The sequence below is a fragment of the Gopherus evgoodei genome, chromosome 6 (genome assembly GCF_007399415.2).
Source record: "Gopherus evgoodei ecotype Sinaloan lineage chromosome 6, rGopEvg1_v1.p, whole genome shotgun sequence".
Classification (NCBI taxonomy): Eukaryota; Metazoa; Chordata; order Testudines; family Testudinidae; genus Gopherus; species Gopherus evgoodei.
In genome coordinates this window covers 521,985-593,003 of record NC_044327.1, presented here as the reverse complement: position 1 = coordinate 593,003, position 71,019 = coordinate 521,985, and the positions used below count along the sequence as shown (strand labels likewise).

Below are 71,019 nucleotides of genomic sequence, written 5' to 3'. Positions count from 1 at the left end.
GCTATGAGGTAGTTCACAGCTCCCAGGCGCTCTTGGACCGTGAATGGCCCTTCCCATGATGCTTCCATCTTATGGGCCTGTTGCGCCTTCAAGACCATAACCTGGTCTCCTACCTTGAAGGAACGTTCTCTGGCATGTCTGTTATACCAGGCCTTTTGCTCTTCCTGAGCATCCTTTAGGTTCTCTCTAGCAAGGGCTAAAGAGTGTCGGAGGGTGCTTTGTAGGTTGCTTACAAAGTCCAGAATGTTAGTTCCTGGAGAAGGCGTAAACCCCTCCCATTGCTGCTTCACCAACTGTAATGGCCCCTTAACCTCGTGACCATACACAAGTTCAAATGGTGAAAACCCTAAACTGGGATGTGGTACAGCCCTGTAGGCAAACAGCAACTGCTGCAACACTAGGTCCCAATTATTGGAGAATTCGTTGATGAATTTTCGTATCATGGCCCCCAAAGTTCCATTGAACCTTTCCACCAGGCCATTGGTTTGATGGTGGTACGGGGTGGCAACCAAGTGATTCACCCCATGAGTTTCCCACAGTTTTTCCATGGTCCCTGCCAGGAAATTAGACCCTGAATCTGTAAGGATGTCAGAGGGCCAACCTACCCTGGCAAAGATGTCTGTTAGGGCCAGGCACACAGTGTTAGCCCTGGTGTTGCCTAGAGCTACTGCTTCTGGCCATCGGGTAGCAAAGTCCACTAAAGTCAGTACGTACTGTTTTCCTCTGGGCGTCTTTTTTGGAAAAGGGCCCAGAATATCCACAGCTACTCGCTGAAAGGGGACCTCAATTATGGGGAGTGGCTGGAGAGGGGCCTTGACCTGATCTTGAGGCTTACCCACTCTTTGGCATACCTCACAAGACCGGACATACTTGGCAACATCCTTGCCCATCCCCTCCCAGTGGAAGGACTTCCCCAACCGGTCCTTGGTTCTGTTCACCCCAGCATGGCCACTGGGATGATCATGGGCTAAGCTTAAGAGCTTCTCCCGGTACTTAGTTGGAACCACCAACTGTTTTTGCGGCTGCCATTCTTCCCGGTGTCCACCAGAAAGAATTTCCTTGTATAAAAGTCCTTGGTCTATAACAAACCGGGATCGATTAGAAGAGCTGAGAGGCGGTGGGGTGCTCCGTGCCGCCGCCCACGCTTCCTGAAGGCTGTCATCTGCTTCCTGCTCAGCCTGGAACTGTTCCCTTGAGGCTGGGGTCACCAGTTCTTCCTCAGACTGTGGACTTGGGCTTGGTCCCTCTGGAAGCGATGTAGGTGATGGGGTTGTTTCCGTTGCTGGTGAACCGCTCTCCGCTGGTGCACCTGAGGGTATTTCAGGCTCTGGCTGAGCCTTTTGGGTATGGCTGTCTTTTGCTTCTGCCAGTTCTGGCTTGCTGGCGCCCTCTGGCGTTGAGTTTGAAGATGTGGTTGCACTTGCTGGTGCTGGTTGCTGTTCCAGTTCCGGGCCTGGGACTGGAGATGCTGTGGCTGTTTCAGTGGTAGGCATGGAATCCGGGTCCACTGCCTCTGTCTGGGTCTCTGGTAACACAGACGGGGCTTCTGTGGACGGCTCAGGAACAGGAATGGGTCTGGAAGCTTGCCTGGTTTGGCTACGTGTAACCATTCCCACTCTCTTGGCCCGCCTCACCTGGTTGGCCAAGTCTTCCCCTAGTAGCATGGGGATAGGATAATTGTCATAGACTGCAAAAGTCCACATTCCTGACCAGCCTTTGTACTGGACAGGCAGTTGAGCTGTAGGCAAGTCTACAGCTTGTGACATGAAGGGGTAAATTGTAACTTTGGCCTTTGGGTTGATGAATTTGGGGTCAACGAAGGATTGGTGGATAGCTGACACTTGTGCCCCCGTGTCTCTCCACGCAGTAACCTTCTTTCCGCCCACTCTCAAATTTTCCCTTCGCTCCAAGGGTATTTGAGAGGCATCGGGGCCTGGGGATCTTTGGTGTGATGGTGGTGTAATGAATTGCACTTGCATGGTGTTCTTGGGACAGTTGGCCTTGATATGTCCCGGTTCATTACACTTAAAGCATCTTCCATCTGATGGGTCACTGGGCCGAGGTGAGTTACTGGAGACTGGTGAGATTGAAGAGTAGGGTATCTGTGGCTTTACTTGGGTGGTATGTAGGGTCTTTGGCTGTCCTCGGTTGTAGGGTTTATGGTCTGTGTGCCCCCTGGGGTAATCATTCCCCTTGACAGTAGCTTTTTTGCTTTCTGCCAGTTCCATCCATTTGGCTCCAATCTCCCCCGCCTCAGCGATATTTTTGGGATTTCTATCTTGTATGTACCGTGTGATGTCTTCAGGAACACCATCCAAGAACTGCTCCATTTGTATGAGGAGGTTCAGTTCTTCCAAGGTTTGAATGTTGTTTCCTGTTAGCCAGGCCTCATAGTTTTTTGCAATGTAGTAGGCGTGTTTGGGAAATGACACCTCTGGTTTCCACTTTTGGGTTCTGAAACGCCGACGGGCATGATCTGGGGTTATCCCCATCCTGTATCTGGCCTTGGTTTGAAAAAGTTTATAGTCATTCATTTGCGGCTTGGGCATTTCAGCTGCCACCTCTGCTAAAGGTCCACTGAGGTGTGGCCTTAATTCTACCATGTACTGGTCTTCGGGGATGCTGTACCCAAGACAGGCTCTTTCAAAATTTTCCAAGAAGGCCTCGGTGTCATCACCTGCCTTGTAGGTGGGAAATTTCCTGTGCTGTGGAGCAATAATTGGCGCCGGGTTGTTAGGGTTGGCCGGCACATGCAGCCCAGCTTTTGCCAACTCCAGTTCATGTTTTCTCTGTTTTTCCTTCTCTTCATTCTCTTTTTGTTGTTTTTCCATTTCTTTTTGTTGTTTTTCCATTTCTTTTTGGTGTTTTTCCATTTCTTTTTGGTGTTTTTCCATGTCTCGGCGGTGGGCCGCCTCATCTTCTGCTTGTTTCCTTCGGTAGGCCACCTCTTCTTCTTCTAGTTTTCTTTTGTGTGCTGCCTCTTGGGCTGCCTGTTCTCTTTGGAAGGCTGCCAGTTTGATGCTTTCTTCCTTTTCTTTTATCTCCATCTCTTTTTGTTTTATTTCCAGTTGTCGCCTGTGTTCAGCTTCTTTGAATTGGTCTTCGGCCTCCATTTTTGTCCTGGTAGACATGGTTCCTGTTTTCTTGTGTTGGGGTGCCCTCCGGTGTTTCTCTTTTGAACTGCAGGCTCTGTTGCCTCCTGAAGTCTGCCTAGCAACAGTGCTTTTTTCCCTTTCTCTCTCTAGCTAATGTTCAATTAAGGGAAACCAGAAAAACCACTTTATTTGCATGCATATAAGTGCTGGTACTTGCCTCCTAATGGGAGGGCTATTGCATGACAAAAGACCCTTAACAGTTTCTTGCTTAACATGCAAGGCACACACTGCCAGAGAGAGCAGAAAAAAAAATTCTCTCTGGTTCCCTTTTAAAACCAAACTGTTTCTCTCTGCTAAAAAGCCCTTAGCAGAGAAAAGAAAAATATAATATTCCTACTGGCTTCTGGATTCTGTCTATATCCCGCCACTGCCACTCATGTTATAACCTTATTCCCAGATTTGGACCTTAGCGTCCAAAATATGGGGGTTAGCATGAAAACCTCCAAGCTTAGTCACCAGCTTGGACCTGGTACCTGCTGCCACCACCCAAAAAATTAGAGTGTTTTGGGGCACTCTGGTCCCACTGAAAAACCTTCCCTGGGGACCCCAAGACCCAAATCCCTTGAGTCTCACAACAAAGGGAAATAATCCTTTTTCCCTTCCCCCCTCCAGGTGCTCCTGGAGAGATACACAGACACAAGCTCTGTGAAACTACACAGAGACTCCCCCCTCTCTGTTCCCAATTCTGGAAACAAAAAGTACTTTCCTATTCCCCCCAGAGGGAATGCAAAATCAGGCTAGCAATCCAACACACAGCTCTCCCCTTGATTTCTTCCTCCCACCAATTCCCTGGTGAGTACAGACTTAATTTCCCTGAAGTAAAGAAAAACTCCAACAGGTCTTAAAAGAAAGCTTTATATAAAAAAGAAAGAAAAAATATAAATGTTCTCTCTGTATTAAGATGATACAACACAGGGTCAATTGCTTAAAAGAATATTGAATAAACAGCCTTATTCAAAAAGAATACAAATCAAAGCACTCCAGCACTTATATTCATGCAAATACCAAAGAAAAGAAACCATAGAACTTACTATCTGATCTCTTTGTCCTTACACTTAGAAACAGAAGACTAGAAAATAGAACTACTTCTCCAAAGCTCAGAGGAAGCAGGCAGGCAGACAAAAGACTCAGAGACACAATTCCCTCCACCCAAAGTTGAAAAAATCCGGTTTCCTGATTGGTTCTCTGGTCAGGTGTTTCAGGTGAAAGAGACATTAACCCTTAGCTATCTGTTTATGACAAGGGTGCCCAAGGGGGCTGTCTGTGACTCCATGTTAAGGCTGTTCTAGTGCCTGAGGAGTTCACACTTGATACTTGGTGGGTGAGATCAAAGTGTGGAACACACAACCGTGAGGAACCCCACTGCCTGCCAGCCCCAGGCGCCGGGGGCTCCTGCTTTCTGGGGCTCTGGCTGCACTAGAAAGGTAAGTTTCTAGCTTGCCTGGTTCAGAAAACCAGAAGGGAAAGAAAGAGAACCCACATTACATTGTTTAAAAAAAGAATCCTCACGATTTGTAAGCCACAGTCGTGATTTTGGGGATTTTCCAATAGTGAGGGTGGCAACAATGAGAAGTTAAGGGTTATTATTTAGCATTTAGATTACAGTAGGTCTGGGGGGAAAAAATCAGGATTGGGGCCCCTGTGTGCCGGGTGCAGCATGACACCTAGTGCCTTGTTTCGATCTTACGAACCAAGATACATAGAACGTAGGCCGGGTGGGGAGAAGTCGTGTAACTCAGGAAGTTGTTGATATACACGTAACCTCAAATATTACCAACCACCCCCAAAAAAACCAAAACCAAAACAACAACCATCTCCCCAACAGACCCAGAGTCTGGAAAGCATTTGTCCCTCATACTGTTGAAAAGACTCACAGCAGAAAGGAGTACAGCTTCTTAAATAATTCTCTAGCAAGACAAAAAAGAACCTCTCACATCTATAGACTCATAAAACACTTCCAAGAAATTTTAACTGTATTGTGTTTATCATAAAGAAACAAGAACGCTAAAGACACCAGATTTTTCTGCTACTTCAAAAAAATCTGCTTGAAAGAAAGATTGTCACAGTTCAACTCTTCTCTGTTTTTCAAACCAGAAGGTTCTCCCCTAAAGGAGATACACCGTTCCTGGAGGCACTGTAATACCAGCTCGATGCATGGGGAAGATAAAGCAAGCTTCTGTTCTAACCCACCCATTTCAAAAATCAAGCTAATACACAGTCCTCACATCAAGGACATATCAGATTTAAAAAATTTATTAAAGCAAATGTTTGAAATGAAGTATACATAGGTTGAGAGGGAAGGTCCTGTATATCTGGGGTCAGGCTTGGGTTATGGGGGGGTTACAGATATTGTTTGCAAGGATGAAAAGATACATACATATCGCATAACTGGCATAGACCCAGATTGGAGTGCAAGAGTTTTTAAAGTGTCAGTGAATAAGTGGGCTTGGGTTCGCCACCCATGGAATGAATAAGGAGTCCAAGTCAGTATCAGTGTGGTGGATAGGTACATGGGTGGGGTGCATCCCTTGGTCCCTTAGGGAAGGAAGTGGGTTATTTCCCTGGTTGGCTGTCTCAATTACTCAGTGTGGTATTGGCGGTGTCCGGTGATGTGCTCGGTATAAATGTCTCTGGACCACCTGATGGTGTTGGACACCATGAGCTGTCTCATGAGCCGGGCATAGCGTCGACCGACCCCACATGCTCTCAGAACCAGCTTGTTGCGGGGGTCCCATGAGCCCAGGGCTCCCACAATCAGGGCGTGTACCTGGACTTCGTAGCCCTGGGCTCTCAGGTGTCTCAGCCAGCGAGGCATACTTCGACTCCTTCCATGCTCGGGCCTCGTGGAAGGCAGGGGACCGGTTTTCGAAAGGCACCATGACGTCTACCAGGAGGACCTTCTTCTTTTCTGCATCTGTCACAACGATGTCGGGTCGCAGTCGGCTGTCTGTCCCGGGGATGGCGGAGTCGACAGTGATCTTCCCCAGGGACAGTGGGATGGCTTTCACTAGTCAGTTCTGGATGGCGTTGTGGTGGTGCCGCCAGGCTCCAGAGTGCTGCTTGCATCCACACAGGACGTGCGGCAGGGTCTTGTTCACGTAGCCGCACTTCCTGTAGTGCTTGTCCCAGCTGCCATGGCGGATGGCTCCGTTGAGGGGAACGCTGTTGATTCGGGCCCTGTGGATGAACCGCCAGTCGGTTAACCTGGTGAAGCTGCCCCTGGGGAGGAAGTGGTTACTGGCATCCCACTTGCTGGACACCTCGAACACCTTGCCCTGGTCCGGCTTCCGTTTGAGGTTCTCAGTGTAGTGGTAGTGGATGGCGTCTTTCAGGGACCTTTCTAGCATGGCTCTGGCGGTCAGGGTGACAATGGTGTGGTCCGTGGTCTTTACGCGTGGCACCAGTATTCCCAGCTCCCGGCGTTCCTCACACCACTTCCAGTAGCAGCTGATCCTCTTGCCCAGGTGTCTTGAGGTGTTACGGGCACGGGATCAGAGAGAGGATAGATCTCCTCCTTCTCTCCTGAACTCAGCCTCCAGGGAGCCGCTGAGGTAAGTGGCAACGTCCCGCTCGGAGGGGGCCCTGGTGATGCATTTCCTGACCACACCCCATACAGACTCCTGTGCGATGCTCCTCACTGTTGGGTCCGGGCATGTTAGGAGGTGGAAGGCGTGGGTCATCACTACCATGTCACACAAATCCCCCACCAAAGGTACGTTGGCACCGCCCTGTCTGTGGGAAATGTAGATGATGTCCGTGTACGCCCTCTGGGGAAGGTGGAGCCATTTCTTCACCAGCTGTCTGATGGTGCTGTCGGCCTTTTTCAGGGGCACCTTGGCCATGGCTGATCCCCTCAGGACAAAGGAGATATGGGGGGTCAGGAATGTGTTGAGGGCGTTGATCTTTTGCCAGGGGGCGAGCAAGGAGGAGTCGATTTGGGCCACGTCTCGCAGGATCTCTGCGATGGTGTCTTTGGGGGTCTGCCAGACAGGGACTCCTGTGGGTGTGCCGAAGTGTTGGTATCTCTCTTCCTCTTCAAGGGAGGTCATGGACTCGCCCTGGATAAGGAACCGGGAAGGCCGGACCAGCACCCTGGTGCCACCATCGACGTGGAGGGAGGCGCACTTTTTGGGGTTGAAATGCAGGCCCATCCACTCAGCAGCTTGGCTGGTGATGTCAAGCATTTGCTGGAGGCTTTCCAAGCTGCCGGCGACCAGGGCCAGATCATTCGCGTAGGCCAGAATGTTGATTTTCTTCCCATGCAGGTCGAAGCCGGTCGGGCTGTTGGAGATGGCTCGGTGAGCAGTTCCATGGCCAGGTTGAAAATGATGAGACTGAGGGGGCATCCTTGTTTCATGCCACAGCAGATGAGGATGGCTTCCGTCTCTCTGTCCGTGGCACGGATGGTGGTGGTGCAGTCCTTGTAGAGGTTCCGGAGGATCTGGATGAAAGTAGCCAGCATCCCGAATTCTCCCAGGGTGGCGAAGATGTGGTGGTGGGGTATGGACACGAAGGCATTGGTCAGGTCGAGCCACACTACAACACACTGCCCCTTGGACCTCCTGACCTCCTGGATGGCCATCTGAAGGAGGAAGTTATGCTCATAGCATCCCTTGGAGGACATGAAGTCCTTCCGGACTGAACTGATGGCACCCCCGCAAACTGACCACTCTGTGATCCTTGCCACGAGGCAGATAGTGTACAGCTTGTAGATGGTGGAGCAGAGGTAGATGGGCCTCCACTTGCCAGGGTCGTCTCAGTCCCCTTTTTTGTGAATGAGGACTGTCATGGACTTTTTCCAGGAGCGAGGAACGCGATGGAACTGCTTGCATTTGGTGAAGATGGCAGCAAGCACCAAGCAGCCAGGGTCTTGCTTCCTCAGCAGGTGGTAGCAGATGCCATCTTTTCCAGGGGCACCGCTTTTGGTCCTCGTCAGTCTCTCCTGCACCTCCTGGGAGGAGAAATCTTGCTCTAGATCTTCAGTGAGGTCGATCCGGGGTAGCAGGGGAAGGCACTCCGGACATCGCAAGTTGGTCTGGGCCTCGTTGTCGAACACGTCCTTGAAGTAGGAGTGGAGTCTCTCAGGCTGGATGGCACAGTATGAGGAGGTCCTGTCGAGGATCTCCCTCATGGCTTTCGGCCGGTTCATCCTGTATAATTTCTGTATATGGGATGCAGCCGCCAGATCATAGTGGCGGCCGACATGCCCTCTCCTGCCTTCTCTGGCGGTGTTGTTACGACCTGGTGCAGGGAATCTGCGCGTGGCCTGTGAGGTCTCCTGGGTTTCCCTCCTTCTGGTAGCAATTTCCGCAGAGAGTTCTGCAGTCAGTCTGTCCATCAGGCTGTTGAAGGTCTCGAAGTCCTCAGCCTTTGCCAGTTCTCCCATCCAGGCAGATTGCCATGGTGTGGCGACCCTCGCTCGTGGCCATCGTTCCTCCTGCTGCGGTGTCTCCACGGATTCAGGTGCTGGCCTTCTTGTTCCTCGACCTAGGGAGCAGTGTTCAGGTGGGTCCTGAGGCGAGGGTCCTGATGTGGGGGGGGCGCACTCGGTGTCTCTGAGCCAGCTCTGGATCTTCCGGGAGGAAGTGGGGTTCTGGAAGCACCAGTGCTGGGCTTTGTGGGGGCATGGCTCTGTTTGGAAGCACTGAGGATGGTTCGAGATCTTCTGCAGGTGGTATCCGGCTGTATACAGGTGGTATCTGAGTGAGGGGTCCTCGGTGGGGCATGGAATTTTTGGCAATTGGAGGCTCGTTGGGTAACCTTGGAGGGGGTGTGGGGTCTCCCGGGGGCAGAGTCTGGCCATGGGAACTGGGGGCTGCGGGAGGCTCCTACGTCGACTGGGTCTCGCTGTGTGGCCTGGGGTGCAGTGTTAGCTGCTTCTATGGCAGGGCAACATGAGGTTGCCTGTGGGGAAGCCCTGCACCATCTCGTGGTCGAGTCATGCCGGATGTTTTGTATGAGGTTGCTGAGGCGATGGTGAGGTTGTTGACCTGGGAGGTGGCAGCGATCCCCTTCACAGCAGGGTCCAGCGTGGGGATTCTGGAGATGGGGCTGGTCCTTTTGGTGGAATCATTGGTCCTCGAGGTGGGGGTTGTGCTTTCCTTGATTAGTGGTTGGTCCCCCCTTACCTGCCGTGATGGTGGGGATGCTGGTTGGGGTACTGAAGCCGGACTATTGGTGGGGGTCGGGGTTGGAGCTCCACAGGACATCAGCAGGATTCACCTTCGTGATCGTGAGGGGTCCCTTGCATTTGGTGTGATGGGACTTGCATCTCTTTTGAGCCTCGAAGGAAGCATTGCAGCGGCTACAGCAGAAAACAATCTGTTTGTTGTAGGTCTTGCGAACGTGCTTGCTGAGGGCCCCGACGGTCTGGACTCTGTGGACGGGGAGGCAGAAGGGGCAGAGGAGGAGGCCTGTAGGGAGTGGGTACTGGAGGTAGATGTGGTCGTCGTCCCCTGCCTCACCCTCTGTAGGGTGGACTCCTGTTGTGCCCGCGGACTCACCAGGTGATTCCTCTGGGTCCGGTGAAGAAGCTTGAGGAGGTGAAGTCACTCCTGGGGCTGTGCTGGACTCACTGGCCACGATGTCTCTTTGCCCGGAAGGACAGCATGTGGCATTGAGATTCAGGGCTCTGGAGTCCATTCCCCTTTGAGCTGCCCTCCTCCGGACAGGCAGGTGGTAAGAAGTTTCAGAGTCTCGGGTTGAGGAGGTTGTTCCTTCTGGAGCATGCCTTTCTGGAACAGCAGAGCAGCGCTCGGCATCCCGGTCCCAGATCATCTGGGGGGCTCCTCCGGTGGCATCCTTCCTGGCAGGGCAGCGCTCAGCATCACGGTCCTCAGTCCTCTGGGGGGCTCCTCCGGCGGCATCCTTCCCAGTGGAGTGGTGCTCAGCATCCTGGTCCTGGGTCGTTTGGGGGGCTCCTCCGGTGGCATCCTTCCCTGCGGGATAGGGATCAGCCTCTTGGTCCTCGGTCATGTAGGAGGCTCCTCCGGCGGCATCCTTCCCAGCAGGATGATGATCAGCCTCTTGGTCCTCGGTCATCTGGGGGCTCCTCTGGCAGCGCCCTTCCCAGAGGGGCAGCGATCAGCATCCCGGTCCTCGGTTGTCGGGGGGGCTCCTCTGGCAGAGTCCCTACCGGCAGGGTGGTGATCAGCATCCCAGTCCTCGGTTGTTGGGGGGACTCCTATGGTGGCGTCTCTCCTGGCGGGGCGGCGATCAGCATCCCGGTCCTTGGTCATCTGGTGGACTCCTCCAGTGGCATCCTTCCTGGCAAGGCGGCCATCAGCATCCTGGTCCTCAGTCACTGGGGGGGCTCTGCTGGTGGCATCCTTCTCGGCGGGGTGCCCATCAGCAACCTGGTCCTGGATCCTCAGGGGGGCTCCTCCAGTGTCATCCGTCTCAGGAGCAGCAGGGCGGTGTTCAGCATCCTGGACCTGGGAAATAAGCGGGGATCTTCTGGGGTCCTCCTCCTGAGGAGCTGTTCAGACGTTCTTGCTCCTGGATGTGAGGTCCCGAAGAGCTGGCCTTCTGCTGCTCAATCTTCCTGTAGAGATGCCTGCTGGGGTTTTCTTCTGCCAGCTCCTGATATTTTCATCCTTGCTAGGTGGTCTGGGTCTCTGGGCCAGGCTTCCATTGGGTTTTCTGGGATGTGAAACACACAGGAACAGCAGCTGTCGATGAGGGTGTAGCTGAAAGAGAAGAAGAAAGAGAAAGTTCTTTCAAGGTTTCAGCAGTGCAGTACATATGCAAATCAGTTTCAGCAGAAGCATAGATCTGTAGGGCAGCATCAATTTTTTCAAAAACAGCTGCAGGAGATTCCATCTTCAGGACAATGGCTTGCAGATGTCTATTTGAAGAAATTAAACTGATAAGAACAGCTACAGTTTTTAGATAATGTTTTCACATTTTAGCTCATAGAGCCGATGCGCTGCGGTGCGTGCACACCCCCTGCCCCCACCGCTTTCTACCTCACCGTGGCAAGCTCTGAGCCATGCAACAAACACCGTAACTAGGTAACTCCAAGTGAGGCTCACTTCCCTAAAATGACTCCAGTGGAAGAATTCAAAGCAAGAACCCTTGACACACAATTCTGTTAAAAAAATAAAAAAGACAGTTCCCTGTACACTCCTCGTTTGCACAAAACCCACCCACTGTTCTGCTGCCCCAAGCCGCTCGCACACCGGCCCCGGACACTTTTTTTTTTAAATTATTTTCTTTGAGTCAAGCTAGGAATGTGACTCAAAGTGCCACAACCTTCCTCCTCTTCTACTCCTATGAACTATCCCTCATCTGGGCAAAACATTTACAGAGACTGTTTCCTAGGTTAAGACATTGGCATTTTCCCAACGGGAAAGGGATGGAAATTCTCTTTTCTGCAGGGAGATGAGGGAAAGAATGATCCAAACCATGCAATTAATTCTGGAAGATATACTAACGAGAGCGGTTTAAGACCCTACACAGAATAGACTAAGAAAGCAGCTATTTAACTGACCTACAAACAACAACAAATAAAATCTGCAGGAACAGCCTTTAAACTCAGAGGCCTAATAACACTGCTCTACAGCCAAAATGCTTCTGAAATAAATGTAGTCCAACTTTACTAATTCCGGGTCACTGAGAACGAAAATGATGCTTAAAATTGTTGATTGGCTCTAGTTTTCAAGATATGCTATTGGGTCAGTATATATGACCCTTGACTTGAGAATGGCGGAGGATAAGTGCTTTATAAAGGGAAGGGATCTCAATTTAAACCAGAAATGACTAAAATACATCTTTGACTGGATCTATGAATAAATCTATGACTGGGTTTGGACAGTACTTGTTTTTTAGCCAAAACAATGAATGATGCAATCTGAAGCTGGTATTGCATCATACATGATATGAATTGCATCATGTTATTCCTAGAAGTCATGGATGATGCAATTATAACGAAGCTTACATCACTCTGCTGAATAAATTGCCCTATATCAGCTCTAGAAATCATACAGTGTCGTGCTCTCTTATTTGTCAGTGTTTGATTTTGCAAAGGGACACATTTCTGTTTAGCCAAAGTGAGCAGAGATGCCTCGTACTTGTGTGAACAGTGCAGATAACTTCTGCTATGTTTGTGGTGAAGTGACTTTTGCATCAGAAAAGCGCAGTATAACCACTATGGTTAAGAAAGCCTATCACCTTTATTTTGGCTGCAAAATTGGAGATCAGGACAAAAGGTGGGCCCCACACATATGCTGCAACACTTGTGCAACAAATCTTTGCTAGTGGTTGAACAGGAAAAGGAAATCTATGCCTTTTGCAGTGCCAATGATTTGGAGAGAGCCAATAGATCATACCAGCAATTGTTACTTCTGCATGGTGCCTCCAGTTGGGAAAGGTGTGTCAAAGAAGAAAAAGTGGACTGTGCATTATCCAAACATTCCATCAGCTATATGCCCAGTACCCCACGGAGAAAGACTGCCGGTTCCTGATGCACCAGAATCATTCTCACTTGATTCAGATGAGGAAGAGGAAGAGGATGAAACTTCTGGTCCTGAACCATCAATGTCACAGGACCCACATTTTCTCCCATCCTCCTCCTCTGAAACATACCTCATAACACAAGGTGAACTGAATGACCTTGTCAGGGATTTGGAACTACCCAAGAGTAAGGCAGAGCTGTTGGGCTCCAGACTACAGCAGTGGAATCTCCTGGGAGGCTATCAGGGCAAATGGAGCCCATCAATGCTTGCAGACTATTGCTGGACAGTGACAAGAGATGCTCCATTTAATGAATGCAAGAGACAAGCCAAGAAGCACCGAGTAGACACTGAATAGGACTAAACTATGTACATAATAGTTTTTTGCCTTTTGTTTCATAATAAATTTTATTTATATAACCCTTTTGCTGATTTTTAAAGTGTTACATAAACAGGACAGGAGAAATATTATGAAGTAAAGCAACCATAAACACATGAAAAGACCTAGGTTTACAATTTATGATTAAAACTCTACTATCTACACAATATATATAGACATAAAATGTAAAAACTTAAATATCTTAGAAACAGTAGCCAATCAGTTGTTTTAATTGTCATATTTGAATTCAGCACATCATAATACATAAGAAATATCACATTTTATCTCTGAAGCAGACGACTTCTCAAAAATTGTAGACCAGTGTAACTAATAACTGATGAAAGAGTAACTAATAACTGATGAAAGAGTTACAAATGACTTGAAACCATACTCTTAGTACAAACCAAATGGTAACACAGACAACACCACTTTGCTCTTCAACCACGATATTCTCTCCATAGGGAGGTCCAGCATTCCTGGAGGTTCAGTGCCACAATAACAGGGTGCTGTGTGCAGTGGCTGGAGGAAGCTGCTATTCCATCTCCCTATTCCAAAAAATCAGTTTAATAGCTAGTCCTGAGATAGAGGAAATATCAGTTATTAAAGTGATAAGAACAGATTTAAAACTTTGATTCCAGCGAATGTTAAAATGATCTAAAATACAGGTCAATAAAAACATTTCTAGTCCTCTGCATAGAATGCTTAAATTATCCCCAAATAGCAAGTTTTCATTTAAAAAGTCATAAAAGGCACGTCATCCAGAATCTGACACTTGGTGAAATCTAAGTCTAGAACACACAACCGATTTGGGGGTTGTGCCCTGCTTCTCAACAGTCTGCCCTGAGGTTCCCACTCACAGTTACTAGCTACTCCAGACCGCTCAAGCCCCTCACCCTCATGGATCAGTAATTGGTTAGCAGATAGGAAAGAAAGGGTAGGAATCAATAGTCCATTTTTACAACTGAAAGGGGTAAATAGCAGGCTTCCAAAGTATGAGACAAGACTACAGACATTAGGGCTGGTCAGCTTAGACAAGAGATGATTAAGGAGGGCTAGGATACATCTCAACCAGGCGTCTGACAAAGGGAACCTGGGCTCGACCCACCTCCTCCGGCCACCAAGCCTGCCTGCCTGGTTTGCAGCAGGGGAGCAGCACAACACAAAATTGTTGAGCAGATGCACACACCTTGCAAAGGAGCAGGAGCCAGGATCTCACACAAGTGTCAACGTAGGGGGGAAGGATAGCTCAGTGGCTTGAGCATTGGCTTGCTAAACCCAGAATTATGAGCTCAACCCCGGAGGAGGCCAGGTGGGGATTTAGTGGGGGATCAGTCCTGTATTGAGCAGGGGGTTGGATCTCCTGAGGTCCCTCACAGCCTCAGATTTTACTAAGACAATGATTTTTTTAAAAAGTGTACGCTACAGAGTTTAGGTATAGGAGTTTCTTGTGGTCAGGGAATAACGTTACAGATTATTAAGGGGGTGCAAAATTTGGTTTAAGATCAGGTGGCGTAAGGAATCCATCACCTGCAATAGCCCTGATTGGGAGTAAAAGGTTAACGGGTCAATGTACAGACACTGATCTAGGAGAGTATGTTGTTCATATGACAGCTATGTTCAGGTGTGGAGTATAACGAGTGGATACGATGATGAGGCTGGATTGACCCTCATTTGGTGAGATTTAACGTTCAGTGAGTTTATGGCTCTGGTTTATACAGTCCAATGGAAAAAGTCTTTCAGTCATTGAGATTCTATCTGCCAGCCGGGGTGCAACCTGGCATTGTACCTGCTGCTTGGTCTGCCTCTGCTACAAAGTAGCTCACCTCAGATCCTCGGGGTTCGGTGAGCTGCAGCTAACCTGACCTGACCTGATACATGGGAACAGCTTTAAACAGCTCTGTCTCTGCCTATGCAAACAAACAATCAACCAACCAACCATCTCCCCAACAGCCTGGAAAGCCTTCATCCCTTATACTAATGGTTGAAAAGACTCACCACAGAAAAAAAGGATCCCAGCTCCTTAAACAATCCTCTAGCAAGACAAAGAACCTCACATATCTATCCACAGCCTCACAAAACATTAGACTCTGAGAAAACATAATATTTTGTTGTAGAGAAGACAAGGGTTTCCAACCTGTTTTCAACAATTTGAACAAATTTGCTCTAAAGGGGCATCATTACAGTAAAATTCTTTCTGCTTTTCTAACCAGAAGATTCTCCCCAGAAGGAGAGGCACCGGTCCTGGAGGCACTGCAATACCAGGTCAATGCATGGGGTGCACAGAGCAAGCTCCTATTCCAGCCCCCTGTTTCTCACCCTCATTTGGTGCAATGTAAAGTTCAGAATTTTTCAATCTTTTCGACAATCTAGTTTAAGCAGGGTCAGTTTGAACTCTACCCTGACATCTGTTGGTCATCTGCTGTAAAGGTCTTTTGGAGCTGATGTTATTTGCATGGTCACACCCATTCCGCATTGCATGATGGGACTGCTTGGCCAAACAGTTGTTTTTGATGCTGTGCGGGTCCCTAGTCTTTGTAGGGGCAAGAGTAATAAATTGTTGTTATCCTATTTATTTAAATCAAGGATAGAGTAACTGTACCTAGCATTTGAGGACTGAGAATGTTACCCTCATACTTAAAATGTTCGCCTTTAAGGGTTATGGGTTCCAAAACCCAAAAGGTTGTGGATGGAAGGAATAGACATTTGTTTTTCTTAGGTTAAATGGTTTGTCTTTCCTGTATCTGGTATGTAAAGACAAAATTTTTTGAATGTGAGAGTGTTGGTAATATGCTTTAACCTTAGATCTCCTTTTTTGCATTGACAGGTAAAAGGCCTAGCATAACTGTGCTGAGAGATAAGGAGAAAAACATGGGAAGTGATGCTTGGAATGTTCCCATTTGCCCCCCAAGATACTCAGCCCCCTAGAGTCTAGAAGTTAATCTGCAGAATTGAGTGTAGAACAATGGCTAAATGCCACACCCCCAGCCCCGACGGTTTTGCAGATAACTATATTTTAGCAGTTCTCAGTGGATATATATGAGGACAGAGCCAGTTACGAAAAATATGTTTAAGACTTGAACCCTACCTGGACGGGATCCTCTGCAGCCAATTCCCTTCCCTGTCCTATGGGAGGATGGGGTGAGCTGGAGCGAAACATGGACGTCATTCTGCAGCCTGGCAGGATGAGAAGGGCAGTTGTGGAGGTTTCAGAACAGGCTTTAGTTCCTTTCACATCACAATTCCTCCAGGCCCTTTCCCTGCAGACAGACATCCTAGAGTCTGTCTTGCTGGGAAAATGCTTGATCTCTTTATTACCGTGTAGACATGACCCCTCCTGCCAGGGCTAAATCCACGAACATTTTTCAGCCTCTCCTCTGCAGTAATAAGGTCTCTGAACAAAATGCTAGAAAGGAGCAGAACCAAAGGGGCTGGGTAGGATCCATAGGGGACACTGGTTCATCCTTCCCCCCCAGTGCCCCAGCCATGCCCTGTTGCTGGCAAAGCACAGCCACCCCATCTCCACCCTAGAGGGAGCTGTGTCTCAGGGTTCCCCCTAACAGCACCCAGTAACCCCGATCCCTTTTTGGGAATGACTCAGGGCAACAATTTCCCACCAAAACAAGGACGAATTGCTGTAGATGAAATGGGGCATGGGGGAGAAGCCCCCCAAACATGAGAATTTAAATTGACATTTAAGAATTATGGAGAAAATTGGGAAAAATAGGAGAATAGAGAGTCAATCATTTTAGGAAAAACGAGGGAATCTCCTTGAGTTTGATAGTCCTGTGTGGTGAGGGGAGAGAAAAGGGGGAGAACTAGAGAGACTTGTTACCAGTACTTGGGAGGGAAGTGCCACAAACAGGAAAAGGATGCAGGTATCTCACCCCCCGACTCACACACACTCTCCCCCTGGACTTTCCTGGCTGCACAGATACCGTTCAACCCACCGCCTGTCCCACCGCCCTTCCCCCGCCTGTAGCTCCGGCTTCTCCCCTCCCCTGCCCTCCCACCCCCACCAGCCACACAAAGGGGAACCCCCGGGCCGCAGGCTCTGTCCCCACCTGGATCCCAGTGGGGCGTGGGACAGATCCTGTCTGCAGCTGAGAACAGCTGCTCCGCTCTGGCTCGGGCAGCTCCAGCGCTGCTGGCAGCACATGGACAACCAGGGAGCAGGTTCCCGGGAGCTGCAACAGCTGTGACTCTGGGGGCTGAAAGTCACTTTCCTGCCCATCCCCCGCACTCCCCCCAGGGGCTTCACGCACCTGGAGTCTCTGGCACCGGAGCTGGTGGTGGCAGAGTCCGGGGCTCTCGGAGGCTGGTTCCCCTGGAGAACGGCCCAGCCCGCCCAGCCTGGCGTGGAAGGAGCTTTAATGCCGGGATCTCCCCGCACAGACCCTGGGGAGCAGCAGCTGCTCAGCCCGGGCTCCCAGGTCAAACGGCGGCAGCAGCAGCATCTGGTCTGTGCCAGAGCCCCGCCCCCAGGAGCTGCCCCACCCCCGGGCTGTGCCAGAGCCCCGTCCCCAGGAGCTGCCTCACTCCCTGTCTGTGCCAGAGCCCCATCCCCAGGAACTGTCCTGCCCCTGGGCTGTGCCAGAGCCCCGCCCCCAGGAGCTGCCCCACCCTGTCTGTGCCAGAACCCCTCCCCTAGGAGCTGCCCCACCCCCTGTCTGTGCCTGAGCCCCGCCCCCAGGCTGTGCCAGAGCCCATCCCCAGGAGCTGCCCCACCTCGTCTGTGCCAGAGCCCCATCCCCAGGAACTGTCCTGCCCCTGGGCTGTGCCAGAGCCCCGCCCCCAGGAGCTGCCCTGCCCCTTGGCTGTGCCAGAGCCCTGCCCCCAGGAATTGCCCCGCCCCCAGGAGCTGCCCCACACCCCAGAGCTGCCCCACCCCGGGCTGTGCCAGAGCCCCACCCCCAGGAGCTGCTCTGCCCCCTATCTGTGCCAGAGCCCCGCCCCCCAGAGCTGCCCCACCCCTGGGATGTTCCAGAGCCCCGCCCCCAGGAACTGCCCCGCCCCCGGGATGTGCCAGAGCCCTGCCCCATGGAGATGCCCCGCCCCTGGGCTGTGCCAGAGTCCCACCCCCTGGAGCTGCCCCGCCCCTGGTCTGTGCCAGAACCCTGCCCCCAGGAGCTGTCCTGCCCCCAGTCTCTGGGTTTTCTTCTCCCGGCTCCAGCCTCCTGCTTCCCAGCACCCACCACTTCCAGCTGCTCCCTTCCTGTATCTGCAAACAACCCCCTGGGGTGGGCTGCAGTGCTTACTGGGGCTGTCTCCAATAGACTCATAGACTTTAGGGTCAGAAGGGACCAATATGATCATCTAGTCTGACCTCCTGCACTAATCAGGCCACAGAATTTCACCCATCCACTTCTATAACAAACCCCTAACCTATGTCCGAGTTACTGAAGTCCTCAAATTGTGGTTTGAAGACCTCAAGCTGCAGAGATTCCACCAGCAAGTGACCCGTGCCCCATGCTGCAGAGGAAGGTGAAAAACCTCCAGGGCCTCTGCCAATCTGCCCCAGAGGAAAATTCCTTCCAGACCCCAAATATGGCAATCAACTAAACCCTGAGCATATGGGCAAGACTCACCAGCCAGCACATAGCTGAAGTTGCCGCCATCTCTGCTTCACCAGGGGGAACGAAGAAAGGAGATGGTCCCAGGATGTGAAAGCATAATTAAGGGGGGAGGGAAGAAAAACTGTTTGGAAAGGTGGGTTTTTGCAAGGGGGGAGGGTGATCCAGAAGAAGTTGGGCAGCAGAGGCTCAGAGAAATTGAGGGGAATTCCCTGGGTGTCCCAGTGTTGGCCAGGGTTTGTACAGCACCTTGCACAATATGGGGCCCTGATCTCAGTCATGGTCTGTGCAGCACCTGGGAGCTCTGATGTCTGTTTCCTGATTACAGGCACTAGGAATGGAGAGAGGGAAATCTCAGTGCCTGAAGGGTTAATGCAGCTCTGTGTGCAACCCCCACTGGGTGGCGCTGCTGCTCTCCCTGGGGGTTGTTTTAGTAGACAAACATGCCAATCCTATATAGTCTAGTGGTTAGGATTCCTGGTTTTGACCCCGGTTCAATTCCCAGTGTGGGAATAATGCAGAGCTTTTGCTCAGAGGGGAGGAAGGGAATGGGAAGGGATCCTGGAAGCAGGGCATTTGGACAGTGTTGGGAGGGGATCCCAGAAGTGGGAGTAGGGGGCAGAGCTCTGAGGGGAGATCAGGGATGGATCCCAGCAGTGTGGGAAGTGAGCAGCATGGAGAGCCCAGGCCTGGCATGGGGACTGGGGAGAGCGACTCTATCCCTCTAAACTCACCACTGGCAGACTAGGAGGAATTACCTACTTGTTGGTAAATGTCAATTCCTATGTAAACACGCAGCCCAATGGCAAAATATTTCCATAGATAATAATCAAAATTGACAGATGGGCAAAGTTAGAAACTTGCTGCTCGAGAATTTATCCTATTCTAATCCTATAGGGGTCCCTTCTGCCTTAGGCACCACCATGTGGGTATTTCATTTCCCTCCCCATTTTCACACAGAGACACAATTTCCTTTGCACAGATCCATGAACAGCAAAACCTCCCTGTGTCGCTTGTCTGAGCCAGGGTATTCAATCCCACTGAAACCTTCTCTCCTGGAATGGCAATGGTCAGACAGAGGGGACATGGCCACTTTTCCCTGGCAGTGAGATATTCACTCTCCTCTTTCTTCATATTACTGTTGTTATTCCATGAATCATCAAGGATGGAATAAAAAGCTGAGTTTACTCCAAGGTGAGGAAAGAAAGGAGCCACCAACTTCCTGAAAACTCTCAGTGCCCCAGAGAAAACCTGCTCCCTGCGATTGGAATAACTGATGTGTTGGTGGCTTGTTTATTTACACTGAGGGTTGAGTCCTGCTTAGTGCACCGTGTCTGAGAATGAAAATCCTAAACCACCCTTGGAAATAACGAATGCGGCAGCACCTGTTATTGTCCCTGCCCCAAAGCAGACAGACCAATGGAGAAATGCCATGAGTCCAGGGTAATACTCCACTGTGGTTTTACCATTTCCACTTGCTAAACTCCTGCCCAACCTTCTGGGCTTCTAGAGCAGGGTACAGAGCGTGAACCCAGACACGCACACTGCAACTTTACAGCCCAAGCCACATGACCCTGATTAATCTGACACGGGCCAGCCATGGGTGTTTCATTGCACTGTACATGTATCCTAACGTTATGTCTACACTGTGATTAACACACCCAGGGCACCTGTCCCAAAGCCCGGGTTAGCTGGCTCGGGCTTATGGGGCTTCAGCTGCAAGACTATAAAATTACAGTGCAGACATATGGACTTGAGCCCAACCTCTGAGGCCCCACGAGGGGTGAGGGTTTCTGAACCCAGGCTTCAGTGTGAACACAAATATCTGCACCAGTTTTTAGCCCATCAGCTTTAGCTCCATGAGCCCAAGTCAGGTGACCCAGGCCAGCCATGCTGCCATCTTTATCCCAGGAGAGATGGACACAAAGGGTACATCTCCATTGCAATGTCAGCCCAGGTGTGGCACGCTGTGCTCAAAGCAGCACCCTGAAAGCCCCATATTCACCACTCTCATATAATGATGATATGGTTTGTGCAAAGTCTGCCTTGTGAGGATGGACACTGCTTGATTCACATCCTAGCAAAGAAGCTTCCTAACAAGCTGGAAGAAACATGAAAGAAGGGTGGAGACTTCATGACTTGGCCTCTCTCCCGCTTAACTCAGCAGCTGGAAACACATCTGGAGGACAAAGACTGAACTGAACTGATTCAGAAATCAGAAGAGAATACTACTAATACATTCAAACCAAATTCCCCAACCAGACTAGCATTGGTTTTTCAGTAGAAAATTTTCAATTTCATACATTTTGTTTTCCCAGTCAGACCTTGCCAAGGGAAGTAGAAAGAAAATGTTTGAGTTGCCTCCTTCAGAACAACTTGGCCCTAGACACTCTAGCTGTGGGTCACTGTCGTGGCCTTGGTGAGGTGGGGGCATTTTAATAATTTGGGCAAGTCCCAAGCTGTTTGGGGGAGATTATGAGGATGTCACCTTTTGAGATAAAAGCTAAGAAATACAGAACTAGACAATTCTTTCAGAAAGCTGGAGTTGAGACATATTTAATTTAAAGGAGGGGGAGGTCTGAGTTCCTGAGAAGGTTTCTGTTTGCTGGAAGCAACATGGTTTGGTCTGTCATTGTACCAAAGGGGGAGTGGGTTGTTTGTCAAGGAAAGGAAAAGGTTAAATGCAGCTGATGAGAATGGGATTTGAATCCCTGTGTACAGAGCACAATGGATTAGCAGTCCATCACCTTAACCATTCAGCCACCTCATCTGAGCTATCAAGAATGTGACAGAAGGAGAAATCTAAGACCAACAGAGATAGGGACACAATGGAGTTTTTAAATATTAAGTGTAAGCAGGGGCTGAATGAGCTCCCCTCTCACATCTAGTGAGGAGCTGTGGGAAAGGCTTCAGGAACAGACCGTGTTTGCATAGACACACCTACTCTGCCTAGCTATGCAGCATGAGGGGGCCGCTTCCCCAAAACCAGTTTGGGATGGTGGTGGGTTACAAATCACTTTAACATTGAGTGAAATGAAATATTATTATTCTTCCTGTATGAGTGAAGGGCAGCAGAACATACCTAGTCCATCCTGATGGAGGGGTAGGTGGGTGAGGAATAACTTTTACTGGACTGCATAGAAGTGATTGAGGACATCTCCATAAACCAGTGGTCCCCAAACATTTCACACTGTGTTCTCTTATCCATGGTTGTGACTCCTTGGAAGCGAGTTGAGAACATGGACTGGGAGTGGAGCTGTTGCTTGCTGGGTAGAGGGGTGCGGACAGAGGTTAGGGGATCGAGGCTGGGCCAGGAGCTGGGGCCCAGGCTGAGGGTGGGGGTGGGGAAGAGCTGGGGCAGAGTGGGGCTGAGTGGTGCTCCCCCCTGCCCTCCATGGAGGCTGGCTCAGACCCTGAGGTGTCCCCAGGAATGTTCCTCTGTGTCTCAGTCGGAGTCATTCCCCACATTTTGGGGACCACTGAACCCTACTTGTTAATCAGGAGCTAGTGATGCCAAAGCCCAGGGAAAGGGAGAACAAGGGTAGCGGCCCTGGCACCAGAACCTTGGCCCCAAACACTCTTCTGCCTGCAGCCCTGCCCTCTTTCAAGCCTTCCACGCCTTCCACCCATGGCCCCATCCACTGGGTACCTCTGTTTCACCCCTTCCCCACTGACCCCACCCTGCTCACTCATTGATTCCTCCACCCCCCGCTGCAGCCTTGAGACCAGAGAAGCTCTGTGTCCCTGCTGCAGCCCCTGGGCCAAAGCGGGGGGTGGGAGCTCCTCTAGCCCTCGGGCCAACATGGGGGAGATTTTTCCAGGGGCCCCAAATCAGCCAGGGCACTCGGTGATCAAAGGGGCACCATGCGGCACTGCAAAGGGGCACACTGCCAGTGTAGTGTCAGACACTGCTTCCTGGGGAGGCTCCCACACTTGGCCCTGCTTGTATCCAGTGGAGGAACATTGTGGAGGGAGGGGAAAGTCTTGACACAAAGATACAGCTCACCCATCCCCAGCGTTCCTCCGTGGGCCCATAGACGGGTGGGGGGAGCGAGAAGCAACACTAAGTGCCCCGTCCATCCTGGTCACTTTCCCCACCTGGGCTGTGTTGTGAGGGGAGCATCAGAAGCTGCTGCTCTCTGCCTTCCCCTTATGCAGCTTGGCTGAGGAAAGTGACGTGGATGCAGGGAGCTTGGACATGCTGGAGATACATTGGGAAAAGGGACTGTCTGAATTCCCAGGGCAGGAAATGAACAATCTACAGTGATGTCATTAACCACAAACATTCTAACCATGCTCCAGCCAGTAGGGAAATGAGCAGGAATTCTTGCTGTTCAGCCATGGCCACACATGCACAGCTGCACAGCAGTGAGTGTGCTGGGGAAGCTGGTCTGAGCAAACAATTGGAAATGACCCTTCAGTGAGAACAGAACCAGAGTGTAGAAAGGCCCTTGTGTTAAGTGGTTGTGGCTTAGGGAGCTGGGCTATGCCACCAGGGGTCTTTCTGGGGAGGGTTGAGTCTTGCCAGCTAGGGAAGGCTGGTGTGTGGTGATGTCTTCATGGCTATACTTTCAGTGATGCAGGTTTCTCTATCCCATTGTTCATTGCTTGGATTCTTTGTGTGCTTTCACAGAGCGAAGAGCACATGTTCCATGATTTCATAGGGCAGAGTTTTATGCTATAGGGAGCTTTCCCTCTGTGGATCAACATAGATGCACATTGTGACCCTTCCCAGGGTGCTGAGGGCCGTGAGTCTCCTTGCGGCCACCTGCCACGATGAAGAGGGACTTTTGCATTGGCAGCTGGATGTTAGTGACCAAACTCACCAGCCTGTCAGGCAGTCAAGCACCCTCCTCTGAGCTACAGCAACCTTGACAGTTGACAATAAAGGCACGTTAACCCCTGAGTTCCTTCAATGTGTCCCCCTCTGGGGTCCAGCTCCAATCACCAGATACTCGGGGTATGTCTATACTAGCTGCCGAATTGGCGGGCAGCGATCGATCCAGCGGAGGGTTGATATATCATGTCTAGTGTAGGTGCAATAAACTGATCCTTGAGTACTCTTCTGTCGACCACTGTACTCCAGCTCGGTGAGATACGAAGGCAGAGTCTACCAGGGAGCTGCAGCAGTCAACTCACCGCGATGAAGACACCACGGTAAGTCGATCTAAGTACATCAACTTCAGCTACATTATTCATGTAGCTGAAGCTGCGTAACTTAGATTGATTCCCTCCCCTAGAGTAGACCAGGGCTCAGAAAAATCCCAGATCCTCTCTCCCCGAAGCAATGGTACATCCCAGGTTACCAGTTTAACTATAGCCCAATGCTACTGGATCACACACAGCACTTGAGCACAGTTATTGAAAGGGAAATTTCTTTAACAAGGGACAGAGATTTAAACAAACAAATGTGAATGATGGAAACCAACTGTTACCAACAAAACAAAATCACAAAATGCAACCTATACTTTTTAATAGTTACCTTTCCTACCTAAGTAGATTGAAGTCTGAGGCGACAGTCTATTGCAGTGATTGCTAGTCCCTAGGAGCCAGGGCCCTGCCTTTCTTAAAGCACCACTGGTCATTAGTGATCTCCTTGGTGAATGGACCCAGAGTGTTTCGCTTCATCCTGTTATAAAATGAATCAGTCTTTTGTGTATATTCACAGAAAGGACCATTTCCTCATTGTCATATTGTCGTTTACACTTCCACAAGGTTTCAATGTCTATAATTTGTCTTTGATAGTTTTCCATTGGCTTTTCTGGGTTGGTGAAAAGGTTGCCAATGCAGCAACACATCACATAACTGGCTAGCAAGGGACAGGTGACAATTCCCCCCCCTTGAATGGGCCACTCCCAACAAGACCTTTGATTGGGGTGACTCACTTTCATGACAATGCCATATGGGCATAATTTTCCATATACTTACATGACTCCTTCAATAGGACTCATACACACCTCTTGCAGTGATCAGGAGTAACAATAATTTACAAGCTTTCAGTAGAGATCTCACTGCTATGCTTCCTGGATAAATATCATAAAAATCAGAGCATTAGGTGTGAGTTTGTCAGGTCTGAGGCAGGAGTTTCTTGTGAATTACTTTGACCTCTCTGCCAAGTGGCACCAAAGAGCATTTATCACACATGCACTGAGCTATACAGTCACACCCTGATAGAAGAGAAAGGCCAATACAAAACATAGAGAAAGGAACAATAAAATACTAAAATGACAATGGTTGGAACTCAACATTTCTCTCAGTCTTTGGACTGATGGGTAATTAGAGCTTTTCCCTCAGCTGAACCAGGTGATCAGACAGCTGGCTCAGCCCTCCATACTAACACAGCTTTCTCACATATAAGGAGATGGGTCAAAATTGAAATTGATGTCATGATTCGCTTCCCAGAGGGGATCAGTCTGTCTGAGGCTATGTCTAAGCTTCAAACACTGGGAACATTCTTCTGACAACATAACACCGTCTACACTGGGGCTTAGGTCACATGAACTACTTCTCTCAGTGGAGTGGATTTTTCACACCCCTGAGAGATATGGCCATGTCAACACAGCTTTTCAGGGTAGACCAGCCTCTACATGGCTTTTAGATATGAAAGGCAATGGACTTCAGCCTTTTCCTTGGTATTGATGGTTGAAAACTGCAGCTTTCCTACCTGCTGGACACATCCTATGACAGAGGTCAGGCCTTTCCTTTGCAAATTAGAGAAGTGGGGAAGTCAGTGACGCTTACAGTGTAAGTGGGTAAAAATTTATTCAACTTGTCTCCTCGAGCAGTTCTCCTTTTAATAGAAATTGACTTTGAAGCTAAGCAAAATATGCTCTATTTGAAATACAAAAAAAAAAATTATACAGACCCAATATTCTCTTATATACTCTTTCTAACACCTATTCTCCCACCCCAACCTTTGGAGTGAGGTTTTCTACCAGAACTCCTTACACTACAGGGGGTAAATTGAATCAAATTAACTTTTGAAGATTAACCATCATTTCCTGTACAACTAAAAAAAGAAAAAACACAAGACAACTTTCAGTTTTCCAAAATTATTCGGATTATCAAACAATTAGTCTCTTACTCTTTAACCAATAACACAACCTATAATTTCATTTTCACTAGTAACACTAATATATTCAAAGATCACAAATTCTGGTCATGTTAGTTTTCTTTTAATCCCCATTGCCAACAACTGAACTTTGGCTCAAGTTGTGCTTTGTCCCAACACTTCTGTGAGTTCATGTGTCTCTGGTTCTTCTGCCATGCGTGCTGGTGGAAGGGGTCTCCTATGTGGGAACGTTAGCATCACAAGAAAAAATACCTCTCTTTCCACACTTTAAATCTTTCAAAGTAGTAGAAAGTAGGGGAGAAGTGATACAAATGCAGAAAACACAAGAAAGAACTGTCTGGTCTACACTAAAGACGTTTATCGGTATAATTATTGCTCAGGAGTGTGAAAAATCGACACAGCTGAGCAATGCAGTTAGTTACGCATCTCTAATCCCCTGTGTAGCTAGCGCTATATCAGCAGGAGGCCTTCGCCTGTCAACGTAGTCATCTGAGACAATATTGATTTAAACAATTGAACTACACTGTGGTCATATGCACTTCCTTCAGTTAGTCAGGGGTCTTCTGGCATTCACCATGGCCAAGTGGAGATTTTAAATCACTGCTGTGTCTTTGTTAGCATGGCCAATAAATTGGAGAGTTCTCTCCTATTGACAGAACTGCACTTGAACTTTCTCCATATCATCATGGAAGGATGGGGAAAAGCAAAGCTGAAGTGAGAAATGACGACTTTAGCAAATGGTCATTTGTCTTAAATTCTCCAATAAATCTGAGCTGAACTAATATCTAATAGTGTGACCACACAGGCATCAAGAAAGATAAAAACCCAGATCACAGAAAGATAGAAAACATGACAATGAAAGTGTAAACTGAAATTCCAGAGCAGGTTACATCTAATTATTTAGAATCAGGACAAGAGATTCTCCCATCACATTTTCCTCTGATCCATTCAAACCTGCTTCACTCAGCACTGTCTCAATAGTCAGTTATGTTATTTACAACATGTTCAGTATCCTAGCATTCCCATAATGGGGGGAAAAGCAGAAACCTTACCAGAACTGGCTTTACCAATAGATGGAACCTGGGATTTAAATTCCCAATGATCACACCGCATTTAGGATCCATTTGAATTCCCCTTCTCAGTCTTTAATACTTTCAGCTCCAGTCATAGCAACTCTGGCATAGGATTAAATAAGTCAAAGCATCATCTCCAAGCACAGACAACTGAGAACACTTCATCACATGACACTTTGAGAAGTGGAGGGTAGAATGTGATGATGATAAACTCTGCCTGGCTCAGACAAAAGGTAACAGTTCTGCAGTGATGGGGAAGGAGGGAATCTCTGAGTCACCCCATCTCCTTCCAAGTATCAGAGGGGTAGCTGTGTTAGTCTGGATCTGTAAAATGTGACAAAGAGTCCTGTGGCACCTTGTAGACTAACAAACATATTGGAGCATAAGCTTTCGTGGGTGAATCCCCACTTCGTCAGATGCATGTAGTGGAAATTTCCAAAGGCGGGTATAAATATGCAAGCAAGAATCAGGCTAGAGATAACAAGGTTAGTTAAATCAGGGAGGATGGGGCCCTCTTCTAGCAGTGAACACCAAGGGAGGAGAAACTGCTTTTGTAATTGGCTAGCCATTCACAGTCTTTGTTTAATCCTGAGCTGATGGTGTCAAATTTGCAAATGAACTGAAGCTCAGTAGTTTCTCTTTGAAGTCTGGCCCTGAAGTATTTTTGCTGCAGGATGGCTACTTTTAAGTCTGCTAGTGTGTGTCCAGGGAAACTGAAGTGTTCTTCTACAGATTTTTGTATATTGCTTATGCTCCAATACATATTTTAGTCTATAAGGTGCCACAGGACTCTGTCACTTTTTACATCTCCTTCCTGTATCACAGAGGCTCAAATGACACTTTTTTCCTGCCCCTGTGCCTCTTCATTTAAATGTAATATGATAAGTTCCCATTATAACTACTCTTCAGCACAACATGAGAAGAATTCACAATGATACAATCTGTATCACTGGTGACTCTAACAATAACTTTGCAATAGGAGGACTGGTATAAATGTGATGCTCTCTGGGTTCCTGATAGGAAGGGCACACTAGAATTACTCATGGGAGAATGGAGTTGATAGAAAGGACAAATGAGTCCACCTCAAAGAGGTCAAACTGCAAAATGCAAAAATGGGCCACTCACTCATCTGGACAAGCTGAGGGATATCAGTGCTTCAAACAGCTTTTAAAAGTTACTCTGTAGGAATCAGGAAAGTATTAAAGTATTGATAGCCCTAGAGGGTTTTATGGTGTTGATTCCCATTGCAGATTCTCTGATGGCTCACATGGGCTCAGTGGCAAGACAAGGTTTTCCCACTCTCACCGCTTCCACTGGGTCTCATACCTGTGTGGATTCTCTGATGGCTAATAAGCTGCTGGCGGTGAATGAAGGTTTTTCCACACTCACTGCATTCATAGGGCCTCTCCCCTGTGTGGATTCTCTGATGCCCAGTAAGGTGAGAGCTGCGAGTGAAGCTTTTCCCACACTCATGACATTCATAGGGCCTCTCCCTTGTGTGGATTCTCTGATGTTTATAAAGGGCTGAGCTGTGATTGAAGGTTTTCCCACACTCACTGCATACATAGGGCCTCTCTCCTGTGTGGATTTTCTGATGCCTAGTAAGGTGAGAGTTGTGAGTGAAGCTTTTCCCACACTCAGGACATTCATAGGGCCTCTCCCTTGTGTGGATTATCTGATGTTTAGAAAGGCCTGATCTGTAAGTAAAGGTTTTCCCACACTCACAGCATTCAAAGGGCCTCTCCCCTGTCTGGATTCTCTGATGTTTAGAAAGGCCTGATCTGTAAGTGAAGGTTTTCCCACATTCACTGCATTCGAAGGGCCAATCCCCTGCGTGGATTCTCTGATGTTGGGAAAGGCCTGAGCTGCTAGTGAAGCTTTTTCCACACTCACGGCATTCATAGGGCCTCTCCCCTGTGTGGATTCTCTGATGATGAACAAGATTTGATCTGTAAGTGAATGTTTTCCCACACTCACTGCAATCAAAGGGCCTCTCCCCTGTGTGGATTCTCTGATGTTGGGAAAGGCCTGAGCTGAGAGTGAAGGTTTTCCCACACTCACTGCATTGAAAGGGCCTCTCCCCTGTGTGGATTCTCTCATGTTTAGAAAGGTCTGAGCTGGTAATAAAGCTTTTTTCACACTCACGGCATTCATAGGGCCTCTCCCCTGTGTGGATTCTCTCATGTTTAGAAAGATCTGAGCTGCTAGTGAAGCTTTTCTCACACTCACTGCATTCATAGGGCCTCTCCCCTGTGTGGATTCTCTCATGTTTAGAAAGATCTGAGCTGCTAGTGAAGCTTTTCCCACACTCACGGCATTCATAAGGCCTCTCCCCTGTGTGGATTCTCTGATGAACAGAAAGGGCTGAGCTGCAAGTGAAGGCTTTTCCACACTCAGTGCATGTGTTTTTCCTCTTTCCCATGAGGATTTCCTGCTGTGTTGTGGTTTCCTTGACGCTCTTCTGAGTTCCCCGTAAGGAAATACATTTACCCATTTTCTCCCTTGGCTGGTATCCTTGCTCTCTTTCTGGTCTGTGCTCAATCTCACAGTAGTTTCCCTGCTCATGACTCCTGGACACATTCCTTTTCCATCTTTGCGATAATTCTCTGTGTTGAGCCACTTGCTCAACATTTTCCTGCTGAGAATTCTGCTCCTCTTTCTCACATACCATTGCATCACCTGCTGTGATAGAGACAGAAACCTCAAACAGGGAGAGAGGGGAAGGCCAAACCAAAACAAGTGCTTGAGAGAGGTCAAATAAAAACAAGAACTGAACTCCGCCAAACTCTTCCCCTAAACAGGAGAGAGGGGGGGATCAATTCGGCCCTCACATCCCATCCAAATTCACAGGAGGAAGGGAGGAAGCTACTGCCTGGTGTCTGCTAGGGTCTACAGGAAGCCATGAGCTATACTTACCCTGAGGATATGACCCCTGCTAGGGACAATAATGAACTGAGAAACCTTCCAAGGGCATTGTAGGGCATCCCAGATGTTTCCTTCCGGCACTTAGAGATTCTGAGTTGGTTTAATCTTTCCTCACCTGTGCAGGGATCTCTCAGGATCTCTCTTTCCCCTGAACCCTGGAGGTCTGGAACCCATGGCTCTTCTCCTTGTTCCAGCTGGGAGATTATACGAGGTTTGGAAACTGGGAACCCTGCTCAGATGAAAGAAAACAAAAGAGTTCAGTTGATTTCATATGACTGTGTCATAAAAAACACTATTAATTTAACTTCAGTGCTTAATGTGACCCAGTGTGCCTGGGGCAGTCCACACTGAAAATGCCAAGGTCAGGGCAGGCTGAAAAAGGGAGAGCAGATGCTCCCAAAACTGGGGGTTAACACGGAAGTTAATTTTACCGATCAGTCACCAACTGTGCTTCTGATACCCCACACTGGTTATCGAGAAACTGAAAAAAGACATCACACGGCCCCCTTTACTGCATTCCAGTTCTCTAACTCCCAGTCAGCACCTTTGTCTGGTACAGTGAGAGGTTATTTAAAAACTCCGCTCACATAAACAAAGTGTTCGTCTGACCCCAGAGTCAGCCACATTACCAGGTCTGTACAGGTTTGGATCTTACCCAGAATACTTTGATGCCAGCCAATCCTTAGCATCTAAACTAAAGCTTTATAAGCAAGAAAGCATCTAAACGAAAGGTTTATTATAAAAGAAGGAAAGAAAAAGGAAGTTGTTAAAGTGGGAAAACAGTTAGATACATTCAGAAATCTATATATCTGATTCTTAGCAGTATTGATGAGTTTCTGGCTTGAACGGCTCTCTGGTACACATTCACATCATTCAGTCCTTTGTTCCAGGGTTCAGTTTGTAGAGAAGTTGCTCCAGAGGTAGGAAGAGAGACTGAAGACAAAATGGAGATGATTCAGCTGCCCTTTATATTCCTTTTGCCAAGTGGCTTCTACTTCCTGTGTCCCAAACACAAGCTTCACAGCACATGGCATGGAAAAGCCTTGGAGGTCTCAGTACATAGGCATACCCCTGCATGTCTTGCTGACTCAATAGGTGTATCCCCTTGATCCTTTCCATGGGTTCATTGTACAGCTGATGACCCCGGATGGGCCATTGAACAGGCTGGGCAGTGCTGATGCCAATATGTCTGGGGGTGTCACTCAGAAAACCTACACAAGTCTGGAATACAGACATACCCTACATATCTATAACTCACAATACAAAGATAGAAACAAGATTATCAAATGAAGAAAATCATAACATTTTCATTGACACCTTACATGGCATATCTAGCACGATTCATTGCAATTTCATCATATTGGTATTTATAATAAAATAATAATAATATAAAGTGTCTCTCAACTCCATACAGTGTCACTTAATAAACCAGTGAATTCCCAGGACCAGTTCCCCACGTGTTTGACGATGCTGAATACCTTGCTTGTGAGGGACTGAAATACCCATAGATATGTTGGGAAAACACAGACGCTGTGCAAGTCTGTGCCCCTATGTTCACTCTTCTAGAAAGTTATGATCAATTTTGTTCATAGTATGTGTCAGGGCAGAATCTCCACTCTGTCACTCTGAGTGCAGAAAGTGGGGGCCTGCCAGGATTCTAAAAATTAATTTGTGCAACTCTAGGCTTGTATTAAACCCCCAAAGTAACAGTTTTTCTCTGACCGTGGCTAGGTAAATGCTGCCACCACCCAAATTCAAAAAACCCCAAACCCTTGGACCCAGGAAGGAGCACTTGACAATTCTTCCCTCTGGGGTACCCTCAAGTCCTTTCACCTCCCCTCCAGGAAAGAGCTGAGAAAGAAAACAAAGGAAATTAGCTGAGGCTACCAGATAATCAACAACATGCACAAACCTCTTAGGACACCAAAAATCCAATCCTGTTCTTAAAAGAGGTAAATTTTATTAACACTGAAAAGGAAAACAATATATCTGGAACGTAGGTTTTTGCTAGATCTTAAAAGAAACAATTTTTGCACGCACCCAAAATAGCTTTCTTGGGGGTTCAGCTTAAAGCTTAGAAGCAAACAAAAGCATCTGGGATAGCACAGAGGAGCTCCAAAAGCCAAAATAAAAAATATAAGCCTGATTGTGTCTGTCTAAACATGCCCTGTCCAAATAATTTCTTCTAGGTATGGAAGATGAATTTTCAAACCTGCTTCAAGCCATACACAGCATTGCTACTCCGTGTCACCTTTTGCGGAGAACAGACAAAGGGAAAGTTACTGTCCCATTTAAAAAAGTTCAAGCCTTTCCATTGGCTCTTTTGGTCAGGTGCCCACTCCTTTTCTTTTACCTGTGGGTTTGTTAATCCTTTACAGGTAAAGCAAGCAGAAAAGTCACACCAACAAGGATTTTTACATCAATCTGACTGGCTGAGTGTTTATAAAAGGGAGATCTGTCCCCTCCCCTTCATTTATCACTGCATGGCTTGTGAGGTAACATTTGAAAAGACAATCTACTGAATATCCTCCTTAAAATGTGTAGCAACACTGTATGTGAAGTGATGAGATTTTATGATATGATATTACTGAAAAAGTTGCAACCCTAACCCTAAGTTCCTCAGAGACAGCAAGGCAAACAGTTGGTCAAATAGCCATTCTCCAGGAGGAGGAAGATGTGAAGAAGACATTTACATTCCATCACAGGGACCACTTGAAGCTCGTATCTACGACAGCCTGTCACCATGACTCAACTGAGAACTGAATTTGTTTCTAGTACAAAGGACTGAATTATAAAAAAAGAGGTGAGGAAAATGCATGAGACACTCTCCCCACTTTCCCTCTGCTTATGACAACTCCAGAAGAACTGAATGTGGGCAGCAGGGGCAGGTTAGAGGGATTCCTGGCTGAAAGGAAAGCCAGCCTGTCTCAGCACATGGTGAGAGAAACATGTGTTTTACATCCGCTTTAGCTTGTTAAGTTAAACACTAGTTTGTGTTTTCTCTTGCATTTTTTTTGTAAACAATTCTAATGTTTATGCCTCATTATTTGTAGTCACTGAAAATCTTTTTTTTTTTTCAGTAGTTAACAATCTTGGTTTATTGTTTTATCTAACCAGTGTGGTTGGATTCAAGCATGTTGGAAACTCCATTTGAAATAACAAGGCTGGTGCATGTCATTTTCCATTGATGAAATAACAGATTTCATCTGAGCTCTCATTGTTGAGCAGTGTGCTGGACAGGACAAGATACACATTTCTGGGGGATGTTTGGGAGCAGAGAATTTTCTGGGGTTCTCCTGTGGGATACTGTAATTCAGGAGTTGCTGACTAGCAGCACTCAACACTGCGTAGCTGGGAGCAAGTTACATGCTGGAGACTGTGTGTTAACTGCCCAGGCGTGGCTGCTCTCACAACAGAGCAGTGTAAAAGGCACCCCAGCCTGGGGAACTGAGGGGACACAGCTGTTCAACACTCCAGATTGTACTGTGCTTAATGTCACAGACACTCAATTTCAAAGTCTCCTAAAACACAGAGAAAGTAAATCCACATCCCAGAAATCAAAGTCTCCAGAGAGAGGGCAAGTCTCCCTAGCTCTGCTTCTTGCTGACAGACAGGTCCAGAGACAAAGAGAGAGTCCCAGGGAAGCTGGAAACATAAGCGTGGGGCTCAGTGGAGAAAGGGGACAAGAAGGGCAGGGATACTACTGAATGCAAGATCTCAGCAGTCCTAAATGTCAGGATAGCACATATTGGAGCCTACTGGAAAACAATCCCAAACATACATATAAAATGATGGGGTCTAAATGAGTCATTTCCATTGATTTATAAAAGGGCAATAAGATATTCTCTGTATTATTGTCTATCCCTTTTTAAATAATTCCTAATATCCTGTTTGCTTTTTTGACTTCCGCTGCACACTGCAGGATGTCTTCAGAGAACTATCCACAATGACAAAAATCTTTTTCCTGATTATTTGTAGCTAAATTATCCCCCGTCATATTGTATGTATAGTTGGGTTATGTTTTCCAATGTGCATTACTTTACATTTATCCACATTAAATTTCATTTGCCATTTTGTTGCCCAATCACTTAGTTTTGAGAGATCTTTTTGAAGTTCTTCACAGTCTGCTTTGGTCTTAACTATCTTGAGCAGTTTAGTGTCATCTGCAAACTATGCCACCTCACTGTTTACCCCTTTCTCCAGATTATTTATAAATAAGTTGAATAGGATTAGTCCTAGGATTGACCCTTGGGGAACACCACTAGTTACTCCTCTTCATTCTGAAAATTTACCATTTATTCCTACCCTTTGTTCTCTTTTAACTAGCTCTCAATCCATGAAAAGATCTTCCCTCTTACCCCATGATAACTTAATTTATGTAAGAGCCTTTGGTGAGAGACTTTGTCAAAGGCTTTCTGGAAATCTAAGTACACTGTGTCCACTGGATCCCCCTTGTCCACATGTTTGTTGACACCTTCAAAGAACTCTAATAGACTGGTAAGACATGATTTCCCTTTACAGAAACCATGTTGACTTTTGCCCAACAATTTTTGTTCTTCTATGTGCCTGTAGCAGGGTGGACTCCTGCTCCGGGAGAGAAGGGGTTAAAACAGCCCTGGCAAGGGACCGTACCTGGAGCCAGAAGCCTGGGCTGATGGCAGGAGTGGCTGCAGCTGGGGGCCACGCCTCAAATTGAGCCACAAGGCTCATAAGAAGGCCAGGGAAGTCAAAGGCAAAAGGAGTCTCTCTCTGACTGGGGAGGGAGACAGGCCTGGCTGTTCAGGAACTCACCCAGAGGACCTAAAGGAAGGCAGGGCTGGGGAAAAGCCTTAGGAGCTGGGAAGCCCTAGGCCGGCAACTCCCCAGGCTTGCAGGGCCTAATTCTAGGCCTCCAAGGTACTGGGCTTGCAGAGGGGCAGTCAGAGGGTGGGTAAAGGCAGCCATGCCAAAACCCCTTTGCCTATGATGAGTGGCTGATACTCAGTCTGCCCCATGGTGTGGGGGCTAGACAATGACTGGGCAGTAGCCAGTACTGAGGCAAAGTGGGGATAGTGGGGTGAGGGTTCCCCTGGGGGGGGGGGTGTCATAAGCAGATAGCTAAGGGTTAATGTTCTTTTACCTGTAAAGGGTTAACACAGGGAACCAAACACCTGACCAGAGGACCAATCAGGAAACAAGACTTTTTCAAATCTGGGTGGAAGGAAATTTTGGGTGCGAGTTCTTTGTTCTTTGTCTTGGGTCTGACCCTCTCTGCTCTGAGAGTGATTTTTCTATCTCCTGGCTTTCTAATCTTCTGTTTCCAAGTTGTAAGTACAAGGATAGTAAGACGATAGGTTTATATTGTTTTCTTTTGTATTTACATGTGTGTAGTTGCTGAAGTGTTTTGAATTGTATTCTTTTTGGATAAGGCTGTTTATTCATTTTTTCCCCTTTAAGCAATTGACTCTGTATATTGCCACCTTGATACAGAGACTATATATTATGCCCTTTTTCACTCTTTTTATATAAAGCTTTCTTTTTAAGACCTGTTGGAGTTTTCTTTAGTGGGGACTCCAGGGAATTGAGTCTGCAGCTCACTAGGGAATTGGTGGGAGGAAGAAGTCAAAGGAAAAATCTCTGTGTTAGATTTACTAAGCCTGACTTTGCATACCCTCTGGGTGAGGGGGAGAGATTAGATCTCTCGGTACTTGGGTTTCCAGGACTGGAAGCAGGGAATCTCCTAGGGTCGTCCAGGGAGGGGAGCCTGGGAGGAAGTACCAAGTAAACAAGGGGAGGGGGTTATTTCCCTCTGTTGTAAGACTCAAGGCATCTGAGTCTGGGGGTCCCCCAGGGAAGGTTTTGGGGGGACCAGAGGGTATCAGACCCTAAAAATTCCTGATTGGTGGCAGCGCTATCAGATCTAAGCTGGTAATTAAGCTTAGGGGGATTCATGCTAACACCCATATTTTGGACGCTAAGGTCCAGATCTGGGAAAAAATGTTATGACAAGGGGAGACCCAGTTCAAGGGGCACCGAGGTCCAGGGAGGGGCGTGGGGCCAGCAGAGGATAGGTGGATCACCGGCCTGCAGAGGGTGCTCCGTAAATCGAGCTAATTCCCCGAAGCAACCAGCAGCAGGCGCCGCGGGGGTGAGTCCACACGTTTACAGTGCCTGACAATTTTGTTCTTTACTATTGTTTCAACTAATTTGCCTGGCACAGACGTTAGACTTACCGGTCTGTAATGGCCATGATCGCCTCTACAGCCCTTTTTAAATATTGATGTTACATTAGCAATCTTCCAGTCATTGGGTACAGAAGCTGATTTAAAAGACAGACCATACAACCCATAGCTAATAGTTCCCCAATTTCACATTTGAGTTCCTTCAGAACTCTTGGGTAAATACCATCTGGTTCCGGTGACTTCTTACACTTAAGTTCATCAATTAGTTCCAAAACCTCTTCCAGTGACACTTCAATGTGTGGCAATTCCTCAGATTTGTCACCCAGGTTTGGGAATCTCCCTAACATCCTCAGCCATGAAGACTGAAACAAAGAATGCATTTAGTTTCTCCGCAATGACTTTATCGTCTTTAATGGCGCTTTTTGTATCTCAGTCATCCAGGGGCCCCACTCATTGTTTAGCAAGCTTCCTGCTTTTGATGTACTTAAACATTTTCTTATTACCTTCTGAGTTTTTGGCTAGCTGTTCCTCAAACTCCTTTTTGGCTTTTTTTATTACATTTTTACACTTAATTTGACAATATTTATGCTCCCTTCTATATACACCTCACTAGGATTTGACTTCCACTTTTTAACAGATGCCTTTTTATCTCTCACTGCTTCTTTTACATGGATAAGCCAAGCCTCAGTGGCTCTTTTTAGTTCTTTTGCTGTTTTTTAATTTGGGGTATACATTTAAGTTGGGCCTCTAATATTGCATCTTTGAAAAGCGCCCATGCAGCTTGCAGGGATTTCACTCTAGTCACTGTACCTTTTAATTTCTGTTTAACTAACCCCCTCATTTTTGCACAGTTCCCCTTTCTGAAATTAAATGCCACAGTGTTCAGCTGTTCTTCTCACCACAGGAATGTTAAATTTTATTATATTATGATCACTATTTCTAAGCGGTCCTGTTATAGTTACCTTTTGGACAATATCCTGCGCTCCACTCAGGACTAAATGGAGAGTTGCTTCTCCCCTTGCGGGTTCTTCTACCAGCTGCTGGAAGAAACAGTCATTTAAAGTACCGAGAAATTTTGTTTCTGCATTTTGTCCTGAGGTGACATGGACCCAGTCAATATGGGGATAACTGAAATCTCCCACTATTATGGAGTTCTTTATTTTGATAGCCTCTTTAATCTCCCTTCACATTTCATCCTCACCATCACTGTCTTTGACAGGTGGTCGATAACAGATCCCTATTGTTATTTTCTCATTAGAGCATGGAGATTCTATGAAACATGCGGTTTCATTTAAGATTTTTACCTCATTTGAGTCTACATTTTCTTTAACATACAGTGCCACTCCCCTCCCCACCCCCCGACTATGACCTGCTCTGTCCTTCCGATATATTTTGTACCCTGGAATTATTGTGTCCCATTGATTGTCCCCACTCCACCAGGTTTCTGTGATGCCTATTATATCAATATCCTCTTTTAACACGAGGCACTCTAATTCACCCATCTTATTATTTACACTTCTAGCATTTGTGTACAAGCACTTCAAAAACTTGTCATTGTTTATCTATCTGCCCTTTTTTGATGTCTTAGATTCTTGTGTGTGTGAATGCTTCTCGTCTGATCTGGCCCCTACTTTATCCTCCTTCCAGCTTCTCTTCCTGACTGAAACTAGAAAAATCTCTATCAATAGACTCTCCTCTAAGAGAAGTCTCTGTCTGATCCAGGTGCTCCTCTGCAGCCATTGGCTTTCCCCCATCTCTTAGTTTAAAAACTGCTCTGCAACATTTTTAATGTTTAGTGCCAGCAGTCTGGATCCACTTTGGTTTAAGTGGAGCCCATCCTTCCTGTACAGGTTCCTCCCATCCCAAAAGTTTCCCCAGTTCCCAATGAACGTAAACCCCTCCTCTCTACACCATCGTCTCATCCACGCATTGAGACTCTGAAGCTCTGCCTGCCTACCTGGCCCTGCATGTGGAACTGGGAGCATTTCTGAGCATGCCACCATAGAGGTCCTGGATTTCAGTCTCTTTCCTAGCAGATTAAATTTGGCCTCTAGGATGTCTCACCTACCCTTCCCTATGTCATTGGTATCTACATGTACCATGACCACTGGCTCCTCCCCAGCACTACACATAAATCACCATACGGTTCTCCCAGTCATCACAAACCCAGATATCCTTGTTTCTAATGATCGAATCTCCCATTACCAACAGCTGCCTTTTCTTAATGACCAGAGTTCCCTCCCCCGGTGAGGTAACTTCAGTGTAAGGGGTTGCCCCAACACTATTTGGAAGGACGGTACTAACCATGAGAAGCTTTCCCTCTGCTCCCGCTGACTGCTCTCATTCCCTGGGCCTTTCATCCTCCTCAACAGTGTGGGAGGCTGTCTGACCGGAGTTGGGACAACGCTATAGTGTCCTGGAAAGCCTCATCAATATACTTCTCTGCCTCCCTTAGCTCCCCCAGTTCCAACACCCTGGCCTCCAAAGCCTCCACATGGTCTCTGAGGGCCGGGAGCTCCTTGCACCAAATGCAAACATACATACATACATAAGAACAGCCGTACCGGGTCAGATCCAAAGGTCCATCTAGTCCAGTATCCTGTCTACTGACAGTGACCAATGCCAGGTGCTCCAGAGGGAGTGACTCTAACATGCAATGATCAAGTGATCTCTCTCCTACCATCCATCTCCATCCTCTGACAAGCAGAGGCTAGGGACACTATTCCTTACCCATCCTGGCTAATAGCCATTGATGGACTTAACCACCATGAATTTATCCAGTTCTCTTTTAAACGCTGTTATAGTCCTAGCCTTCACAACCTCCTCAGGTAAGGAGTTCCACAAGTTGCCTGTGAGCTGCGTGAAGAACTTCCTTCTATTTTCCTTAAACCTGCTGCCTATTAATTTCATCTGGTGACCCCTAGGAAGCTTCTGTTGATTATGCTGCACTTAAACCTCAGTTTTACTTGAGCAAACAGGAGATATTTGACGCTGTGCAATACGGCTCCTGTGCTCTGTTCCCAAAGTGTTCTGCAGCAGGGGAGGGTCTCTGGTAGTGTGTGTGTCACTGGCATATTGGGGTGATGCTGAAACTGGGCAGAGAAGAGGTGGCATTGCGGGGCCGGCGTAAACCTTAACTCTCCATTTCCCCTTCCAAGAACTGAGGGGACGGTAACCCTTACCCAGTGAGGTCACATTCTCATAGTTCTCCTGCATGACATCCCAGTAGAGGGCTCTCTGAGTGGGGTCCAGCAGAGCCCACTCTTCACTGGTGAAATACACAGCCACCTCCTCGAAGGTTATCGGCCCCTGAAAGAGCAAGAGTCCAACACTCAATACCTGCTGCCTCATTCACAGCCCCACTATTTGTGGGGAGAGGAGTCCATCAAAGGGAAGCCCTAGATGGATTGCAGTCAACAAAGTCCCACCCCCACCCTGCTCAGAGCATCCAGGAAACATCAGAGTGAGGGGACAAAGAGACAGCCCCTTATCTCTCCCAGAAGATCCATCATACACCTACTAGTCACAGACTGATAGAGGAGAGGAAGGCTCTAGCAGGGACCAGGGAGAGATCCCTGGTAGGAAGCCCAACAGCCTCCTCATTGTGAGGAGCTGGATATGAAGGGAAGGGAATCTCCCCTAACCCTCACTGGTGGGTATCCCCTTCATATCTCACAGCAGCTGCTGGTTAGTCGGGTCAGGCTCCAGTACGATGAGTCTGGTAAATTTTCCCAGCCCCATGTAGCTGGGTTATTTTCTGCTCCACAAACTAGAGCATTTCCACCTCTGAACCTCATGGGTCTGTTCCTAGAATCTAGGTCACTTATTAAACAACTCCCTGCCTTCCCTTTCTCCACCCTGTGCATTTCCTGCCCTGAGCAAACCTCCAAACCAGACTGTGCAAACTTTCCCATCTCTGCTGTATTTGCTATCCCTCTCCCTCCTGCAGGAACCCACCAACCCCCCCTCTAAAAAATAATCCCTACCTGAGCTGGTTCCACTGCAGCCATTTCTCTTCCCTGTGTCATAGGAGGATGGGATGAGCTGGAGAAAAACATGGACATCATTCTGCAGCCCTGGCAGGGCGAGAAGGACAGTTGTGGAGGTTTCAGAACCGGCTTTAGTTAATTTCACATCACGATTCCCCCAGGCCTTTTTCCTCCAGACAGATATCTTAGACTCTGCCGTGCTGGGAACATGCTTGATCTCTTTATTACAGTGTAGACCTGGCCCCTCCTGCCAGCCAAAGCCCACAGAGACATTTTTAACCTCCCTTCTCCCTCCCCTCACTCCATAACAAAATCTTTGAACATAAGGCTAGAAAAGAGCAGAACCAAAGGAGTCACTGTGGGGGATTCCCTTGGACACTGACCCCACAGCAGCCACACCGTAGCAGGGGGAATATGGAGTCAAGAACTGGCTTTTCATCTGTCTGATTGTTTTCTTGTTAATTGGAAAGTGATTCTCCCCAGCGATGCTGCAATATATGTGTCTGGGTGGACTAGAAAGCTGGAAATCTCTCCCCCCAACTCATTTCTCCCACTGCCCCTTTCAGTCTCTCCTTCCCCTGTCCTCTCTCCCTGCACCTCTGGCTGGGAAAGTCCCATTCCTGGGGGCTTTGCTCTCCCAGGGCTGGATTTTCTCCTGGCAATTGCTAATGGGAGGAGAAATGACGAGCGGCTGTTTGTGCAGAGTCACTTTCTTGCCAGTCCTCAGCACTTTCCCTGAGGTCTTTCAATAACCAGGAGACTCTGGCTCAGAATTTGTATTAACAGGGCCCAGGGCTGCCCTACGGGGCTAGTACCAACTGCAGAAAGTCATCACCTGGGCTGGGCAGAGAAAAAGCTTTAATTAAGGTCACATCCCAGCACAGAACCCCACTGGGGGAGCTGCAGCTGCTAAGCCTGGTCTCCCAGATCACAATGGAGGCTGCAGCGTCTGACCCAGGAAGCTGAACCCCAATACCCTGAGCAGAGAGGGACAGAGCATTTGAGCAGCTTCCTTCCTTTAACTCTCTGGGGAGAGCAGCTAATGAGATCTCCTTCTCACAGGGAGAATTGCTGATCTCATTTACCCCACTGTGCATCTGGAGTCACTCCCTGTCTTTCCATGCATTGACTCTGGATTAACAATGGTCTCAATGAAACCAGATTTCAGAAAGAATGAGTCCAGAATGCTGTGGAAGAGACCATCGTGTGGGAGTGCTGACCCCCTTCCCACCTCCCTTACCCCCCAGATCTAGGACAAGGACTTGCAGGGGGTGGGGCATAAATATTCCCTAGTTTTCAAGAGGGGAGAAAAGAAAAATGTGTGATTTCACCCCACAGTGTTTGATAAGTGGACAGGAAGTTATCAGGGCGAGTGGCCTGGCTGGGGGCTGCCTGGCAGCGCTTGGAGCCAGGATTCTGGCTCAGGCTGATCAGGGAGCAGGATCATGGTTAGCAGCAGCCCCTAGACACCCCCAGCACCCGGAGCCCAGAGCCAGGGGCCCCAGACACCCCCACAACCCCAGTCAGGGTTCCCGCCAGATCTTCCCTGGCACCCAGTCCCCAGAGTCCCCGGCCAGGGACCCCGATCCCCCCCCGAGCCGCCACCAGCTGCAGTGAGAGCTGGACACTGGTGAAATGGAGAGAAAATGGGGCACAATCTGGGGAGGGGAACAGGGAACTTCTCAGGGATTTGGGGGGGGTCACCCTGGATGTTCCTCTCTAGAGAAAAAGGGGGCAGGACTGGAGGGAACGGGGGGTTCGCACGTGGGGGGCAGCGGTAAATCCAAGGGGATCTCAGCGCCCCCCCTTTCTCTCCCCGCTCCTCGGGGGTCACCGGCTCTTTCCCCCACTCCCCAGGCCATGTCCGGGCTGCACGGACACTTTCCATCTGCCCCTTTCCCAGGTCTACCCCCCCGGGACCCCCCCCAGCCCGGTCTCACCCCCCTGGCAGCCCCTGCCCGGCCCCACGCAGGGTCCCCAGCGCGGCCGGTTCCCCCTGCGGGGCCCCAGGGCGGAGCCTGGCCGGGCCCGTGGGGCGCTGGGCTCCGTCGGGGGCAGCAGCTCCGAGCCCCCCGCGGGCGCGGCCCCAGGGAGCGGATCCCGGCGCTGCGAGATGCCGGGGCCCCCCGGCCCGGACACGGGGGCAGAGTCACCGCCCGCCCGTCCCCCCCGGGCTCGCTCCGGTACCTGGAGGCTGCAGCTCCGCAGCGCAGGCGGAGCCCGGCCGGGCACAGGGGTTAACGGGTCCCCGGCACAGACCCCGCTGCCCCGCCCGGGCTCCCAGCTCACCCCGCAGCTGATCACACTCCGCCCCGCCCCCAGATCTGCGCATGCCCAGAGCCGGGAAACACAAAACTCTTCCCCGGCCCGGGAGAGCCAGGCGGAGCCACAGCGCTCCGCGCGCGTTCTCAGCCCTGCTCGTCCCCCGATAACGTCGATTCCGCTCCCGGAAGTCAGGAACTACATCTCCCAGCCTGCCACGGGGTCCGCTTCCGCCCTCTCCGGCCCAGGTACGGGAAGTCCCTGGGGCCAGCTTGACTCTTCCGCACCGCTCATCCCTTCCCGCGCTGAGACCCCGGCCCCGCCCCCTCTCCCAGCCGGTGCCTTTCAGACCCCCCCCTTTTCCTGGGGAGCGGCAGAGCGGGGGGGCTTGTGACCCTCACGTAATAACCGCCCCCAAACAGCCCCCAGCCCTGACCCCCCGCACCCCTAAACCCCCTGCAGCACCGCAGCACCACACACCCCCAGCCCTGACCCCCAAACCCCCAGCAGCGCCCCTGACCCCCCAGCCCTGACCCCCAAACCCCCAGCAGCGCCCCTGACCCCCAAACCCCCAGCAGCGCCCCTGACCCCCCAGTCCTGACCCCCAAACTCCCAGCAGCGCCCCTGACCCCCCAGCCCTGACCCCCAAACCCCCAGCAGCGCCCCTGACCCCCCAGCCCTGACCCCCAAACCCCCAGCAGCGCCCCTGACCCCCCAGCCCTGACCCCCCGCACCCCCAGCAGTGCCCCTGACCCCCCCAGTCCTGAACCCCCCGCACCCCGAAACTCCCAGCAGCGCCACAGACACCCCCAGCCCTGACCCCCAAACCCCCAGCAGTGCCCGTGACCCCCCAGCCCTGACCCCCAAACCCCCAGCAGTGCCCCTGACCCCCCCAGTCCTGAACCCCAAACTCCCAGCAGTACCCGACCCCCAAACTCCCAGCAGCGCCCCTGACCCCCCAGCCCTGACCCCCAAACCCCCAGCAGCGCCCCTGACCCCCCAGCCCTGACCCCCAAACTCCCAGCAGCGCCCCTGACCCCCCAGCCCTGACCCCCAAACCCCCAGCAGTGCCCCTGACCCCCCCAGTCCTGAACCCCCCGCACCCCCAAACTCCCAGCAGCGCCACAGACACCCCCAGCCCTGACCCCCAAACCCCCAGCAGCGCCCCTGACCCCCCAGCCCTGACCCCCCGCACCCCCAAACCCCCAGCAGCACCGCAGCACCACACACCCCTAGCCCTGACCCCAAACTCCCAGCAGCGCCCCTGACCCCCCAGCCCTGACCCCCAAACTCCCAGCAGCGCCCCTGACCCCCAGCCCTGACCCCCAAACCCCCAGCAGTGCCCCTGACCCCCCCAGTCCTGAACCCCCCGCACCCCCAAACTCACAGCAGCGCCACAGACACCCCCAGCCCTGACCCCCAAACCCCCAGCAGTGCCCGTGACCCCCCAGCCCTGACCCCCAAACCCCCAGCAGTGCCCGTGACCCCCCCAGTCCTGAACCCCAAACTCCCAGCAGCGCCCCTGACCCCCCAGCCCTGACCCCCAAACTCCCAGCAGCGCCCCTGACCCCCCAGCCCTGACCCCCAAACCCCCAGCAGCGCCCCTGACCCCCCAGCCCTGACCCCCAAACTCCCAGCAGCGCCCCTGACCCCCAAACCCCCAGCAGCGCCCCTGACCCCCCAGCCCTCACCCCCCGCACCCCCAAACCCCCAGCAGAACCGCAGCACCACACACCCCTAGCCCTGACCCCCAAAGCCCCAGCAGCGCCCCTGACCCCCCAGCCCTGACCCCCCGCACCCCCAAACCCCCAGCAGCACGGCAGCACCACACACCCCCAGCCCTGACCCCCAAACCCCCAGCAGCGCCCCTGACCCCCCAGCCCTGACCCCCAAACTCCCAGCAGCGCCCCTGACCCCCCAGCCCTGACCCCCAAACTCCCAGCAGCACCGCAGCACCACACACCCCTAGCCCTGACCCCAAACTCCCAGCAGCGCCCCTGACCCCCCAGCCCTGAACCCCAAACTCCCAGCAGCGCCCCTGACCCCCCAGCCCTGACCCCCAAACCCCCAGCAGTGCCCCTGACCCCCCCAGTCCTGAACCCCCCGCACCTCCAAACTCCCAGCAGTGCCACAGACACCCCCAGCCCTGACCCCCAAACGCCCAGCAGTGCCCCTGACCCCCCAGCCCTGACCCCCAAACTCCCAGCAGCGCCCCTGACCCCCCATCCCTGACCCCCAAACTCCCAGCAGCGCCCCTGACCCCCCAACCCTGACCCCCAAACTCCCAGCAGCACCGCAGCACCACACACCCCTAGCCCTGACCCCAAACTCCCAGCAGCGCCCCTGACCCCCCAGCCCTGACCCCCAAACTCCCAGCAGTGCCCCTGACCCCCCCAGTCCTGAACCCCCCGCACCTCCAAACTCCCAGCAGCGCCACAGACACTCCCAGCCCTGACCCCCAAACCCCGAGCGGTGCCCCTGACCCCCCCAGTCCTGAACCCCAAACTCCCAGCAGCGCCCCGACCCCCCAGCCCTGACCCCCAAACTCCCAGCAGCGCCCCTGACCCCCCAGCCCTGACCCCCAAACCCCCAGCAGCGCCCCTGACCCCCCAGCCCTGACCCCCCGCACCCCCAAACCCCCAGCAGCACCGCAGCACCACACACCCCTAGCCCTGACCCCCAAAGCCCCAGCAGCGCCCCTGACTCCCCAGCCCTGACCCCCCGCACCCCCAAACCCCCAGCAGCACCGCAGCACCACACACCCCCAGCCCTGACCCCCAAACCCCCAGCAGCGCCCCTGACCCCCCAGCCCTGACCCCCAAACTCCCAGCAGCGCCCCTGACCCCCCAGCCCTGACACCCAAACTCCCAGCAGCACCGCAGCACCACACACCCCTAGCCCTGACCCCCAAACCCCCAGCAGCGCCCCTGACCACCCAGCCCTGACCCCCAAACTCCCAGCAGTGCCCCTGACCCCCCAGCCCTGACCCCCAAACCCCCAGCAGCGCCCCTGACCCCCCAGCCGTGACCACCCGCAGACCCAAACCCCCAGCAGCACCGCAGCACCACACACCCCCAGCCCTGACCCCCAAAGCCCCAGCAGCGCCCCTGACCCCCCAGCCCTGACCCCCCGCACCCCCAAACCCCCAGCAGCACCGCAGCACCACACCCCCCCAGCCCTGACCCCCAAACCGCCAGCAGCGCCCCTGACCCCCCAGCCCTGACCCCCAAACTCCAAGCAGCGCCCCTGACCCCCCAGCCCTGACCCCCAAACCCCCAGCAGCGCCCCTGACCCCCCAGCCCTGACCCCCAAACTCCCAGCAGCGCCCCTGACCCCCCAGCCCTGACCCCCCGCACCCCCAAACCCCCAGCAGCACCGCAGCACCACACACCCCCAGCCCTGACCCCCAAAGCCCCAGCAGCGCCCCTGACCCCCCAGCCCTGACCCCCCGCACCCCCAAACCCCCAGCAGCACCGCAGCACCACACACCCCCAGCCCTGACCCCCAAACCCCCAGCAGCGCCCCTGACCCCCCAGCCCTGACCCCCAAACCCGCAGCAACGCCCCTGACCCCCCAGCCCTGACCCCCAAACCGCCAGCAGCGCCCCTGACCCCCCAGCCCTGACCCCCAAACTCCCAGCAGCGCCTCTGACCCCCCAGCCCTGACCCCCAAACTCCCAGCAGCACCACACTCCCCCAGCCCTGACCCCCAAACCCCCAGCAGCGCCCCTGACCCCCCAGCCCTGACCCCCAAACTCCCAGCAGCGTCACAGACCCCCCAGCCCTGAACCCCAAACCCCCAGTAGCGCCCCTGACCCCCCAGTCCTGACCCCCAAACCCCCAGCAGCGCCCCTGACCCCCCAGCCCTGACCCCCAAACCCCCAGCAGTGCCCCTGACCCCCCAGTCCTGAACCCCAAACCCCCAGCAGTGCCCCTGACCCCCCAGTCCTGAACCCGAAACTCCCAGCAGCGCCCCTGACCCCGCCACCCCCAAAATCCCAGCAGCGCCACAGACCCCCCAGCCCTGACCCCCAAACCCCCAGAAGCACCACACACCCCCAGCCCTGACCCCCAAACCCCCAGCAGCGCCCCTGACCCCCCAGCCCTGACCCCCAACCCCCAGCAGCACCGCAGCACCACACACCCCTAGCCCTGACCCCCAAACGCCCAGCAGCGCCCCTGACCCCCCAGTCCTGAACCCCAAACTCCCAGCAGCGCCCCTGACACCCCAGCCCTGACCCCCAAACCCCCAGCAGCGCCCCTGACCCGCCACCCCCAAACCCCCAGCAGCGCCACAGACCCCCAGCCCTGACCCCCAAACCCCCAGCAGTGCCACAGACCCCCCAGCCCTGACCCCCAAACCCCCAGCAGTGCCCCTGACCCCCCGTCCTGAACCCCAAACTCCCAGCAGCGCCCCTGACCCCGCCACCCCCAAACTCCCAGCAGCGCCACAGACCCACCAGCCCTGACCCCCAAACCCCCAGCAGTGCCACAGACCCCCCAGCCCTGACCCCCAAACCCCCAGCAGTGCCCCTGACCCCCCAGCCCTGAACCCCAAACTCCCAGCAGTGCCCCTGACCCCGCCACCCCCAAACTCCCAGCAGCGCCACAGACCCCCCAGCCCTGACCCCCAAACCCCCAGCAGTGCCACAGACCCCCCAGCCCTGACCCCCAAACCCCCAGCAGTGCCCCTGACCCCGCCACCCCCAAACTCCCAGCAGTGCCCCTGACCCCCCAGCCCTGACCCCCAAACTCCCAGCAGCGCCACAGACCCCCCCGCCCTGACCCCCAAACCCCCAGCAGTGCCCCTGAACCCCCCAGTCCTGAACCCCCCGCACCCCCAAACTCCCAGCAGCGCCACAGACACCCCCAGCCCTGACCCCCAAACCCCCAGCAGTGCCCGTGACCCCCCAGCCCTGACCCCCAAACCCCCAGTAGTGCCCCTGACCCCCCCAGTCCTGAACCCCAAACTCCCAGCAGCGCCACAGACCCCCCAGCCCTGACCCCCAAACTCCCAGCAGCGCCACAGACCCCCCAGCCCTGAACCCCAAACTCCCAGCAGTGCCCCTGACCCCCCAGCCCTGAACCCCGCACCCCCAAACTCCCAGCAGCGCCACAGACACCCCCCAGCCCTGAACCCCAAACCCCCAGCAGTGCACCTGACCCCCCAGCCCTGAACCCCCCGCAGCCCCAAACTCCCAGCAGCGCCACAGACCCCCCAGCCCTGACCCCCAAACTCCCAGCAGTGCCCCTGACCCCCCAGCCCTGACCCCCAAACTCCCAGCAGCGCCACAGACCCCCCCGCCCTGACCCCCAAACCCCCAGCAGTGCCCCTGATCCCCCCAGTCCTGAACCCCCCGCACCCCCAAACTCCCTGCAGCGCCACAGACACCCCCAGCCCTGACCCCCAAACCCCCAGCAGTGCCCGTGACCCCCAGCCCTGACCCCTAAACCCCCAGCAGTGCCCCTGACCCCCCCAGTCCTGAACCCCAAACTCCCAGCAGCGTCACAGACTCCCCAGCCCTGACCCCCAAACTCCCAGCAGCGCCACAGACCCCCCCAGCCCTGAACCCCAAACCCCCAGCAGTGCACCTGACCCCCCAGCCCTGAACCCCCCGCAGCCCCAAACTCCCAGCAGCGCCACAGACCCCCCAGCCCTGACCCCCAAACTCCCAGCAGTGCCCCTGACCCCCCAGCCCTGACCCCCAAACTCCCAGCAGCGCCACAGACCCCCCCGCCCTGACCCCCAAACCCCCAGCAGTGCCCCTGACCCCCCCAGTCCTGAACCCCCCGCACCCCCAAACTCCCAGCAGCGTCACAGATCCCCCAGCCCTGACCCCAAACTCCCAGCAGCGCCACAGACCCCCCAGTCCTGAACCCCAAACTCCCAGCAGCGTCACAGACCCCCCAGCCCTGACCCCCAAACTCCCAGCAGTGCCCCTGACCCCCCAGCCCTGAACCCCAAACTCCCAGCAGTGCCCCTGACCCCCCAGCCCTGAACCCCACACCCCCAAACTCCCAGCAGTGCCACAGACCCCCCCTGCCCTGAACCCCAAACCCCCAGCCGTGTCCCTGACCCCCCAGCCCTGAACCCCCCGCAGCCCCAAACTCCCAGCAGCGCCACAGACCCCCCAGCCCTGACCCCCAACCCCCAGCAGTGCCCCTGACCCCCCAGCCCTGACCCCCCTGCAGCCCCAAACTCCCAGCAGCGCCACAGACCCCCCAACCCTGACCGCCCAAACTCCCAGCAGTGCCCCTGACCCCCCAGCCCTGAACCCCGCACCCCCAAACTCCCAGCAGTGCCACAGAGCCCCCCCAGCCCTGAACCCCAAACCTCCAGCAGTGCACCTGACCCCCCATGCAGCCCCAAACTCCCAGCAGCGCCACAGACCCCCCCAGCCCTGACCCCCAAACTCCCAGCAGTGCCCCTGACCCCCCAACCCTGAACCCCCTGCACCCCCAACTCCCAGCAGCGCCACAGACCCCCCAGCCCTGACCCACAAACCCCCAGCAGCGCCCCTGACCCCCCCAGCCCTGACACCCCGCAGCCCCAAACTCCCAGCAGTGTCCCTGACCCCCCCCCCGCACCCCCAAACTCCCAGCAGCGCCACAGACCTCCCAGCCGTGCCACAGACACCCCCAGCCCTGATCCCCAAACCCCCAGCGGTGCCCCTGACCCCCCAGCCCTGACCCCCCTGCACCCCAAACTCCCAGCAGTGCCACAGACACCCCCAACCCTGACCCCCAAACCCCCAGCAGTGCCCGTGACCCCCCAGCCCTGACCTCCAAACCCCCAGCACTGCCCCTGACCCCCCAGTCCTGAACCCCCCGCACTCCCAAACTCCCAACAGCGCCACAGACCCCTCCAGCCCTGACCCCCAAACTCCCAGCAGCGCCACAGACCCCCCAGCCCTGACCCCCAAACTCCCAGCAGCGCCACAGACCCCTCCAGCCCTTAACCCCAAACCCCCAGCAGTGCCCCTGACCCCCCAGCCCTGAACCCCGCACCCCCAAACTCCCAGCAGCGCCACAGACCCTCCCAGCCCTGAACCCCAAACCCCCAGCAGTGTCCCTGACCCCCCGAGCCCTGAACCCCCCGCAGCCCCAAACTCCCAGCAGCGCCACAGACCCCCCAGCCCTGACCCCCAAACCCCCAGCAGTGCCCCTGACCCCCCAGCCCTGACCCCCCTGCAGCCCCAGACTCCCAGCAGCGCCACAGACCGCCCCAACCCTGACCGCCCAAACTCCCAGCAGTGCCCCTGACCCCCCAGCCCTGAACCCCGCACCCCCAAACTCCCAGCAGCGCCACAGACCCCCCCAGCCCTGACCCCCATACCCCCAGCAGCGCCCCTGACCCCCAGCCCTGACCCCCAAACTCCCAGCAGCGCCCCTGACCCCCCAGCCCTGACCCCCAAACTCCCAGCAGCGCCCCTGACCCCCCAGCCCTGACCCACAAACCCCCAGCAGCTCCCCTGACCCCCCCAGCCCTGACACCCCGCAGCCCCAAACTCCCAGCAGTGTCCCTGACCCCCCCCCGCACCCCCAAACTCCCAGCAGCGCCACAGACCTCCCAGCCGTGCCACAGACACCCCCAGCCCTGATCCCCAAACCCCCAGCGGTGCCCCTGACCCCCCAGCCCTGACCCCCCCGTGCCCCCAAACTCCCAGCAGTGCCACAGACCCCCCAACCCTGACCCCCACACCCCAATCTCCCAGCAGCGCCACAGACCCCCCAGCCCTGACTCCCGCACCCCCAAACTCCCAGCAGTGCCACAGACCTCCAGCCCTGACCCCCAAACCCCCAGCAGTGCCCTTGACCCCCCCGCACCCTCAAACTCCCAGCAGCACCGCAGCACCACACCCCCCAGCCCTAACCCCCAAACCCCCAGCAGTGCCCCTGACCCCCCCAGCCCTGACCCCCCCGCACCCCAAACTCCCAGCAGTGCCACAGACGCCCCCAGCCCTGACCCCCACACCCCCAAACTCCCAGCAGTGCCCCTGACCCTCCAGCCCTGACCCCCCGCACCTCCAAACTCCCAGCAGAGCCACAGACACCCCCAAGCCCTGACCCCTGCACCCCCAAACTCCCAGCAGCGCCACAGACACCCCCAGCCCTGACCCCCACACACCCAAACTCCCAGCAGTGCCCCTGACCCTCCAGCCCTGAGCCCCCCGCGCCCCCAAACTCCCAGCAGCGCCACAGACACCCCCAGCCCTGACCCCCGCACCCCCAAACTCCCAGCAGCGCCACAGACACCCCCAGCCCTGAGCCCCCACACCCCCAAACTCCCAGCAGCGCCACAGACACCACCAGCCCTGACCCCCCTGCACCCTCAAACTCCCAGCAGTGCCCCTGACCCCCCAGACCTGACCCTCCGCACCTCCAAACTCCCAGCAGCGCCACAGACACCCCCAGCCATGACCCCCACACCCCCAAACTCCCAGCAGCGCCACAGACACCCCCAGCCATGACCCCCACACCCCCAAACTCCCAGCAGCGCCACAGACACCCCCAGCCATGACCCCCACACCCCCAAACTCCCAGCAGTGCCCCTGACCCCCCAGCCCTGACCCCCACACCCCTAAACTCCCAGCAATGCCTCTGACACCCCCCCCAGCCCTGACCCCCACACCCCCAAACTCCCAGCAGCATCCCTGCTGCTCCATTTCTCGGTGTATGAGAACAGAACCAGTTACCAAAAATATGTTTAAGACTTGAACCTGAGCATCAGTGAACATAGCTCTATAGCCTAGAAAGCGTGTAATTGAGAGAATATTTTTATCTCAAAGTTTCAGAAACACAGATAAGGTTTTCATTTCAAGACCAAAAACATCAAGACACTTGATCCCAGCCTTAAATGCACCAAGAAACTACTTACTTAGAGTTAATCTTACCTCATGCCTACTGGAACCAAAATTAGCTTTGTTTTCACACCAAGAAGAAATGAAATTAAAAGAAATCAGTACTGAGGGTTCTTAAAAGAGACCCATTCTGTCAGATATAACTATCTGCTTTTCTTCTCTCTTAATTCAGTATGCTTTAGAACTCATGTGCCTTGCATAGCGAGAGTGATTTAGGTTAGGTCAATCATGAAATGCCAAGTACCGTTCTACTGTCCTTGATTCATATAACCAATATAATTACACTTTATTACTCCTGCCCTAATAACAAAGAGACTGGGGATCCCACAGCAGCAAGGTGGGTGTGACCATGCAAATTACATCAGCCCCAAAAGTCCTTTACAACAGATCACCAACAGATGTCAGGGTAGAGTTCAAACTGACCCTGCTTACATCCTCTCCCCACCCAAGAATTTGTGGTTCCAATAAATCACACTCTGTATTATACCATCTCATTGGTACTGAATGCTGAAGTCACAGCTAGCAAAAGTGGCCACCATCTCTGCCCTGCAGCATCCAGCTTAGCACTTGTTAACACGGAAGTCATTGGATTGTTGTCTGTCCATACTTGAAACTGAGCACCATATAAGTAGTCTCGAAATTTCTCAGTGATGGCTCATTTCAAGGCTAAGAACTCCAGCTTGTGGATGGGATAGTGAGCTTCGCTATCAGACAGTCCTCAGCTGGCAAAGGCTACAGATTTACATTTGCCTTCCACTTCCTGGTACAGGACTGCTCCCAGACCCTCCAAACTGGCATCAGCATGCAGGATAAATGGTTTGCTTGGGTCAGCAAGGACTAGGACTGGCACATGAATCAGGCAAATAATGATTTCCCGAAAAACCTTTTCACTTCTCTCATCTCGCCATGTCCCAAATGATTTAAAGAGACCATAGTGTCTCTGCATAGGAGGCTTTGGGGACCTCTCCTTGTTCTTAGTCTTAGATTTGTTCTTGCTGGTATCCCCAGATAAGATTATTCAGAGGTTTTCAGATACTGGTCCCCAGCCCACCAACTGCAATAATCCGTAAATACCTTGAAGAAACTGGAATCGGTCCCTATCAGCACAGACACATCAGAGGTCCCTTTAGGGTCAGGGCATATTAGGGCAGCTGTGTCTACCTCTTCTCTTACCCCAGCAACCTCCTCGGGGAATTCCAGGTGCACTATGACATACCCTTGGTAAGGGTATTCATCCATGATGAGGTCACATTGACCAAGGCCAGTCAGTGGCTGTATAGGCAGGTGCCTAAGCATCTGTTGGTAGAATGACAGAAATATAATAGTTACTTGAGATCCAGTGTCAAGCACGGCTTTACACTCCGCCCCTTCAATCCTCACCATGACCTCTGCTTGAGGCCCTATCAGTCCTGAGGGAATCCCAGCTGAACAGTCTTTTCTGGGAGAATCTTCAAATCATGCAGGCCTGTCCCCATCCTCAGACCCTCTGACAGTTACTGGATCTTTCCCAACTAATCCTCAGCTTTCCATACACTAAGGAGGGATTTTCTTCATTATGCCACTTGGCCGCACTGTACCCATCCTGACCACATTGGTAGCAGAAGAATTGTCCTTTCTCCCTTTGCCTGCGTGGGATGGTGGCTCTAGATACTGACTTCTGCATTGCAACAGCCTGAGGCTCCTTATTCCTGGAAGTCTTAGCTCGGTCAATGATGCTTTGCAGTTCAGCTATCAGTTCTGCCAGAACCTGCATTTGTTAGGCAAGTTCCTCTCTGGTGCTCACCATCAGTACACTGGCCATTTGCAGTGGTGTTGTACAGGCTGGCTATGATGTTTGGGCTTCCCAAAACCCACTGGCAGCCTGCCTTTCTCCCCCCTCTTTGACCTCTTTTATCAGCTTGGGGAATGTTACTGTTGTTCTCTTAGCCGGAGATGAAGTAAAATCTGGTTCGGATACTGAGTTCCTCTTACAATTTGAGCCAGTCTTGTCTGATCCATCTGCTCAGCAGTCACTGCTCCCCTCATGACAGCTCTCGGAAGCGATCTCTCCAGCCTCTGTATATAGGCGGAAGCCTTCTCGCCCCTTAGCTGTTGGGAATTAAGGAACTTACAGTAGCTGTCTTCAGAGCCCTCTATGCTCCCAAAGGTGTGATCAAGGGCCTCTAGGCAGTCTTTCACACTGACCCCAGGGTCAATGAGCGTCAGGGTGCAAATCACATCTAATGTTGGGCCCATAGGGCTCTCTAGTAGACATCTGTGCTTTTCTGCATCGGGCATCTGCATCGGGTATGGCCCACTCCTGCATCATTTCAGTGGTGTGCTTTAACCAGGGTTCAAACTCCTCTTCACCAGCAAATAACCTTAACATACTACAAGAGTTTGATGTAGCATGGGACAGCACAACCTTTTCCAATGTTTGCCCCAGTGTTTTTACCCAATCGTTGGCTGAGGCTGCGGCCCCTGAGCTAGAGGTTGTTGAGCCAGGGCCCAACAAACCTGACATATTAGCCATTATACAAACAGTCATTTCCTCAAAATATAAACACGATAGTTTCCCAATGTAGTGGATCGCTCAACAGGTGCTTGACAGGGATACTGACCCAGGGATCACGGGCGAGCCTCCCAAAATGGAACCCTTCTGCCCGTCAGAGTTGGCAGCAACAAGGGCTGGGGTCAGTATCTAGGGGTTCTGTTTCAATAACACAATGCAAAACTAGCGTGAGCCTCCACCCACTGACCTGGGGCAATTATACACCACCCCCTGGGTGCCTCTAAGGGGCAATACTTCCCCTCTCGCAAGCACAGAGTCTGAGTGTAGCAAAAGCCTTTTAATAAAGGAGGGAAACAATGTGGCATTATGTGGGGAAACGCCACAAACAGGCTCCATAACACAAACCATGAGCAAAAGATCCACCCCAAGTAAGTTTGTCAGTGTCCTTTTCCCCTCAGGGTCTTAAGTCCAGCAACCCAACAGTCACCCCACCCACAGTTTCTGTCCTTGGTCAGTGCAGCCCCAGAGTTCAGAAGTTCATCTGCAGACTTTATCTCCCAGCCTGAGTGGAAGCGGGGGAAGGCATGGGGAGGCATCTTACATGTTCCGCTGCTTGTGTTGCCGGCTGATTGCCACACCTCTCCATGGAGTTCTGCTGCAGTCTCCACCACCGGCTGCTCTTCTCCACCAGCCATCCAGCTAGCTGCTCCTCTCTATCGGCCTTCCTGCTAGCCGCTCCTCTCCACCAGCCTTCCTGCTAGCCACTCCTCTCCGCCAACCATCCAGCTAGCGCTCCTCTCTACCGGCCTTCCTGGTAGCCGCTCCTCTCCACCAGCCTTCCTGCTAGCCACTCCTCTCCGCCAGCCATCCAGCTAGCTGCTCCTCTCGCTAGCCTTCCTGCTAGCCGCTCCTCTCCATCAGCCTTCCTGCTAACCTCTCCTCTCCAACAGCCTTCCTGCTAGCCGCTCCTCTCTGCCAGCCATCCAGCTAGCCGCTCCTCTCTGAGCTGGGCACTGCAGGGAGCTCAGAAAGGAGCCATCTCCAGATGAGACCAGTGGATCTCAACCTGTCTGGGTTTAAGACCTCAGTTCCCTGTAAGCTGCGCGGCCATGCAGCAGGCTCTCAAGGGCAGTGCAGGCTGGGAGAGGAGCCCCTCCCCTGTCCCAGCCCAGGCACACCAGAGCTGTGGGAGAGAGGAGTCCATGGCCCAGCCTGGCCCAATCCAGGCCCTCCAGAGGAGCCCCTCCCTCAGCCCAGGCCCACCGGAGGTCCTGGAGGGTGGGGAGAGGTGCATCTCACCTGGCCCCTAGCTGCTCTGGTGAGAGGGGGATGGGAGAAGTCCTCTCTCCCCACTGCAGCCCTGGGGCAGCCTGCACCCCAACCCCTCACTCCCCCACCACAACCCTCTGCCCTAGCCTGACTCCCCTCTTGTACCTCAATCCCCTCCTCCCTAGCCTCACCCCAGAACCCGCACCCCCAACCAGAGCCCTCACCCCCCTCAGCCCAACTCTCTGCCCTAACCCTGAGCCCTCTCCTGCGCCCTGAACCTCTCATTCCAACCCCACCCCAGAGCTGCACCCCCAGAGCCAGTGCCCTCATCCCCCTGCACCCCAACTCTCTGCCCCATGTAGCTTGATTTAGGGTATACTAATAATATTAATTAGGATAATATGGTGGAAATTTAATTTATTAGTTTAATTTTAATTGCATTTAATTTAATTAGTAATACTAATAATAATTAATTATTAGTATGGGTTTTAGGCTTGCCAATCTATTTGACCAGAAGGTGAAAGTTCTTATCCCGAATCAGGCTCCACAGAATTTACAAAGGATCCTTGGGGATATGACAGGAAACTCACACTGAGACAGATTATAGCCTTAAAGTCCTTTTTATTAAAAGCAGTGAAATAGTAAGTAAATGGTAAAATAACCAGAGTTACAAAGTTACAGTTGCATTACTGCTATTCAAAAGATACATATGGCATTATATGTGTAAGCAGAGTCAGGATGAGCACTACCCTGACATCTGGCGGTGAATTGTAGAGAGTGTGGAAAGAATTTCAATAATTTGCATTGGCATCCATCTCCCCCATTTAGCATAACCCCACAGCAGCTTGGGATGGTGATTTTAATAGCTCTGGGATCCCCAATTTCTTTGTTGTTGGGGCAGGAGGAAAAAAGTTTGTCACCCTGATTGTGTGAATGGGGAGCTGTGGGACTGCTTTGTGACAGAAATGACTCAACTTCAGTTGGGTGGTACTTGCTAAACATGGGGCATTGGTTCCAAAAACCCCATGAATTGAGAGAGTTTGGGGGAGTGGTGTGTATTGGCTTGGCTCAGCTCCAATTTTAAAGAGTAGAGCTAGCTTTTGATCCTATTAGGAGTCTGTCTAGGGACAGCTGGAGTTGCTCACTGGTTGGCTGGAGGAGCGACACAGCTGGTGTGGTGGAGCTGGTCGTGGTGAAGGCTGCAGCAGAACTCCATGGAGAGGCAGAGCAGTTGGCCCTGGTCCACATAAGGTGCCCCTTAACACCCTCTGTGGACTTCCCCCCCCCCCTTTCTACCCAGGCTGGGAGGAGGTAAAACTCTGCAGATAAGCTCTCGAATTCTGGGGTGGCACTGACCAGAGACTTTTGGGTTGTTGGACTTTGAGGTGATTGGACTTAAAACCCTAAGGGGAAAAGGACATTGCCAAACGTACCTGGGGGGTGGGTTTTTTTTGTTTGATGGTTTGTGTTATAATCCTGTTTGTGGTGTTTCTCCAGTGGGATGCCGCATTGTTTCCTTCCTTTATTAAAAAGATTTTGCTACACTCAGACTCTGTGCTTGCTAGAGGGGAAGTATTGCCTCCTAGTGGTGCCCAGGAGGGTGTGGTATGTAAGTGTCCCAGGTCACTGGGTGGGGACTTGAGCCGGTTATGCATGGTGTTATTGAAACGGAACCCCTGGCTACTGAATCCGGCCCTTGATGCTGCCAATTCAGAGGGGCAGAAGGGTTACATATGCAACAAAGTTTTGGTTAATATACTCACACCCTTTCTTGATAACCTGGTGGTAAGAGACACAGAACCAGCCTTGCAGTTCAGATTTCTCAATTCTTGAGTGAAAGATGCAGTGCTTAGAAAAAGCTAGTGTTACTTAGGGTTTACTTGACTAAGTTAAACTTCAAATCAAAACCTAATAAACAAAGAATAAAAACTTTGGGAAACCAAGGTTAGCCTAGTTCCCTTGAAACATAAAGGTTAAGAAGACCAAGTACAGCCTACTGATAGTAGATAGATAGAATAAGAGAGAGAAAGTGGAGGAAGTAAGTCAGAATCATAGAGTGAAGTGCTCTAGCGAGGTGGGTCACCTCTTTTATAAGGCACAAGTGCCAGAAATCCTTCCTCTTATGCCCAAATTTCATTCCTCACCCACAAAACATTAAGGTACACTTACTTCACAGGCTAGTATGTTTGTGCGTATTGATGATATGTGCATACACACATAAGTTCCCTTGTGGTGTACCTATTAAGTCCGTGGGTACAAGACTGAACCCCCCCTATGCCATTCTCCATTGTCGATTGGTCTAGGTAAAGGTCTTAGACAGGCGTGAGTACTTATCTATTTAAGTAACAAGATAAAAGACAACTTTGCTTTCTGAGTAAAAGGTCACAATATAGATATGCTAACTTTGCCTTAGATTCATAGATTCTAGGTTCAGAAGGGACCAATGTGATCATCTAGTCCCACCCCCTGCACAAAGCAGGCCACAGAACCCTATCCATCCACTTCTAAAACAAACCCCTAACCTATGTCTGAGTTATTGAAGTCTTCAAATTGTGGTTTGAAGACCTCAAGCTGCAGAGAATCCACCAGCAAGTGACCCATGTCCCACGCCGCAGAGGAAGGCGAAAAACCTCCAGGGCTTCTGCCAATCTGCCCTGCAGGAAAATTCCTTCCCGACCCCAAATATGGTGATCAGCTAAACCCTGAGCATGTGGGCAAGACTCACCAGCCAGTACTCAGAAAAGAATTCTCTGCAGTAACTCAGATCCCATCCCATCCAACATCCCATCACCGACCACTGGGCATACTTATCTGCTGATAATCAAAGGTCAATTGCCAAAATTAGGCTATCCCATCATACCATCCCTTCCATAAACTTATCAAGCTTAGTCTTAAAGCCAGATATGTCTTTTGCCCCCACTACTCCCCTTGGAAGGCTGTTCCAGAACTTCACTCCTTTAATGGTTAGAAACCTTTGTCTAATTTCAAGTCTAAACTTCCTAGTGTCCAGTTTATACCCGTTTGTTCTTGTATCTACATTGGTACTAAGCTTAAATAATTCCTCTCCCACTCTAGTATTAATCCCTCTGATATATTTATAAAGAGCAAGCATATCCCCCCTCAGCCTTCTTTTGGCTAGACTAAACAAGCCAAGCTCTTTGAGTCTCCTTTCATATGACAGCTTTTCCATTCCTCGGATCATCCTAGTAGCCCGTCTCTGAACCTGTTCCAGTTTGAATTCATCCTTCTTAAACATGGGAGACCAGAACTGCACACAGTATTCCAGGTGGGGTCTCACCAGCGCCTTATATAATTAGCATGTTGCTTCTCAGATTCTTTCTTGGCCTGTCTTGTTAGACTTTGACACTTAACAGGCCAGACTTTGTGCACCTTCCTATTATCCTCACCAGGATTTGATTTCCAAATTTTGAGGAATGACTTTTTGCCTCTAACAGCCTCCATTACTCCACCGTTTACCTAGAGTGGCTTTCTGCTGGTCATCCTATTGTCATTTCTGATTTAGGGCAAACATTTCATCTGAGCCTCTAATTGCAGTGTTTTTAAACAATCTGCATGCTGCCTGCAGGCACCTAACACTTGTGACAGCAGCTCCTTTTAATTCCTATATAACCATCTGTACTTATGCTGATAGGTCGACTTTAGGTCTTTAAGTTTGAGCGGTAGCTGAGAAGATGGTAAATCGGACAGAAACCCATTCGAGAAACCTCTTAATTTCCTTGTTATTTCCTGACTTCTTCATTCATCACCTTTTCCTTATTTCCTGGCTGAGGCGGCAGCCTGCCAGGGAGCTTCTCGACACCTCTGGCTGCCTGGGCTGAAGGCAAGAGGCAGGCCTGGGCATGGCGAGGGCCTCATGTCCTGCAATGAGGCCGCACTGGTCCCCTTTTTCCTACCCACACCGGCAGGCAGCTGCTGCAGGAGAACACGAGGGAGGCTCTCGGGATGCCAGGCAGTGCTCTGTGTGTGGCTATCAGGGGAAAGAGCCAAGGCTCCTGACTCGAGCTGCCATTGACTTGCCTGGCTCTGCGTGCCATCAGCCGGGGCGGGCCAGGCTGCAGACATGACTCAGGCTTGGGCAGCATGGCCGCACTTTCCTGACAAGGCATCAGGCAGGCCAAGGGCTTTGCATAGCCTACAGGGAAGTGGAAGGGAGGCATCATTGAGCCGGCATGTCTTGTCTGCTGCTCCCTTGCTCCTTGGGTGGAGGCAGGAAGGGAGCAAAATGTGCCTGGCTGAATGTTTTTGTGCTTGGCCTTGAAGATTAAGCCTGAGCCTCCGGCATAGCTGCTGGGAGATGGGTCACCCTGCCTTGCTCTCTTCCTGCTATGTTGGGAAAGACAGCTCTCATCGTTAAAGGTCAGGTGGGCCAACTAAGGGCAGAAGCCCCTTCTATGTTTTCCTACTGCAGAGCCCAAGATCATAGACTCACCTTCAGTGCTACCCAGAGGGGAGGTAAGTGGGACAATTTACCCCAGGCCCCTCAGGGACCCCATGAGAATACAGTATTGCAACTTTTTTTTAATGGAAGGGGCCCCCAAAATTGCTTTGCCCCAGGCCAACCCTGCTCACCTTGGGTGCAGGCACCGCTGTGCTGCCAGAGAACAAGCTGCCCCTGCACAAAGAGGATGAAAGAACCTGTCAAAGGCTGGAATTGACCCAGGGACATTTAGACCTTCAGTCTAATGGTCTCTCAACTGAGCTAATTTGGCAACTGTATGGGATTACTTTGGCCTGTTGCTTCTCTGTCCGGGATGTTTTTGCAGCAGTTGAACACAAAAAGGATGCCATTGTGAGCGGCCCATGAAGACAAAACTTGCTTTTGCCTGCCTTGCTTGGCTTGACTTGCTTCCTCACCCTGTTCCTGCCCTAGTGCCCGGGTTGACCTGGTGGTGGAAAGGGACTGGGCGCCACTGGCGTGGGGATGAAGTTGAACTGGACTCTGAGCTAGACTAGACCCTGGCGGTGAGAGTCTGGTCACCACTTGCCGCCCCACCCTGTTGTCCTGGCTTCCCTCACTGGATGTCATTTCGGGAGGGAAGTGGGGCTTCTGCCTCCCCTCCCCGATTTTCACACGGCAGAGGAGTGCGAACAGGAAAACGAACAGCTGCTCCACACCCCCACCGGAGGAACCCGACGCCCTTAGCTGTGGTGAGTAAGAAGTGTCTGTTGGCTGACAGAGCCTGTCCCCGAGGAGCTGGAACAGCAGCTGCCACCTCCCCCTCAGCTCCAGGCTGTGGGAAATGCTCATTGCCTGGCTGCATGGGCGGATGCTGCTCCGTGCTCTGGAGAGCGTCTGTATTGCTCTGTCAACCCCCCGTCTTCACTGAGCCAGTCTGGTAAGGTCCCAAGTGCCCCCTCCGGCCTGGCAGCTGAGAGTCTGTGCAGACATCAGCCCCCTGCCAGCCCCACAGCCAGCAGCAGCGCCAGCCCCCCTCCCAGCACCACAGGGGCACTCAATGCACTTCCTGTGGGGAAATGGCTCCTTAGTGTCCAGCTGCTAGAGTGAGAGCCAGGAGAGAGCAGTGTCTGGCTCACCTTGGGGGAGAGAAGAGACCTGATGGGTGCGGATCTCCCTCTGTCTCCCCCGCAACGCTGGTCAGTTTTATTGTCACTGTGATAGTCAGCATTTCCCTTCAGGGTCGGCCCCAGAGGGATCCAGGGTCTGGGACAAATGCCCCCTTTCCTCCCCAGGCCCTGCCCCCACGCCACCCCTTCCCCTGAACCCCTACGACTGTCCCATCTCTTCTGGCTTGCACCATTCCTCTCTCTCCCCCACCTCTTCTCATCCCTGCTCCTCCGCCTCCCCACCCAGCACCTCCTGAACCCCACTGAACACTTGATCACTGGCAAGTGGGAGGTGCTGAAGGGGAAGAGGAGGAGCTTGTCAGCAAGGCCTGTAGTGGGGATGGGGAGTTGGCTGCCAGTGGTGCTGAGCACCTATTTTTTCTCTGTATCAGAGGGGTAGCCGTGTTAGTCTGGATCTGTAAAAGCAGCAAAGAATCCTGTGGCACCTTATAGACTAACAGAGGTATTGAAGCATGAGCTTTCCTGGGTGAATATCCACTTCGTCAGATGCATGTAGTAGAAATTTCCAGGGGCAGGTATATATATGCAAGCAAGAAGCAAGCTAGAGATAATGAGGTTAGTTCAATCAGGGAGGATGAGGCCCTGTTCTAGCAGTTGAAGTGTGAAAACCAAGGGAGGAAAAACTGCTTTTGTAGTTGGCAAGCCATTCACAGTCTTTGTTTAATCCTGAGCTGATGATGTCAAATTTGCAGATGAACTGAAGCTCAGCAGTTTCTCTTTGAAGTCTAGTCCTGAAGTTTTTTTGCTGCAGGATGGCCACCTTAAGGTCTGCTATAGTGTGGCCAGGGAGGTTCTCTACGGAAAAGGATAAATGGACACAAATCAGATATTAGGAATGGCAATATACAAAAATCTGTAGGAGAACACTTCAACCTACACACACACACACACACACACACACACACACACACACACACACACACACACACACACACACACGTTGCTCCTCTGCTGCTGCTGCCCCAGCTCAAAGCCCACTGTCACCCCCAGCATGTGACCTACAGCTTCCCACTGACAAAGCCCTTATCTATCAGAGACAAAATCCCCTCGTCTGCCCCTTCTCCCAACTGAGCCCTCCCCCCACAGAGCCCAGGACAACCCGACCCAGCCATGCCGGGGGTTCGGGCTTAATCTTCAAGGTCAAGTGCAAAACCTTCAGCCGGGCACGTTTCGTTTCCTTCCCACCTTGGCCCAAGCGGCAAGGAAGAAACAGACGAGACACGCCGGCTGGAAGACGCCTCCCTCCCACTTCTCTATAGCCTTCTGTGATGTTATTAATATGAGCTTGGACCATAGAGATCATTGTTGCCACCACTGTTATATATTTGCAGCAAATATTGTGCAAAGGTTGGCGTGTGAGGTGTCTATGACAAGGTTATGATTTGCTGGTTATAATTATGCTGGCTGTATGTGTGTACCGTTTTTGTATTTGAAGTTATGAATATGGGCTATGTACTTGTATCTCAAATGTATTTGATTCCAAGTAGCCTCAGTGTCATAAGCCCCCAACTCCTTCAGGAGTCCATAGCAAAGAGACTCCCCACACTGTCCTGGACTCCCTGGGAGGTGCCTCTCACCCCCCGCCCAATGGAGCACCAAGGATTAAAGTGGCAGCACCTAGTGTCAGTGGGGTTCAGTGGCTCAGGCCAGACACCTTAGCTGGGGACCCGCCCCCATAGCACTGCTCGAGGGCCTGGGCCTGGGGTGTTCACAGCCCCCTCCTCACCCCTCCCTGAGCTCACCTGGAACAAAGCAGAAGCATCCGTCGGCCACGCTGCTGTCCGAGTCCCAGGCATTGCTGCTGCTGTCCCATGGGGAGCGGGCTGAGCTGCCGGGGCTGAGAGAGGGATCTTCCACCTTCTATCCTGGGAAGGCTGAAAGGTCCCCACTGACTGGGCAGGGCGATGCCTCCTGCTGGAAATCGGGGCTGGGCTCCTGTGGTCACTGCTGCCCACACAACAAGCCCTGGAGCCACCCTGCCTGGTTCTGCTCCTGGGCTGGGTCCTGCCTGCCCTGCCACATCCTGGCCCACCTCCATTTTGGCCTGGCCGGTGCCTCTCCCACCTCGACGCCTGCGCTGGGAGCAGGTTTCCTCTTCCAGAAGGCTGGGCACTTCCACCTCCTGGCCCGGCCGAAGGCTCCTTCCCCGCCATTGGGGACGGTGGGCCGCTCCGCTCCTGGGGAAGATGGCAGCTGCTTCCCTCGGGCTCTGGGGCCACCTGCAGAGCCTTCTTCCTGAACATCCTCAGGAGCCTGGCCATCCTGGAACCGAGTGGGGAGCAGGTGTGAATCTGTGGTCAAGGCAGCCTCTCACTATCCAACTTGTTTGGTCTCTCCCCATCCCTGCCCCAGCCAGAGCAGCTCCTCCTCCCCCCACAGTGGTGCAGGGTGTGCAAGCTACACACACTGGCAGGAGTTCATTGCATGATCTGCTCCCCCTCAGTGTTCCCCCTCCTCATCCCTGGGGCTGCAAGAACCGGGGAGTCTCGTCCTTTTTGAGCACTGGGGTCAGTCACAAAGACCATCGGTCCCTTTGGACAAGCAGCTCCCTCCTGCCAGCCCAGGACACACTCACACCTCCCCCCACAAGCCCCACCCAGGCTAGAGAAGGAACAGAACCCAGGAGTCCGGACTTCTCCTGGGAAACCATTCCCCACTTCAACATCCCTAGGCATAGCAAGGCCAAGACCCCCTCATTTCCCATTGATTTCCATGCTCAGCAGCTCACCGGGTCTGGCCCAGCTCAGAGACTCTCAGCCTGGGGAACAGTCTCCCACAAGGGAAGGGCTGGGAGCCCCATTGCTGGGACCTTGCCAAACACACTGGAGATGGCTCTGGAGACGCCCCTCCCCGGTCTGAGAGTGAGGGGCTCCTGGGGGCTGTTTGTAAATCCAATCTCCTTTGGGAGAGATTCTCTCCCCTTATTTCTGCCTCTCCCCAGACAGACAGGGGATGCCACCGAGGAACCCTAATGCCACTCACTTGCTCTGGTGACGGAGCGATGGATGGAGGATGCTCAGTGTCATCCCTCGCCCTTCTCCTCACTCTCCAAGCCCAAGGCAGGCTGGAGAGGGGGGTGGTGACCTGAGGAGTTACCCTGCCCAGCCAGCAGGCAGGGTGATGACACTGGGCGATCAGCTGGCTGGGAAAACAAGAGTCTGTCTTATTGCCAGGGAAAGGAGAAACTTGGCCAGCAGCAGGGGGTGCAGAACATCACCCTAGTGCGGGGGTGACAGCACCTCCGGGAGCCTGAAATCCCAGCACTTTACACACCTTCCTGGAGCCTCCCAACCCCCCTGGGCTGTCGGGACTGTGACCCCAACCCTACTGATGAGAAACAGGCCTAGGGAGGGGAAGCTACTGGCTCAGGGTCACACCAAGTGTCAGAAGGATGGATGGGACCCAGCAGTCCTTCTTTCCAGGCCCCTTTGCTAACCACTGCTGCACACTCCCTCCCACAGCTGGCAATTACAAGCAGGCCCTCATGGCCGCTCCCCCTGCCTATGAGAGGGAGTGTGCTCCGCTGGAGTCACTGGACCAGGGGACTGGGAGTCAGGACTGCTGAGTTCCATTGCTGGGGATTTCATACTTTCCCGCTATTGGAAAGTGCTGGGAGAATCCCCCAGCCAAAGCTGCTCTGACAGTGCTAAGCAGCATCTGACCATTCAAGGGCGGAGCGCACTGCCCAGGAGGAGGAGTGTTTGGCTCTGGGGTTTCACTTCAGCCCAGTCTAGGGAGAGGGGCCCAGCCATGGAGTTTGGCTCAAGAAGATCAATTCTCCAATTTGTTAAAGGCGTTTTGAATTCCAATCCTGTGATCATTTGCAAATTTTAGAAGCATGCTCTCCACTCCATTTTCCAAATCAGTAATGAAACTATTGAATAGTGCCAGACCGGGACTGATCGCTGCAGGACCCACTAGGTGCACCCTCTCTGTTGGACAGCCAGACATGGAGAAGGGCTCTTGGAGTCTAGGCTTTCAACCGGCTCTGCACCCACATCACACTGATTCTGTCTAGACGGCATTTCCCTCGTTTGCTTGTGAGATTGTCCTACGGGACTGTGTCAAAAGCCTTAGTAACACCGAGATAGACCCCATCTACTGTTTACCCACCTCCACTAGGCCCAGAACCCTGCCGAAGAAGGAACGAGGATTGGTTTGGAATGATTTGTTCTTGGCAAATCCATCCTCACTAGTCCTAAGAACCAAGGTATCCTGTACGTGCTGCTGACACACTGATTGTTTAAGAATGTATTCCATTATCTCTCCAGCTATGGAAGTGAGGCAAGCTAGTCTGTAAGTCCCAGGGGTCTCTTTGTTCTCCTTTTAAAAATAGGTCCTGTCTTGTTCATGGATGGGGAGATGTTCTTTTTCAGGGATCTCAGACGAGAACTGGGGCACAACACCTGGTTTGTTAAGGCCACAAAAACAGAGGCAGGAACATCTTTTCTCCTGCTGGCAAAGAACCCCAGGTACCTAAGAGACAGGGACTCACACCCCTGAATGGGCTTTAAAAAAGGCAGTGGTTAAAAAGTTTGGCCCCGACCATTTCTTTTTTCTACTGACTAAACATTTTAGCAAACTTTAGGGTTCCTTGGTGCTAAGCACCGTGAAACTCCCCTTTCTCCTTCACAGAGGGCTTTAACACCCCTTATCTCACTCAGGCTCATGACTGCCCAGAGTTCAAGAATTGTCCTTGTTTCCATTGGATAGATGGAGAGGAGCCTGAGGTCCAGAGAAGGGAAGTGACCTACCCAAAGGCTTACATAGCAAGGCAGTTGCATTGCCAGAAAGAGAAGCAATCACCAATCCTGATTCCTGTTCTAACAAACAGTAAACCTCCCAGAGGCGGGGATAAAGCCCAGGAGTCGAGATGGTGGGGAAATTTCATTGAAACCATTTCTGTCAGAAAATCCCCTTCAGACTAAACCACTTTGTTTCTCGAAATCAAAACAAGTGAGATGAAAGTTCTTTGCAAAAAGATTTTGTTGCAAAACAAAAGCATCTCCTGTTTGTCAGAGTGTGTTAAATTGTCTCTTTGCACACAAAGGGGAGACACTTAGATCTCAAACATTAGATAAGATGCTTCAGTCTGAGCTAAGTAGTTGCTGCTCTTAATTTCAAAATAAAAAAATACAAATAAAAGACTATTTCAGCTATTGTATTATGTCATAATCTGTTTTGAGTAAACGTGAGAGGACACCTCATAATATGCACTACTCCTAGTGACACTCTCCAATGGATCCCCATCCTCCACCCACCATGAGGTAGGTAGGAGTGGATCATTATTATCCCTACTTGAAAGAGGGAGATGCTAAGGCTGAAAAAGGAGAATTAACTTGTCTTAGGTCACACATCCAGCCAGTGGCAGAGTTGGGAATAGGACCCAAGAGCCCTGATTTTTCAAACTAACCATCAGATCTTGAATTTCTTACTTTGACTGACCTGAATAAAGTGCTCTCACATGAGCTCCAGACCAACAACAGTGCACAGTAATTATTCAGCAAGTATTTGAGGGGAACTGCAATGTTAGAGAGAATCATGAACTGCTCAGAGACAATTAATGCAGAGATGCAGCAAAATTCATCAAACATATAAGTGGTTATGACTTATTTACTTGGTCTTAAAAGAGAAGATCAAGGACCTGAGTCTCCCCCCTGTCAATAACCCCCTGCTCAGCCAATCAGGGTAGAGACTGAGGACAGGAGGCTGAGGGTTCTCACCAGAGAGCCCAAAGGATGGCCCAGGTCACTGGTGGGGATCACTGCCTGAGCACTATTTCAGCCCCCCATTTTTGGGTGGACATCCCAGAGTGGGAGCTGAAGAGCACTCCCCTGCAAAACACACACACACACATACACACACACATACACACCCCTCGCTCCTGCTGTTGGGAGGGGAACAGGAGAAAGGACAAAAGAAACAAGAGAGAAAGCGAAAAGAGGGAGGGAGGGAGGAAAAGGTGAAACCAAAAGGACAAATCCTAATGTCCCCAGTGATTCTAAGGGACAAAATCCCAGGTATGGAATACAATTCTGCCGCCTTAAGCTTGTGTTTTCCATGTCTAGAATTCAATTGTCATCAGATGGATCAGATTGAACAGGTTTCCCACCTCGAGGAGGCTCTTACCTTCTAAACAGGGATGGCTGTTTTCTAGTAAAATCAGGCAAAGGGGAAGAGAAAACTTGAAAGAGATTCCTCCTGGCGCTCACGTACGTGAAGCTGAATACTCTCTCAGTCCTCAAAGAGAGACCTGGAGAAGGAGACTCGCTGAAGCAAAGCCACAGGGGTCTCTGAGGTTTCCCTGGCCCATTACCCCTGTCCTGCCTGGCTGATGTCAGCATCTCTCTGTGAGGTCACCACCTCCCCACCACCTTTGACCAATAGTCTGAGGTCCTGCAAAAGGCCTTTGTGATGTCACTGCCACACCCCTCCCTTGCTGTGCTAATGACCTGCCCCTGGCCAGGCACTTTGGAGGTTTGAGCTACTCCCTGTGGATCACCCCACTCAAGGAGCATTCGTTCTAGGAAGCAAGCTGGTAGTTTTGGATCATCTGCAAATTTTGTCAGCTCACTGTTTAGCAGATCATTTATGAAAATGTTGACTAGTCCTGGTCCCAGTACAGACCCCACTAGTTACCTGTTTCCATCCTGAAAACTGACCATTTAGTCCTACCCTTTGTTTCCTGTCTTTTAACCAGTTATTGATCCACGTGAGTACCTTCCGGAGGTGAAAGTAAGCCGGTGTGTTCTGGTATGAGGTGCTGGCAAGAGTCAGTATGCTGTGCCAGCCCAACCCGGCTTCCCCAGGCTGGTGATCTAAAGGGCTCAGGGCTCCCTGCAGCGGCCGGAACCTGGGGCCTTTAAATCACCTCCCGAGCCCCCCCTGCCAGAGCCCCGGGGAGCAAATCACTGCAGTGGATGCTGCTCTCTCCCGCTCTGCGAACACAGAGCAGGGGCAGCAGAAGCTTCCTTACATTGGGGGTGGGTGGGAGGCACTGTTGTCCATGCTGTGGCACCCCCATGACACCCCTCCCCTAAGGACCCGCACTCACACCACCTCTCCCCCTGAGGCCACATCCACAGAGCGCCTCTTCCCCAAGACTACACCCTTCCCCCTCCCATCATTTGTCCTAACGGCCAGTAAAGAGTGGTGGGGTCATGGCCCTCTAAACCCCCTGTTCCAGCACCCCTGACACAGAGCTAAGCAGGCAGCAGTGTGTGCGTGTGACAGAGAGTTCTGTGCTGAGCTGAGCCAGTGAGAGAAGGGGGACTGATGTCAGGGCTGTCCCCTGCCTCAGGACTGGTTGCTTCCAGCAGCTGTCTGAACTTAGAGACAGTGTGCTGACACACTCACTCTCTCTCCCTCCACCACCCCCCACGTACATTGCACTTGAAAAGCAGCTGGCAATCTAGTAGGATGCCCATGGAACAGAAACCTGCATCATGTGATGCTGTACCAGCCCGTGAGGCATTGCAAACCCTTCCCAAAGCACTTGCAGCCAGTTGCACAGTGGGATAGCTACCCACAATGCCCTGCTCTCTGTGGTGATCCAAGAGATGCTAGCATGGATGTGCTCTGGTGACACAGGGTGGACATGCAACAGCTGTTCAATTAAAACACCTTAACTAAAGCCATGTTACTCTTTCATGTAGATATAGCTTAAGAGTTAGACAAGACCCCGCTCCATTGAAACTAAAGAACCACAACTTCCTCCTTAGTTGGCAGGATTTGAACCTGCATAGGGAGACCCCAATGGATTTTTAATCCAGCGCCTTAACCACTCAGCCACAACTACTGGCTTGATAAGTGTCTCTCACTGCACTCTAGTTCTGCTCTCACTGAGTGATCAATTCCAGTTGTTTCCTCAGACCAGCTTCCACAACACACACACTGCTGTGCCGTTGTGTAAGTGTGTCCATGGCTGAACAGCAAGAATTCCTGCTCCTTTCCCTTCTGGCTGGAGCATGAGGAGAGTGTGTTTGGGGTTAATGACACTGCTGTAGCTTGTTGTCCATTTCCTGCCTTGATCATTCAGACAGTCCCTTTCCCATCAGTGATTGCGATAGCAGGGGACAGGTTTTCTCTGGGGCACTGAGCTTTGCCAGGGGGTTGGTGGCTCCTTTCTTTCCTCACCCTGGAGTAAACTCAGCTTTTTATTCCATCCTTGATGATTCATGGAATAACAACAGATGACCAAAGAAAGAGGTGGACAGGGTGGGTCTCATGGGAGGGGCAGAGAGGTGTGGGCGGTGCGTAGGGCAGGTCTCAGAGGAGGGGTCAGGGAGGTACGAGCAGTGAGCATGGCAGGTCTTGGGAGGGTCAGAGAGGTGTGAGTGATGGGCAAGGTGGGTCTCAGGGGAGGGGCAGAGAGGTGTGAGTGATGGGCAGGGTGAGTCTCAGGGGAGGGGCAGATAGATGTGGGCGATGGGCAGGGTGAGTCTCAGAGGAGGGCTCAGAGAGGTGTGGGCAGGGCAGGTTTCAGTGGAGGGCTCAGAGAGGTGTGGGCTGGGTGGGTCTCAGTGGAGGGCTCAGAGAGATGTGGGCAGGGCAGGTTTCAGGGGAGGGCTCAGAGAGGTGTGGGCGATGGGTAGGGTGAGTCTCAGGGGAGGGGGCAGAGAGGTGAGGACAGCAGGCAGACCTTGGGGTAGGAGCTGGAGAGGCGCAAGGAGGCCTTGGGGGAGGAAAGGAGTGAGCGAAAGGTGGACCAGCAGCCTCAGCCAAAGAGAAAGAGCAGGAGTGGGAAGTGGCCAAATGGGAGTGAGAGCAGAGCACAGGTGGGGCTTCAGAGGGAGGAGAACGAGGGAAGGGGGTGGAGTGGGGGAACAGCACCAGGGTCTGGGCAGGGCCTCCCACAGGATTCAGGGGGCCTGGGACAAAACAATTTCCAGGACCCTTCCACAAAAAAAAGTTGCAATACTATAGAAAACTATATTCTCATGGGGGCCCCTGCAGGGCCTGGGGCAAATTGCCCCACCTGCCACCCCTCTGGGCGGCCCTGCCCTCAGCCTCTCCTCGTAAATCCCTTGCCCCCTAATCATTTTTGTTGCCCTCCCCTAGACTCCCTCCAATTTGTTTCTGGGGGGCAAAAACTGGACACAATGCTCCAACTGTGGCCTCACCAGTGCTGAATAGAGGGGAATAATCACTTCCCTCGATCTGCTTGAAATGTTTTTACTAATCCAGCCTAATATGACCAGTTACCCATATTGAATGCAGACACAGCAATATTTGATAAATTGGTTCCTGTCCATTCAGGAGGTTATTTCCCACCTATTCATAAATAATGAAGATGCTCTAAGTGGAGGGGAGAGAGCTGTCCCATCCTTGCAGTTAATCCATCTCCCCGAGGGGTGGTAGCTATGTCAGTGGGAGAAGCTATGCTAGTGTGTGTGCAAGCTGTGGTGTCTACATGTGTATATAAAGTTTAATCAAACCCCATTTTTAAAACCCCTGTGTTATGGGAATAGAAAAGGAGCTCTCTGAGGCAGAGCCTGTCCTTCAAAATCCTTAAAACCACTGACTTGCCTATGTAAATGTCAGGGGGGTATAACTCAGTGGTAGAGTGTTTGACTGCAGATCAAGTGGTCCTTGGTTTAAATCCAAGTGCTATCTCGCAAACCTGTTCCTTCAGTAAAAATAATTTCATTTCCAGTATGTCCAGGAGCTCCACTAAAGAGAGGTCCCTGAAATGAATGGGCACACTCAATGCTTTCCTGTGCAAATGCATGAAAACTTAGCAAACATGTCCCCCAGCTGAAATCAGTTCCAATCCTCTAAGTGTCTAGGTTTGTTTTCATCAATTAAACAAAGGCACATGAAGACACATTTGCAAGTCCTTGGCCTCCATGGGCTACAATGTGCAGAAGAACAAGAACCACATCCACTTGGGAGGAATGGACTAGTCTGTATTACATTTGGTAAGTAAGTTGACGTTGGGACTGAAAACTCTACTGGAGATGGACAGGAGCCTGTTACAAAACTAAAATAACCAAGATTTACCAAACTCCCTGTTACACATTCAATCCTCTCTTTGTGCACACGGCATCAATTGGGGCTCTAATAAATGGCAGCCTTCCTTTAACACAGATCGTTGTTCCTTGTAACTTTCAGATACATTCAAATGGCAGCTGTTTAGAGGTCATGTGCTTCTAGTTCATGAGCAGCAGCAGAGTCTCTGTACATTTACCAACCGTAGAGCTGGGTGTGTCTGCATCCAAGTAACTGCAGAGTCAGTGTAGTGCCAGACAGTTAACTGCACAGTCTCCCTTTCTGGTCTCATTGATCATTTGGGTAGAAACAGCAACAGTTTGTTGGGTTTTGTTTCTTTCCCCTTCGTTTTCTCCTAAGAAATGTGTGATCTTGAGCATGTTAGTTTAAGTTCCCTGCAGGTCAGGAAAATTCCATCTCCTTGAAATAGGTGGGGAAGTGACCTGTTTGTATAACCTAAAATAATGGAGCTTTTGTAAAGCAGTTTAATCTTTAAATATGTTGGTATATAAATAGTAAGTTATGTGGCCAGACACCAGGGCAGGATCATCTGATGGGGCCAGGATCAATTAATTACAGGAGAAACAAACTCTTGGGAAGTAGATGTAATTTGTCCCCAAACCTTTCCTTGTTCTCATATGCTATCAGGGATTCGCTTCTAGAGGGCAGAGTTAAGGTTATCTGGGCATGTACCATCACTATGCATGCCCTGTTTTTCCAGAGTTTGAATTTCACTGAACTTGATGTTCTGGAAAGTAAGAGAT

At 51.8% G+C, this 71,019-nt stretch overlaps 2 long non-coding RNA genes, 3 other non-coding genes and 1 pseudogene across 5 annotated transcripts; 1 reads left to right on the top strand and 5 right to left on the bottom strand.

The window, feature by feature from the left end:
- Positions 1-5,264: 5,264 nt before the first annotated feature.
- Positions 5,265-5,435, bottom strand: LOC115654107 (annotated as a pseudogene).
- An 8,011-nt stretch (positions 5,436-13,446) lies between these two features.
- On the bottom strand, positions 13,447-13,640 carry LOC115654105. Its single transcript, XR_004001095.1, has one exon. It is a non-coding gene; the product is annotated as a U2 spliceosomal RNA (small nuclear RNA).
- A 17,799-nt stretch (positions 13,641-31,439) lies between these two features.
- Positions 31,440-39,002, bottom strand: LOC115653605. The gene is made up of 3 exons (XR_004000965.1): positions 38,970-39,002; positions 36,750-36,824; positions 31,440-31,477 (listed from the first exon to the last, which is right to left on the bottom strand). It is a non-coding gene; the product is annotated as an uncharacterized LOC115653605 (long non-coding RNA).
- A 74-nt stretch (positions 39,003-39,076) lies between these two features.
- On the bottom strand, positions 39,077-42,059 carry LOC115653602. The gene is made up of 3 exons (XR_004000962.1): positions 41,964-42,059; positions 39,774-39,863; positions 39,077-39,096 (listed from the first exon to the last, which is right to left on the bottom strand). It is a non-coding gene; the product is annotated as an uncharacterized LOC115653602 (long non-coding RNA).
- Positions 42,060-67,981: 25,922 nt separating this feature from the next.
- TRNAF-AAA lies at positions 67,982-68,063 on the bottom strand. Its single transcript has one exon. It is a non-coding gene; the product is annotated as a tRNA-Phe (tRNA).
- Positions 68,064-69,808: 1,745 nt separating this feature from the next.
- Positions 69,809-69,880, top strand: TRNAC-GCA. The gene has a single exon. It is a non-coding gene; the product is annotated as a tRNA-Cys (tRNA).
- Positions 69,881-71,019: the final 1,139 nt, after the last annotated feature.